We start from the raw sequence: 72,089 nt of genomic DNA on the forward strand, positions 1-72,089 counted from the left end.
CAGGATGACCACAGCACCCAGCAAAAGGTGGGAAATTGTGCTGGGAAGACTTATTCTGATTGCTGCAGATCACTATAGTGATTTAAAGATGTTGAAGTCACTTAGACAAATCAGTACCCTAGGACTGACCCACTATAGCACTCTTCAACTGACCATAAGTGCGGCATCCGCTATGGGCTTGTGGAGAAGGAGAAATAAAACGAACACTGTCCTCTTTAAGAGGCAGGCTAAGAAGGATGCAAAGAAAACTAGCCTATAAGTATCCTGGTCTCACCAGCCACAACCTCATGGAATCCCATCACTATCTAATACACTCTAATAACTAATAATAATATCTAATACTGCTCTAAGGAAGACTGTTAAGATTGGAATGCCCCATTAAACTACATGCCAGGCACAGTGCCAGAGACTGGATATGTAGTGGTCCTCTCCCTGCTTGCTTCTCCTTTGAAAGTCAGTCGCTTTGGGGACATCTGGGTGGCTCAGTTGGTTAAGCATTTGACTTTGGCTCAGGTCATGATCTCACAGTTTTTGGCTTCAGCTGCCCTGCTGACAGCGTGGAGCCTGGAGCCTGCTTCAGATTCTGTGTCTCCCTCTCTCCCTCCCCCTCCCCCACTCATTCTCTCTCTCTCTCTCTCTCTCTCTCTCAAAAATGAATAAACACTTTAAAAAAGAAAAAGAAAAGAAAGTCAGTAGCTTTGCTTTGTAAGTTATAACAGATATTTACCGATATACATATCAGAGAAGATCTGAACAACTTGGTGTCTGGTATCAACATTAAAACAATTTTTAAATGGGCTTTCGGTTTGCTTTGTGTGAACACAGATTAGTTAGACAATGAATCATTTTTCAGTCAAAGCCATATGGAATTCTCATGATTCAGTCACTGTTTTCCTAAAGTGATTTCAAGTAAGTAAATGGAAATACGTTTTTTTCTATGTATTTTAAAGAGAATCAAGAATAGTCTTCAGAGTTTCTCAACAAATATCCTCTTCTGAAATAGTGCACAAGGAATGTCATATGGTTAAAGTAAATACAAACACTGCAAAAGTAAAATTACTGAGTCCCTAGATCTAGTTGGTAACATTTGGGGCAGGGCTGATGGTGGCTCAGTCATGTAAGAACCTTTATCCTAGACATACTGCTACCAACTGCCGGTGGTCCCAAGAGGGGCCCACCATAAGGGATGAGAAAAACAGTTCTTCTTTTTCAATTTCTAGTCCTCTTCCCTCAGCAGTAGACCATGGGTCTATTTTCTACCATTCTCTTAAGCCAAACATAATTTCCAGAATCCCTAAGGAGGAATGGAGAAAATAATAGAAAACATAACTAAGAAATCTTACCCAAACTGATTCAAAATCCTTTCCATGGAAAGGCTTCATCCGTCTTTCTCCTTTCCTCCATACTCTTCCCTACAAGTAACAGAATGTTTTTCTAAGAGTCTAAAGTGAGAAAAAAAAAAACTTTTACTCTTAAATCCAGAGGCTCTGGAATTCCAGAATCAGTTCTGGATCTGATGTTCTGAGTTTATCTTGGCTTTCATCCTCATAATCATAAAATGGCACCTCACCTCCAAGCATCACACTCTCCATCACTCCAGCACTATCTCAGGAAAACGGATGTATGCTGGTCCTACTTAATTAGAGACTAAAGAATTTCCCAGAAGTCCCAGCAGTTTGGAAGGGGCTCACCTTTCCTGAGCATATTGCCACCTACATAGGCTTCTGTGATGTGAGCAAGGAGGAAGGTTGGTTACCTGTTGAGTAGGCAGCAAAGTACCCCTGCCATCAATCCAGGTATGTGACAATAAAACTGAATTTCTTCTTCAGGTCTTAGAAATGGAGGAGACCTGATTTTCTGAGGACGGAGCCAGAGCAGAAAGTAGACCTGTGTTCGTGGTTACCATTCTTCCTCCAGACTTAAATCCTCACGAATCCCATTATTAGACACAAAACGCCGTACTGTCCCACTTGAGTTAGTGTTCTCAAATTGCACAGAGCAGTGCCCCATGCTTGGCACAAGTATCGAACTGGTTTCCAGTGAGTGGGCATCCCTTAGTCCAAAGCATAAGTGCCCACATGCAGGCGAGGATCCTCACACCAACAGACATATTTCAGCCTGAGCCTCGGGTTGAGCGGCATTTATATTCTCAGAGTTGAGAATTCCACAATACATACCTTGAGACTTTATTCTAGTTTCACTCTTCAAGTCATAACAATGAAGTGCTGCCTCTTATGTAATCTCTAACCGTTCCATTCTTTAAATAAGTTGATGCACCTTTTACCAAAATGCCTGAAAGTTTATTCAGAAGAATAGCAAGCAGTCAGACAGATGCACAATTAAAATCCTTGTCATCCTTTTTTTGGCAGCACCTAAAACATCTGAAAACATAAAGTCAACATCCTGCTCCAAGACTCTGGTTTTTGATGGTGGGAACACATATGAAACCTGCCCTAAAAACTCCAAATGCTGGGGGCACTGACCTAGTTCAAGTTCAATATGTTCACAACCAAAAGAGAAATACTCACTGTCAGATTCTGACAATGATGGCCAAGGTCCAAAAACCAAGCCTTTGACATTCAAAATGAAAAAAAAAATGCTTTAAACCCTTATTATATTTCTGTTTTTAAACCTTCATTTCTATAAGGAATAATTGACATTGGAAAGTATGGATGAGGAGAAATTTTTTTATTTTTTTATTCCTGTCTTATCATGTCTTATGTCTAACGTAAGTCAGGAGGTTAAGATAGCAAAGACCAGTTGCTGGGGCAAATGGTTTTACAAGGAATGGCATGGGATGCATTCCTTATGCATGTGTTGGTAGGGTGATGATGGTCATTCAGGGCGAATTAGACCCAATCTCCACACCTCTAGGAGTGGCATTTCCAAAATCCACGAGAAGAGAAAATTGATCTCTGTGTCAACTGATGATTCTCTCCCCTTGTGATGTATTGAAAACCTCTAATTTTGTAGAAGGCAATGGAAATCAGACAAGATTCTTGTGTTTTAACAGAATTATAATCCCATTATTCTAAAGTGACATGTTAGAGCAGTACCTCCCTTTCCACGAATGTATAACATGCTCAAGAAAAGAGGGACCTAACTATATTTTAGACTTTGCCTCCTGTGACCATTTACCAAGGAGGATTGAATTTCTCATAAATGTGCTCCCCAAATGATGGAGTGTGTACTCTAATTAATCTCTTTTTAACTAAAGCTTTACTATTTCATTATTATTTTGGTCCACATTGCATTGCTCAGAAACAACAAGAAAATCAACTCAAACGTTAGAAAACATTCTATTCCTCATGAAATAAAGAAAAGGGAAGCTGTAACTTTACAGTGATCCCCTTTATGGCTGATTTTTTTTTTTCATGAGACAACAAAGATATGATATTATAGGGAAAGATAGTAATTAGGAAAGTGCTTTCCAGGAAAACTGATTTTCTGACTTAGATCATTGCCAACGGGGGGGTGGAAAGCAACTTTGTACCTGTCAGACAAAAGGAGTTTCATTCTACACGTTGCAGAGTGAACTCCTTACAGTCTCCTGTTAAGGTCTCAGAGAGAACCCTAATGTTACCACTTACAACCCACCTGCCACCTTGGAAAACCTTGCCTATGTCTGTGCTTTGCAGTTCCTTGTGCAAAGATTGCATACCAACTGTGTCATCCCAGGAAAGGCACAGACGTAAAATGCAGTCTTAAGATCCCGTCCAAGCATATTAGATGGTTGACAAACAGTAAAACAGATTCGCAGGTAAAAATCTTTCCTCTTCTTCAATAATGGTCTCAAAACACCTCAAAAACAGGAAGATGCTCTGTGTGTGTGCTTTTAACATACCCCATTTATCTAGCCTAAAATTGTGCGTTGCTTCGGAGACAGGCATATTACTTTAGCCTGAGGACAAATTTCAGCACACAATGGATGATTTGCCTCAAGCTTCCCAGGCAGCAGTTAGCTCAATGGGGTTCTCGGTAAAGGCACACCTCACTCAGGAAGGCAGCTGAGGAGGAAGGGATTAGAAGACCAAACAATTCCAATAAGGAGGTTTTTGTTCCTGAGCTGCCTCCACACCCTTATATTAAAAACTAAAATCCCTAAATGTGTTGTTCTCCGTACATAAATTCATTCTGTCCTCTTCTCGATATTAATCACTCTCTTCTATAGGATTAAAGATTAAACATAGATGGGGGGGTCGAGTTTTCGCAATTCTAAAACTGAATTTAAGAGCTTCATAGCCAAGTTACCCTTCAAACCCACAGGAATGACTCTTCCTTTCGAGCACTTTCACCTCTGCATTACATAGTGGAATTAAAAAAAAATACTAGTTTTTTTAATTAAATGGAAAACTATGATACATAGAAATAACACTATAAGAAAAGATAGTAATTCTTGTCTATAAAACTATAAGTACTATTTATATTTTGCCTTATTTTTCAAATATTCTTCGAGATCTTCAGTAAGTATGTTATTTGCATAAAAATGCACAGAAAATAGTCATAATAATTATATTGTTGACATATTCTCTTTCGAAAAAGCTTTCTAAAAAGCTTCCGGATTTTTCTTAATGCAAATTGTATGTAGTTCCCCTTCAGGAGGTTAATTTTCTACTCAACTTATTTCACATTGTTTATTTCTTTAGATTTTCCAGATTAATTTTACTTTAGTTTGGGAAGAGCTGTCTCCTTGGACCTCTTCAACAGAACCCTTAGACGTTAGTTGAATACAAATAGGTGTTGTAACATATAAATATCTTCCAAGCATCTACGTGTTGCTCCTTTACAGAGAAATGTCTTGAGAGCAGGGGACTTATTTGTCTATGCATTGTGTACACCTGTAACTAAGGCCTTAGGTGGAAAAATAATACAGAAACTGTTCTCTTCCTTGAAAGTTACATGTATTCATTATCTGCTCAAATGTTCCAAAAACTAATCAGCTGAAGTCCCAGGGCCCGAAATGATAAAGTGTGGAAGAGATGTTCTAGATCTGCAAGATTCTGAGGACAGGGTTTATCAACTTTCCGCCGCTTCCAAAATATAACTTTAATAGTGTTCCCATAGAATACTTGATTTCTGAGGAAGGCTGCATACCAATGAGTCTGTCAGGTCAGTCAGCTACAAAATGTACTTCCAGGTAAATCATTTAACCGTGCCTTTCAATGCATTCTGAGAGCCTCCTTTAAACAGTTTCTGGATTGAATTGTAATTATTCACGTGTGTCTAGCCCTTGGGATACGAGGGCTCCATGAGGGCAGAACATTTGCTTCTTCTTCCCATACAGTCCTTATGAGGGTGCTTAGTGCAGAGTAGATATTTCTTAAATATTTGTTCAGTGATTCATTTAGCAGCATATTGATTATTTTCATTTTGGGATAAACAAAGCTATAATGAAAAATTCTGTTTTAAAGAGAACTGTGTAGGGGCGCCTGAGTGGCTCAGTCGGTTAGGCATCCAGCTCTTGGTGTCGGCTCAGGTTGTGAGATCCAACCCCACGTCTGGCTCTGTGCTGAGCATACAGCCTGCTTGGGATTGTCTCTCTTTGTCTCTCCCTGACCCTCCTCCTCCCCCTCCCCAATAAATAAATAAATAAACTTAACTAAACTTAACTAAAATAAAAAGAACTATAAAAAAAAAACCCACAAAACTATGTGATAGACACAGGTTAGCCGTGGCATGATATTTCAATATCTCCCTCTGCCCAATCCTGCTCCCCTCCCTTTCTCTCACAGGTGCTGATCCCTCATTAACATCATGCATCCTGAAGCCTGTTTCAGCATCTTCTTGCAGAGAATTCAACCCATGATTGCCTGGAACTCAAATATAAGACAAAGCAGACTTCAAGGCCAAACACTTTAATGGCCTCTGCAGAAATGTCACATCTTCAAAGAGGCCCTCCCTAAAACCTCCCTAAAACAGGTTCCCTTGATCACTCACACCCACTCTACCCCTCTTCATTCCCCTGAGGTTGCTTTAGTTTTCTTCTTAGCAATCTCCCTTCCTGGATTGTGTGCCTGCTTGCTGTCTCCCTACACTAGAAGATAAATTCCATAAAGCAAAGACTATGACTTGTTCATTGCCGCACACCCAGCACCTGAGAGCACGCCTGGAATATAGTAGGCATTCAAAAAATATTTATTCAATGACTAAACCATTGCTTGATTTATTATCTTAGAAACATAAAGGGAAAACCTAACAGCCAGTTTCCATATATTGAAATTTTAATAAGAGTTTCTTTCTATGATTAAAAAAAAAATCATCGAATGTACCAAATAGTTTCAGCAGTTAATTGGATTCAACAGTTATGACTATAAGCCTTTGTGCAATCATGGAAATAATTACTAATTCATAAATCCCCAACAAATAAAAATCTGAGGCAGACCTAAGAGGATCATCATCTACCTTCCCTTTGGTTTGGTTTGATTTCCATAACCTCTTTTGTGTGTTGTGTTGTTTTGTTTTGTTTTGTTTTGTTTTGTTTTAAGAGAAAACTCCCAAGAGTATTTGTTTCTGAAAGATCTCATTCTCTCATAGGCTACAAAGGGAGCTCAGAATACAGAAGAAAAAGCAATGGCCAGGAAGAGAAATGTAGAATGTTATTTGATGTGGGCTCGACCCATCCATTAACTCACTTTAAAAGTATGTATTTAAAAGAGGGGCACCTGGGTGGCTCAGTCAGTTAAGCATCTGTCTTACGATTTTATGGACCCCCAAAGCCGTGTTCATTTTTCTTCAATCTTTTTCTCTATGTTCTCCAGATTGAATACTTTTTATTGATTTGTCTTTAATTTTTTTTAACATTTATTCATTTTTGAGAGTGAGAGAGACAGAGCATGAGTGGGGGAGAGGCAGAGAGAGAGGGAGACACAGAATCTGAAGCAGGACCCAGGCTCTGAGCTGTCAGCACAGAGCCCGACGCGGGGCTCGAACTCACAGACCGTGAGATCATGACCTGAGCCGAAGTCAGACGCTCAGGCAACTGAGCCACCCAGGCGCCCCTATTGATCTGTCTTTAATCTCACGGACTATTCTGCCATCTTCAGTCTGATATTAGTTCCACCCAATACATTTTTTATTTAAGTTATTATAACTTTTTAGTCCTAGATTTTCAAAAATTATATAATATAGAAGGAGAGATGGAAGGTGCAGAACAAAAGGGAAATGGGATCTGGTGAAAAAGAGGAGAGATTTACCTTTAGCAATTCCATAATGAAAGAGAGCAAGAAGAGAAGACTGGTGCAAATGATGATGGGCTTTCAGATTCTTTCGCGAGGCTATTTCAGAACGCTGTTTGATAGCTTCTGATTTTCGGTGAAATACGAAGCATGTTGTCAACTAGAAAGGAAGGGAGAGGCTTGAGATAGAAGATAGTAATGAGTTGCTATCTTCAAAAGTAGGAAGTTTTCTTTCTTTTTTTTTTTTTAAGAGAAACCTTTATTTTTTTAAGTTTATTTTGTGAGAGAGCGAGAGAGAGAGCAGGGGAGGGTCAGAGAGAGAGGGAGAAAGAGAATCTTAGTGCAGGGCCCAGCTCAGGGCCCAGCATGGGGCTTGAACTCACAAACCACGAGATCATGACCTGAGCCAAAATCCAGAGTCAGATGCTTAACCAACTGAGCCACCTGGGTGCCCCAGAAGTTTTCTTTATTAAGGATATGAGCACAGTTTGCTATATGAAGACTGTTTTCATGATGTTCTCATAATACTGAGCTACATTACTAGAGATAATTTAAAGTTTTTCAGAGGGGTATGACAGAGGTAGAGAGTGGTAATGGGCTTGAGTGCACTTGATACCCAGGATAGGGCTAAAGTAAAAAAAAAAAAAAAAAATGGATACAGAGCAAAGTGAAGACACAAAAGAACTGATCACTTATGAGAAAGTGTTAGGATCAGCGAAGTGAAAGTCACGATGGGTTTGAAGACTGGTGCAGTGAGGGTAGAGGCACCAGGAAGGAAGCCTTGGGCACAACCAAAGGATGGGATGTTTAAAACTGGTAATTTAAATTCGGTACAGTTTTTAACGAAGAGACATTTAGGCTATGAACACGGGAGGGGTTGTGGTGCAGTAGGTCAAGGAACTGAGATGTTAGGGTACCAAGTGGATAATAGGGCTTGGGGGGTGAGAAATTCTATGAGACAAAAGGTCAACCAGGTACCAGGAAAAGACGTTGAGGGAGGAGAGAAACTACATGTGCCAAGCTGTATGCAGAAGAGTCCAGGTGACGATAGATCCTTGGAAAAGAGAATGGAACTTCTGGAAAAATCTGAAACAAATAGAGAGGAAACATGATAAGACAGGTTTTGAAAGTCCCTGAGAAGGTAAGAACTCACTTCTAGAGTTACAGACCTAAATATTTTGTTCCTTCGGCAGCAAAATGATTTGTGAAAACTATGAGTGATTCTTCCAAAGGTCTCTGACACAGGCTTGGATAAGCTGATGATAAACTCTACTTCAATGGCAATATCTAATCCACCGAAAGAGTTCTTTTTAACTCATGTCCTAGGTCTAGATTTGAGGTTCCCCAACTATCCCTAAACCAGGTCAACATAATAAATTTGACAAATGTACAGAGGGATATCTGTTTTTCAATTTAAAGGAGAAATTAGTCTTAGAGCTATTTTTATCAATCAGCATGCATCTGGGTTTGTTCAGGAACAAAGCAGCAGCATGTACCCAGAAGCCCTATCACAATGAGTTAAACATTTTTTTTTATGTTTTTAAATTTATTTTTGAGACAGAGAGAGACAGAGCATGAGCAGGGGAGGGGCAGAGAGAGAGGGAGACACAGAATCCAAAGTAGGCTCCAGGCCCCGAGCTGTCAGCACAGAGCCTGACACGGGCCTCGAACTCATGAACCGCGAGATCATGACCTGAGCCGAAGTCAGACACTCAACCGACTGAGCCAACCAGGCGCCCCCCCACAATGAGTTTATCACACTCAAATGTGTTTTACAAATACAGTCTGGAGACACTTACTGTACTCTTCATATTTTGGACCAATGAAGTAATATTGAAGAGCAGGATACATGTTAGAACTTGAACTCAACATGTCCAGCACAAATCCTTAATAAAGCAGCCCAGCCTCCTTCATGCTTGCATGCTAAACAAGCAATCTACAGTATGGTGTTTTCTTTTGTTTTTTAAGACTCTTCATTACACAAAGGAAGAGCAAAAAAGTCAATCATCTCATATACATTTGCCCAAAAGGACCGTCTGAAGGTAAAGCCATTCCCATTTATAAGATAGGTGCTCATTCCATGTACTCTGGTTTTTTGACAATTTGTATTTTGATTATTTTATTTTATTTTATTTTATTTTATTTTATTTTATTTTATTTTATTTTATTTTATTTTATTTTCCTGCTGCTCTTAGAGTAGAACCTGTTGTTACAAAGACCAATAAAACCTTGTTTATGCCCTCAGTGTCTGACATGTAGCATGTATTTAAGAAGGATTTGTTGAGTGAATGGATGTAGGCAAGCAAAGAAGACAACTAATGTCTGGTAAGAAAATTAAAGCTGTAACCTCTTAAATCCAAGATCTGTGATAGGATAACAGTTCATCTTCTCCATCTGTTTTTCATAAAAAGTAAGAGTTAAAATAATGTCATGAGTAAGAAAAATGATCAGACCCACTCTTAAAACTAAGTTTTGAATAGCACTGCCCTAAAAAAGAGAGTCTCAATGCTTCCAGGACAAAGGAAATAAAAAGAATTTACTGACTTCCAAAAATGTGCCAAGGAGTTGACTAGATCAAAATGTTGTAAGAGTTCTTACAGAACTTGTAGAAACAGGGAGGCATTTGATAGCTGGTCTCTGTCTTGGCTCGGGCTGCTATAACAAAATGACACAGCTTGGGTGGCTTATAAACTACAGATATTTATATCTCACTGGTCTGGAGTTTAGAAGTTTGAAACCAGGGAACCAGCATAGCCAGGTTCTGGTAATGTTCCTCCAGATCGTAGACTACCATTGTATCCTTGCTGTATTCTCATGTGGCAGGAAGAGTATGAGAGAGCTTTCTGGGGTCCCTTTATAACTAGTAAGTAATATATAACTAATGCTATTAGTTTATAACTAGTTATAACTAATACCATTCATGAGGATTCCACCCTCATGACCGATCACCTTCCAAAGGCCCCACCTCCAAATACCATCACACCGGTGGTTAGGATTTCAACATATGAATCTGGGATGCGGTGGGGACACGCTCAGTCCATAATCGTCTCTACTGACACTACATTGAGCATAGCGCGTCTTGGCATATTGCAGAGATTCACTCCAGAGTGACAAATAAAACAGAGATGTCGCGGTTGGCAGTAGCAGCACCATTGGGAGTTTCAGGTTCAGTTCTCTCCTCCTGGATGCTATTTCATATGGCTGCGTGTACCAATGGCTTTTCTAGTCACTTCAACAGAAAACGGAAAGGGGCAAATTGTATCTCAGTTCAAAGGGAAGGAAGCTGGTATACGAATATACACTTCTAAAGGAAAAAAATACTGTGAATTGGCAATATATTCAATATATAGAAATCACTGTATCAGAAATATTAAAGGACAAAAATCCAGATTTTGCTTCTGTAAATGATACAGCTAGGCAGCCCAAATAGTAGCAATGGTAATACTCCCCCTGTGCCCCACCACACATCTGTGATCCCAGAGTAATTCTCTGCATGGCCCTTTGCGGCCACAGCACTTCGCACTGACTTGTGTATTTCCTTTGTGGACATTAAAGTATTTTCATATATATGAGTCCTGTTTTTCTCATTACCATAAAGATTTACAAAAGGAGATGTGCTTCCCCCTTTTCCCCCCTTTCCTCTGTGTCTCTGCCCTTCCAGCTTCTTTCCAACTTTCTCTTTAACTAGTTTCCAGAGGGGTTGTCTCAATTCCTAGGTCTCTATTTATGAGCACCTCCTCATCCTCACCCTTAACTTCCCGGTTCTCTCAGAATCTGAAGACTTTATTGGGTAAAGGGGAAAGCATTCCACTCAGAAGGAACAGCAAGAATTGATCTTGGAGAAGGGAGAAGAAGTTTACTTAACCCTACCTCTTTTTCAGTGTATCCCTGTGAAAAGATGGTGGTTTACTTTTAAAATAATGTCATTCACCCCAAGGCAGGAAAAGAATGTTGGGCCTTGGACTGAAGAGCAAAAGATCATATCTGATCTCAAGGAGGTGGGAAAAGAAGGGCTCATTCTAGATGTTGTATGTAGCCAAGACTAGAAATCCCTTAGGCCCATCTACCTGCCATGGTACCATAAAAGTGCCAGGGAAGACATGTGTACTTATAACCCAAAAGAGCCGGTAACTTTTGGAGCCCAGCTCTGGGGAGGCTTGGAATGACTTTAAGTGAGCAAAACAATTGAAAGTAAGGACTTCAGATAAAGATACGTTAGAAGATGAAGATAAACATATGATCAGTGGCCCTACATCACCAAAATTCTCTTCTTTACTGGGCAGCTATCACCCCAGGCTGCCCGGCTATTGGACTTCAGTGCTGTGCACATCTCCACGTCAGTGCAGTTTCTAGCAATGGCTGGCATGGCACCAGGTGGCCCGATCATCAGTGTTCCAACAGCATAAAGGCAGCAACAACTACCCCCAAAATAAGAGGACTTTTAGTGGACCGAACAGGTTTCCTGGATTTCTGTCAATAGAAGATTATCAACAACAACAACAACAACAAAAGACTATATCCTGGGGCAGAGTGAATACTGCTGGAGTTTTTGGAGAAATCCCAGGAAGGAGAACATGTGGGAGAGAAGAACGATATATTTGTGATCGACAGAATGAGACTCCGTGGCATTTAATATGACTATTTAAAGTAATGAGCTGCTATTCCGGGCCTTGAGCTGAAGCTGGGGCTGGGCTACCCATTGCCCCTGGCAGACCCAGAGGTCATGTGCAGACAACTCCCCCACAGAGCAGAGCTTCCAGAAGCTCTCTCTGGAGGGAGCAGGAGCATGTTCAGTCAGCACGCAGGACACCCCAGAAGGGCTGGAGTTCACACCCAAGAGTGACCTTGGCCAACAAATGGTGGGAATTGTTGGAAAAATGCCTCAGGTTCCTCACTTCTCAAGGAGACCATCCTGAGGTATAACCCACACGGTTTATCATAAGGTCTGAGGGAGACTGAGTCCCAATTGCCCAGTGGTAACCTGCTTATTCATGTTCTCCAGCGTGGCTTTGCCCTCTTCCCTGTCCTACTTCCCCACTCCCTCAGAGCTTTCTGGGACTGTCGGGCACCTAGGTGGTTCAGTCAGTTGAGCCTCTGACTCAGCTCAGGTCATGATTCCAGGATCATGGGATTGAGCCCCAAGTTTGGCTCTGTGCTGAGCAAGGAGCCTACTTCAGATTCTCTCTCTCTCCCCCCCCCTTCCCCTCTCCCCAACTTACATGCTAACTCTAAAAGAAAATAAGGGCCCCTGGGTGACTCAGTCGGCTAAGCGTCCGACTTCGGCTCAGGTCATGATCTCTCGGTTTGTGGGATCTCAGGTTTGTGCTGACAGCTCAAAGCCTGGAGCCTGTTTCAGATTCTGTTTCCCTCTCTCTCTGCCCCTCCCCCACTCGTGCTCTGTCTCTCTCTCTCTCTAAAAAATAAATAAACATTAAAAAAAGTTTTTAAGTAATAATAAAATAAGAGTGCTTCCTGGGACTAGCTCCCCTCTGGAAAGGGAGAGGGAGAGGCTCCCACTCAAATTCCTTTTTCAGGGTTTGGTTTTGGGAAAACAATTAAACCTCGGGGAAGCAAAATTAAAAACAAGTGTAAACTGTGAAGGGGGACGTATCTGTTTAATCTCTCCTCTATATCTGGCTCTCCACTAAGCTCTTTGGGGAAAGGAATTTTTTTTTTTTTTGTATTTCTAGCACCTTCCATATCCTCATACTTGTCAGGTTCTTAAATATTTGCTGAATAAATGAATGAGGTACCAGAAAATATCCATTTAAGCTATCACAAATTCAGGTTCTGGTTCAAGAAGGCAACGTAGGAAGCCTGACTCACCTCTCCCCTCAGAAATACACAGTGAGTCTATAGCTACAGACGGAAGTTCCTCTGGAAAAGAAACCTAAAGGCCACTGAGAAGGTAGAAGAGGCTGGGACGCAATCTCGGCATAAACCCACTCCCCGCACAGCAACCTAGAGCCTCTCCTTGAGGAGCCAAGGATGTGAGCCTGATCTCATCACCAGAACTTTTAACACCTGCACCAGAGAGACGAACCCCCAAAACATCTAGCTTTGAAAAACAACAGGGCTCTCGGCCACAAGACTCGCAAAGCCCACAAGACTTACTAGACTGTACCCATCGGGGAACCAGCTCTCCCAGGGCTCTGGGACTCACCCCACCCTAGGGCCCAACTCACCTGCCCTAGGGCCCAACTCAGACAAAGCAGTCAGCCCCGCTCACACTGAAAGAGGCTCATTTGCTTATAGTAACGAGAGGCAGACTGCTAATTTAACTCACACTTGTAGGAGCCTGCTGGAACACCCCGAGGTCAGAGACTGGTAAGCGCCATCTTTATTTTTCTTCCTTTTTCCTTTCTTTTCCTTTTTCGTTTCTCTCCTTTTGTTTCTCTCTCTTTCCAGTGGGCGCCATCTTCACACTCTCCCTCTGCCATGCTACAGAGCATCAGTCTCTCCCAGAAGAAAGCTTTTACACACATCCAGTGCCCCAATATTTGCGGCCACGGCCAGGGGACAACCCTAGCTCGCCTGGCTGTAGGCACCAGGGAAGCTGGTGTTCCTGAGTCTCATGGGATTGTAACGATCGGTCTCACCCAGAAAGAAGCTGTTACCTTTGTCTGGCACCAGGACTTTTTCACCTCCCACCAGGGAACTCCTCCACCAGCCCCAGCTCTGGAGGCCAGCTGGGCTTGCTAGCAGGCCCCACAGGACTTTAACCAGTGGAGAAAGAACTCTTACACCACTACTGCCCAGGGCATGGTGAGAGGCAGCAGACCCAGGGGCCCAGCTGTCCTGTGAGGGAGGCCTATTAGCTAATCCTCATGGCTGCGGCCTGGGGGGCAGGCTTCTAATTAACTATGCATCTAAGAGTTGACCGCATTCCTCCTTTCCAGAGACCTCAGAGAGGGGCGCTAGCTTCGGGCTCTCCCTCATGGCCTCCCCCTCCTCAGAGCTCCAGAATGTCAGTGTTTCCTGGAGGGGAGATTTTGCATGTGTCTGGTGCCCTGTTTGTTGTGGTGCCCCCCCCCTCCCAGGGACATCCCTTAACTGTCACTCTTTGGTGGCCAAATGGACTTGCATTGTGGGTCCCAAGGGGCTCTAACAATCACAGACAGTTCTCAGCAGGCTACCACCCTTAGGGCACTGCGCACAGACCACAGGCTGAAACACACCCTCTTTCTTTTTTTCCAATGAACAAATTTATTTTTGTAATCCTATTTTTATTTATATTTATTGTCAAGTTGGCTAACATACAGTGTATACAGTGTGCTCTTGGTTTCGGGGTAGATGCCCGTGATTCATCACTTACATACAACACCCAGTGCTCATCCCAACAAGTGCCCTCCCCAATGCCCATCACCCACTTTCCCCTCTCCCCCACTCCCATCTCCTGGCTCTGGTGGCCAAAGGACTTCGGTTTGCAGCCCCACAGGACTGCTTCTAACTAGCCTGGATCTAGGTGCTGAGATCTCCCCCTCAGAGACACTAACAGGTTTTAGCACATCCTCAACTACTGGGAATGTGTTATGAAAAATAAACTGGGCTGCCTGGACAATCACAAAAATTCAAGAGACAGCCGAGAGTTGAGGCAGGGTTGTATGACAAGATTCATCTCCTACATGAGGCCACCCCTTCAAGATTTCAAGACTGAGAGAGGTGGTAGTTTCATCTACCGTGTGGAAACCAACCAAGAGTCAAGCAAAAAAAACCAAAAAACAAAAAACAAAAAAAACAAAAAAACCACAGAAATATGTTCCAAATGAAAAAACAAGATAAAACCTCAGGAAGAAAACTTAATGAAATGAAGATAAGTAGTTTATCTGATAGAGTTTTTTAAATAGTGGTCATAAAGTTTCTCTCCAAACTTGGGAGAAGCTATCATACTTTCTTTCTTATAAGCACAATGCTCAGTTTATTGAGTAAAAGCAAACGGGTGACAACTATTGTAGCCAACGAAAAGTGGTACCTACTTCAAAAAAAAGACATCCACTTAGTTTTTTATAATGAGAAGCAAAGATGATCTCACAGACTAGGCCTAAGAGTTCACTGAGGGATTTTTCACCACACACACATATACACACACATACAACCACCCCCCCCCGCCCCGCCCCGGTGCTATAACAAGGCAACACCAATATCATGCATGCAATGAAGGTATACAACAGAGCTAAGGCAAAATGCCTATACAAAAACATTCAGCAAAGCCTATCCAGGCTGGTGAAAGACACTCAGAGTTTACCGCCCACTCTAGCAAGTAATACCTGCTGTCTCAACTGACTAGCTGCTGCCACAGGGGAGAAACATCTGAGACCCAATGCTGAAAGACAATAAATAGCTCCAAATATCATTTCTATCCTTTCCTACTCTCCTAATATTTGCATCTTTCTCTTTTTTCCACTCCCCCAAATTAACATCTGTAATAGGTCAAAGAATGGTCTGACATCAGTGTATTCTTAGTTTTTCAGTCTTAACTAGCACTATGTTTTATATAATTATTTTTGAGGTGGGGCGCCTGGGTGGCTCTGTTGGTTAAGCGTCCGACTTAGGCTCAGGTCATGATCTCGAGGTTTACAAGTTCAAGCCCCACGTCAGGCTCTGTGCTGACAGTTCAGAGCCTGGAGCCTGCTTCAGATTCTGTGTCTCCCTTTCTCTCTGCCCCTCCCCGGCTTGCACCCGCTCTCTCTCTCTCTCAAAATAAATAAAAACATTAAAAAATTATTTTTGAGATCAACAGACCGTAATGTGCCATAAGAAGTGGGGGTGGAGTCTCTTGAATGAAGTAGACTTTCCTATGTGGTCATCCTGGGGCAGGCACGGAGGCCTGGGAGACAGACTGTAAACAAAAGAGAAGACACTTTCCTTTCTCCATGCCAGTACAAATGGATCCTCAAATAATTAAAGCATTAAGATGCCTAATGGAGTTCTGGATGTTGAGATGTTGTGGGCCAGGTAGAGAATGAGCAGTGGCCATGAGCTGGCTGCTGGCACTAGGTAAGCAAGCCAGGGGGGAGTCAGGACTCCATGGAGTGACCCTATGCAGCCTCTTTGAGTATCAGCAGTCAGTCATTCGGTGTTGCACCTCTTCTCCAAGATCATCTAACTTTCAATGAAGTTTTGCTCAGATTGGCAGCATGGTCTTAGCTATGGAGGATTAAGGGAGAAGATTCACATGGGGGGTGGGGCATGCCCTGCTCTCTAACTACTAAATGGTGTTAAGAGGATCAGGCAGTAGAGCGGATTGTGTTGGGGGCAGGGGAAATGGAGCAGAAGGACTTAAGGGACTAGTTCCTACAGAAAACAACACTTTGGGAGAATTTTTAGAAATGACTAGAATCACTCTTTATTTTTTGGTCCCAAGTCCCCTCAAAGTGGGTGTGCTGAGCATCTCGTGGGTATCTTTGGTTACATGAAATTACATCTATTAGTTTTGCATGGTGATGTGAACACTGTATAACTCAAGAGAAACCTTTAGTAGCAGGCCACCTAGAAGTGATTGCTCCCTCTCTTGAGTGGCGATTGCAAATATTGTCTAGACACTTCTCATCTCCTATTTGGTGGGAAAGAGCAAATACCATTTATTGATTATGGTGCTGGTTCATTGCAGTGACCAAGGTTAATGATTTGTTCCTTTACACTAGTATGATGTGTTTGTATTAATCATTAAGGTCCAGAAGCAAATATTAAGGAATTTGAACTTTCAAACATCTACTTGAATTTCTCCCTGACCTTGGCATTTGAAAATGTAATTCCTCCATTTGTGAATTCTTTACTGCCATTTGGACATTAACTTGTTGGACTTTGTCTTTTATTTAAATGTTTCACTGGGTGTTAAATTCTAATTCTCTTCATGAATTTCTAGAGCTTCTTGCTCTACAGCAACCAAAACAAAACCTACACACAGATTTTCGAAATGCTTTGAAATTTGAATAATGAATGAGACAGTATTTCTAAAATTTTGATCTTGGAATGTTTTTCTGAAAAAGGTCTTATCCACTGACAGTCCAAATCTCTTAACCTTCAGGGATCAGGAGAGACAACACTTTAGCCAGTCCTTGGCCTAATTCAGTTGAGTCCCAGAGCTGACATTATTTATTGAAACATAAGCAGTTGGTTGGATGAATGCCCAGGGGCCTTGGCATTATAGATACTTAAATAAATCAAATGATCCAGAAAACTGGTATTATGTGAGACCTCCACTTGAACTGCCATACCCACTGGTAAATCCAAAAGACAGGGAGGACCCTCATCCATTATAAGGGAGAGCAAGGCCAGGCAGAATGAGAGGAGGACCAACAAGTCATGTCTGGTGATAAGTGACACGAAGACCTTGTAATAATATCATGATGGGAGTAGAAAGAGACCCTATCCCTGAAATAAGAAATGCTACTTAGATGGTTTCTGGTGCAGACTTAACTTCCAGAATTCAGGCTGTTCCTCAGGACCTTGCCCTGAAGCTTTACTGACGCATACACCACAAGGTCAGGCAGAAGCAAGAATTTACATTTTAATCAGGTTTTCATTTTCATTAGTTCTATCATTTTACTAAACATCCTTAACCCTGTGGTTTGTTTTGCAAAAATCTGGTTATCTTGCAGTCAGAGATTTCTCAGAAACTTTCTCCTAGGAAAACTAAATCCTAGTTGAGAATAAAGAAATGCAATCCCACCATCTAAAACTTTGGGATAAAGACAAAAAGGCCTAATTGAATATTGACCAAACAAACTATCTTGTTACTCTTTAATACTCTTTCTTAAAGCAAACATTATCAGTCTGGCTTTTGTTCTCAGTTAGAAAGACCCACCAGCAAGATGAACAGGAAATTGGAAATGCTGCATTAAGATATTTAGATCGTAAGTCTCCAGAAGTAGAGCCACATTTATCTTCCAATTTAGTATGGATACTTGGAGAGACCGATGGATATTATATCAATTATCACAACAGCAACACCAGCAAACAGGCAGTGAGTTACAGCTTGAGTACATTCAAGATGGACTTCACCTCTATGAGATTTAATTAAATGCTATGCATATAAATAATCTCACACATTCTAATTCCCTATTGCAGTCAGAGTGACCCTGGGCTTGCAGCCTCTTGCTCGGCTGCATGAGTAGGTGTTGATTTGAAAACTGAGAGCAACTAATAAAAGGGTCAGGCTCAAAGGAAAAGCAAGCATTCTGGTCTGTCACCTCTATCATCTCCCTTGTGGCTCTGGGATTTTATCCTTTTATAAACATAGCCCCACTGTGCAGAACATTAGGACACAGAGTGTTTCCCACACCACTTCAAAATTTTAAGCCATTGAAAATGTGATAGCTGGCAAGTCATGGTCTCCTTAATTGAAATTCCAATGCCGGTGGAATGAATTTGATGTTGGGGAAGGTTGGGATGTGAAGGTAAAAGGGAGACCAGGAGAGAAAGATGTACCTATATTGTCATATTTAGCTTTAAAAAGATCCTCCAAGGTATGGCCTCACATTTTATTTGGGGTTCTGACCAATCATAGTAGCTGGCTCACCCATCACCACTACAAGGGAAACTGCTGTGCCTCACTGCCTTCCAGAGAGAGAACCCAGGGAGCCTGCTCTCACACCTGTGAGCCATGCTCCCCCTGCCCACTCGTGGACCGCAGTTCCCTGGACTGAGGTGGCCAACCTCTAAAAGGACAAGGGCCCATGGAAGCCTGGCATAGAAATGACTTCCAAAGCAGGGAAGTGCTGAGCAATTCAGCTTGTGCAGCAGGAGTAAATGCAGAAAGGTCATGAGGTTGAGAAGTGACAAGGGTCCGGAGAGCCAGAGTCACGAAGGATTCAAATGTCTGAGTAAGCAGCAGCCACACAACAGAGAGGGTCAGAGAACCGCTCAGGAGGAGGGGCAGAATGAGAAGACACCAAAAAGCGGTGTAAAGGCAGCACAGTAGACAGAAGATCCAAGTTCTTCTGCTTTACGTGGGTCTTGAATCCCAGGGGGTCTTTAGTTCCAGGCTCAAAGAGATCTGCCTAAATCAGGTTCTGTTCTGCCGGGAGGCCTGATTCCTACACTGCCTTGTAGCTGAGAAAGTTTCTTTTCCCCACATATGCTAAGATGCAGATAAGTTAGGCTAATGCTCTTCTAGTGGGCATATTAAAGTCTCCTTATGTGACAAGCATCAAGGGCAGTATAGGAACACTTGAGATGAATTTACTTTTAACTGTCAGGTGCAATAGAACTGTTACCCATCAACATCTTGAGATGTAGACACACACAAAGAAAGGATAATTAAAACCAGCCTTTCAATCAGCATCATTGCAAAGGTTACAAAACACTGCAGTATTGCCAGACTTGGTGAAATCAATTTCCATTTTGTTGCAGTGTGTGTCATGCAGAGATTGCTGAAACCAACAAAATGAAAAGCATTAATAATTGGATTAATAGCTTGTATAAATTAATTTGCTTATTTGCCTAAAAGAAAATTAGGCAAACAATTAATGGAATGGAAGCCCTGCACATTGCATAATGTACAGCTTACACCTCCTATTATTTTCAAAAATGAAAACAAGCATTTGAAGTTTCAGGAAATCTAACCTCAGTGAAAAGTAACTGAGAATCTCTCTGCCAATAAAATGAAATCAATTTGATGAGGGTACAGGAAGAGCATCTTAGTGACTTCAAAACCACAGAAAATATAAAGAGAGTAGTGTATAGGGGCGCCTGAGTGGCTCAGCAGTTAAGCATCCGTCTCTTGGTCTCAGCTCAGGTCACAATCTTTGGTTTCATGAGTCTGAGCCCCACGTCAGGCTCCTCCGTGCTGACAGCGCAGAGCCTGCTCAGGATTCTCTCTCCCTCTTTCTCTGCCCCTCCTCTGCTTGCTCTGTCTCTCTTGAAATGAACAAATAAACTTAAATTAAAAAAAAGGGTAGTGTATAGAATGTAACAGATAGACTTTAAATAAGATGGAGATAAATCAGTTCATACTTGTTTGCAGCACTTGCTGACTACCAGTACTTGAGGGTCATAACTATTCCTCTGCAATGCCTAGGAGGAGGATGAGGAATAAGTAATAAGCACAAATGGGACATCAAATGCTGGTGATATTAAGGACTTTGTGAAATGTACTTATTGTTGGGCCAAGCCATGGTTTCCCTGCCATTGGCCCTATTACAGGAATCAATGCTGGGCATGGTGGGAGGGACAGGAAGTTGAGGACCCTCTGTGCCCATGTTTTTGTTCATAATCATATCTCTTGTCATATGCCCAGGCCACATCCGGTTCTTTAAGAGCTATGCCAGAAGTTTTGAAGACTGTTGGGCTCTAGGCTTTCTTGATTCCTCCTCCCTTCTTGCCTGTCCATTTTTATTAAGAATTCTGCCAGAGGTTGGTTTCTACCTGCTCCCAATAAAGGACAAACACATCAGAACCTGGGTACAATATCAAAGTCTTAGAAACTTATCATAAAAATTGGGAAGGAGTTTAGTCTCACTGAACAAAACAAGGGGTGGGAAGAACCTAATTCTCAAATGGGATAATATATTACATTGCAATGCCATTTCCTACTCCCATCTTGTAAATAATTCACGTTTACACCTACTGACCCACTCAATGTCATCCACTCATCCTCGGTCAGAGAGAACCACAGGGAATAAGAGCCATACCCATTCAACCACCTGGTCCTGAGTATGGTTAGGATGTTAGGGCATAAGTCATTCAGACCCTGACCACTCCTAGAGCTAAACTGTTTGAACAGAGCTGCCATGGCTAAAGCTCCCCAAGTGTACGTGACCTGTTAGGCCAGCCATGACTGCGGCCCATAAGGTGCCATTGAACCCCAGCACAGATTCCAAGAGAGCTAGCACTGTGGAGCCCCTCCACACTTGAGGTTTTCTGTGCAAATCTCAGATTACATTTCCCTCAAGGCACTGCGGGCTGCTCTGAGTAAAAGAGGTAAATGCTTATTAGGATTCTGCACGTGAGCCCCGAGAGCTGCACCCTGAGTACCTAACACTGCCCTTACGTTGTTGGCACAAACATGTCCCCACGTCTGACAAGGGACACCAAACCACATCAGGTAACTACATTTGCAGAGCAGTTGATATTGAAATGGGGAATGCTAGGCCTTGCCCCTTCCCTTGCTCCACAAGTAGATAAAATCTAGCATTCTTGCTTTAAACAAAAGTAAGAGTCAAGAAGGTTTTGCCTCAAACTATTTGACTATTTTCTCCCTAATCATGAACTCTTAAGTTTTTACCATGTTCCTTTGTTTGCAATATGTGCTTCATTATCTTATTTAATCATGGATTATCTTTCCACTTAATTAAACTCACTTTTCATTTTGAAACTTTGCATTAAAAAGAAAAATACAGATGTCATGTAGAATTATTTGACTAATCTATTATATCAATCAAATAATTACTCCCTGGCCCCAGGTAGTTAAAGATGAGACATTGTTGATCAAAATCTCCCTCATGTCTTTCTTCAAATTCCAGAATTTTTAAAGCCAACTAAGTATAAAAGACCCAGATCATGAACACTGCTGAAAAACATCTTCTAAAATCAATGTCAGACACTTGGATTTCTGATTAAATGCAAGAAAAGATCCATCAAAAGAAATGCAGGTTTACCTAACTTAGGCAAAATGCTATGTTTTTCCCTCGCTTTCAACTTAGTTGTATCTTTGTTTTCCTTTGTTGGATAACATATGGAAGAACTTGCCTTGAGAATCTGATCACATCCCTGACAAATCTTCGTCTTCAGTTCACTAATAAATTCTAGTTTAAAGTAATTAGTTAAAAATGAAGATAAATAATTAATATTCAAGACCCATCTCTGACTCAAGATTGATTTCATAACAAATCAAAAATATTTACAAATAACAAGTGACGACTTCAGATAATTCTTCAGGGGGCATATGGAAAGAGAGACAACAATAAAACATAATCCTCTGAAAACATGGTATTCTTGATTGGTTTAGAGTGGAGCCCAAGGAGCCATGGGCTCTCCAGACCTAGAGGAAACTGCTATGAGTGGAATTACAATCCGCTCAGGACAATGAATAGGTCAACAAACATGAGAACAAAGCCGAAGACAAAGTATTTGAAGTTACCCCTTTTAAGGTGGGTTTCTCAGTTTTCTACCTCTGCTCAACTAAGGATATTGGAAATAGGTCTGTACAGGACAGAGCCCACAGTCTTGGAGAAATGGGTGTTTCTGAAGGGTTCAAGGTTCATGCACTGAAAACACTCATTAAAGTCCCTAGGATATATGCATGTTTTAGGAGTCAGTGTCTTACCCATCCCCATGTTCTTATTTCCTTTCCCTTATTTCTCTACATTTGCAAAGTACTATTGGCTAAACAAAGTATGTTCTATGGAATCCAGATGCTCAAGGAAGAAAAGCTTCTCTCATAGAATAGTTGACAAAGTGTTGCAAACCCTCTCCACTCCTTGGGGATTTACAATGTACATTAATCAACAATGTGGTGGAAATCGCAGCAGGTAGGAGAGTAGATAAGGTCTCCGTCTAGCTGGCCGTGTGGTTAGGGCAAATCTGCACAGCTCTGGAGGGCTCAGCTCTCTCCTCTCTAACATGAGAGTATTTTCTCAGCCACCTTAACAACTGCCTTGGGACATGGCCTGACTGTGGGGCTCTGGAGCAGACATTTCTGGCTGCCCACCCAGAACCATTTCTTCCTTCCTCCTTTTAAATTCCTCTTTTGTTCAGATATCTACCCTCTGCCAGGAACCCCACATGCCTCAGGGAACAGTGAGCCCCCTTTCGCTGAACTAAGCCAAGGGTGACCACATCCTGATGGGTACAGCTTTCTATTAAAGGTACACACCTTGGGGACCCTTACCAACCTTACTAGGACCTACTTCCCCTGTGTTGCCTATCCTCTTTTGAAGAATATTTGCATTGGATTTGAGTTTTAGTCTTTGGCCACTCTGGACGAGCTCACCTTGCCCTTTGCTTTACATTGCTTCTTCTTGCCTCAGTCAATGGTCAGAACCATGGACATCCAGCTTGCGTGGAAGAGGCCCCAGGTTTCCCAGAGTTCCCATTTGTCCTAGCCTCCCAGGACCCTTCCCAGCATGACAGCTCTTCCAAACCAAGTGATCTCCAGGGGCAGACCTGTGTCCTCCCCTTAGCTGAGGCCAAATTTCATAGACCAAAAAAGCACAAATATGGAGGCGTGGGGGTTGTGCAGCGCTCTCAGCTTACTATTTCTAAGATGATGTCCTCAAATGACCAGTATCCAAATCACCAGTCTCATGATCAGATGCTGGCTGGAAATGCAGATCCCCAGACTTGCTGAGTAGTATTCCCGGGTTTAAGCCATGAAAGCCCTCGTTTTCACAGCCTAGACCATGACTAGTTCACATTCTGGATTACTCCAAAGACAGTTTGGCTTCCAGCCTCAGCCTCTGATGAAATAGAGGCCAAAGCAGTGAGAGAGGGGGTCTGGGAAGGAGACAGAATTACGAGGTGAAGAGAGAATCAGGAAGCATGATGGGAAGATGCTGGATGGTTTCGGATGCACATAGTGGAGTTGTGCCCAGAGGCAGGTGCAAATTATGACAGCCGTGTGCCTTCCAACTTCACTACTTTTACCTTTGTGCATGCTCTACAAGCTTTTGCTTCTGGCAAGATTTGCACCCAGACATGCCCAGCAGCATGATGTATCCGTCCACAAATCATAGAGTCGATGACAAGTAGGTGAAGAATAAAATGTCCAAGATCAAAAGGTCAAAGTTTTATAAAATGGCAATCTACATGTCACAAAACTTTTGCCTAAGAGTTAGTACTCTCACAAATGTGAAATACATTTTCCCAGTCCCACACCACACCTCATTTCCCAAGTCCGTGCCAGTTCATATCGCTCAATTCATGCTTCGTGTGGCTTTAGAAATTCTTTCCCAGTGAAGAGAAAACCACCCACCTCCTTCCCTCTTCTTATGAAATACATATTTCACAGTGACTGACACAACAGAATGTAGATTGTATGGAAAATAACACCTATAACTTCTGACTGCTAACTTCACTCAGAAATGGATGTAGGAAGAGTTTAGACACAGATGGGAAAAAAAAAAGTGTTCAGTACCATTCTTTTCTTTTTCAGAAAATGAGTCATGGAAGGGAATTGAAAGTTTATTCTAGAATCTATTTATTCGGGAGCCTAGACAAAACAGACTTTTGAGAGTTCATTCTCTCAGACCCTCCTGTTTATAATTAATCCTCTTTTCTAACAACAAACCTACCTTTTCTTTCCTGCCCCCACTACTCCAGTTCTCATTGGATATTTTGACACCAAAGTATTTTTCAGTTTCTTGCTCACGAGGGGCAAATTAGTACAAGGTCTGGGACACTTGGCCACCATTCCAGATTCTTACGCAATGGACTAAAAAATTCATGCAGTGGACTCTAATGATTGGATTTATGTCTTGGATTCTAGTTTTAAAATTACACTGGAGACACCACCAAGAATCAACTTATAATGCATAGGGCTTTCATGTTAGAACTCAAAGGCCAGGTATTAACGTCTGGGCCTTCCGGTCACCATTGCCACTTCCAACTCTACTCTCTAGTAGCTCCCAAAGTGGCTGTGTATCAGAATCACTCAAGGATTTTGTTAAAAATAGATTTTCTGACTCAACTCCAACATAAAGAATCTGAATTTTTTTTTCTTTTTTTTTTGCAAGCTGCCTAAGTGAATCTTATGCAGTCACCAAGGACCCATTTACTGAAGACATTTGGGAAGCACTTCTCTGGTCTAGTGGTTCTTGAACTTGTATGTGCTTCAGAGAGACCTAAAGGACTCATTAAAATACAGATTGAACCCTCAGAGTTTTCAGTAGGTCTGGGATGGAGTCTGAGAATGTGCATTTCTAACACGTTTCCAGATAATGTCGATGCAGATCTGGGGCCATGCTTTGAGAACCACAGCTCTAACCTAGGTTATTTGTACACATGTTTATTATTCATTAGCTCTTATATTACATGGCCAAGCAAGGCCTGGGCTTCAGAGGAAGGAATTATCCTCTCAGATCAAGGGTAACACTTGGCTGAGCATCATAATCACCTAGGAGCTTTTATTTTAACGCTCAGTTATTGGAATTAGGCTTCTGCTTCACCCCAGATCTACTGAATCGACATCTCCAGGATGCTCTGGGAATTTGTATTGTTTTGAAGTAAACCAGAAGTTTCTGATTACAAGGATTTGAAAACACTGCCTTAGATGAGCCAGATTTGTGACTTTATGAATAACTTATACTAAAAAAATCATTTATCTGAAATTCAATTTTAATGGGGTATCCCATATTTTTTTGTACATCTGGCACCCCTAGTGACTGAGCTGTATATCTGTGAAGAGTTTGTTTCCTCTGTGTGTTCCCCCTTTTGCTTAACACAGCCCTATTTTAAATGCTCAAGAGGGTGGTGGTGAGGAGTAAAATCCATGCAAACAGGATATGCAGGGTGAAGGAGAGAAAATGATTTCCTCAGGAAACACACACACACACACACACAGAGAAACTTCATTAATCGAGACAGCAGAAACAAAATCAGGAAGGAAAAAAATACTGTCTGCTAAGGGCTTTTTAGCAGACGATTCGTCAATTATACAGTCAAAAGAAACCCTGGGGAATAAAAAGACACCAAAGATGCTATTAAAATGTTCCAAGTGAAGCCATATATAATTAATTTCAAACAAGCATAAGCTATGAAAACTCAAATACTTCAAGGTGCTGAGTGAAAGGAAGGATAAATCTGCACCAGGCTTCAAAACCAATGCGTCCAGGTGAGTCTAAGATTAAGCCAGAGACAGGGAGATAATGATGTCTGCTCCCTCCCTGTTTTATTGGAAGCTCAAGAGAGCCTTAAGACAAGATGCTCCCAGTGCATCAAGGACGAGAAGACAGATACATATAGGCCAGCACCTGACATCAGCACATAACAACTAAAAACTGAATCAAATCAGTGGAACAAAATCAAAACAGAGAAGAAAAATTCACTGACTCAGAAGACAAAGAATATAAAGGATGCAATTTGGCAAACCACTGCACAGGCTGAGTAACCACCATATAAGAACCATGGTCCCTGCAAAGCAAGCAGGTTTCTCCCTATTCTGTTTTACCAATCCATAGGTTAGGCATCAGCAAAGTTTTACTGTAAAAGGCAAGAGAACGAATCTTTTAGACTTTGTAGGCCATATACCGTCTGTTGCATCTACTCCTCTTTGCTGTTGTAGCATGAAAGCAGCCATAGACAACACATAAATGAAGACATGTCTGTGTTCCAAATAAAACTTTATTCACAAAAATAGGTGGCTGCTGTGGAACTGAATGTTTGTGTCCCTTCAAAATTTATATGTTCAAGCTTCAATTCCCAATTTGATAGTATTTGGATATGAGGACTCTGGGAGTTAATTAGGTCATGAAAGTGGAGCTCTCATGAATGGGAATAGTGCCATATAAGGGAATGAAGAGCCAGTCTCTCTCTGCATTCTGCCCTGTATGAATACAAATGGTGGTCTGCAAACCAGAAAGAATGCCCTCCTCAGACACCCGATCTGCTGGCACCTTGATCTTGGACTTCTCAGCCCCCAGAACTGTAAGGATTAAAATTTTTTTAAGCCACAAAACTAATAGTGTATTTGTTACAGAAATCCAACAGACTAAAAGTGGTAGGACGTATGTGGCTGATGAACCATAGTTTGTGGACTCCCACCATAGGTGAGCCCACATGGTAAGGATAGTGTCATTAATGGACTGACCTGATGGAGTACTCAGTCTCCCGATGGTAGATGCTCAATTAACAAACAAAAAATACTCCATTATCACCATACATACAAGGGCAGAGTGTTTAGGGCTCACCTCAACTGCAAAGGCAGGAAATCAGGATTCTGAAAACAGAAGTTGCTGAGACTATTATAAAAGGGAAAGAGGAGACAAAGGGACCAAACATTTTAGCATGTTTTTAGAAAGGTTCTCTTGGTGGCCCTGACATTCAGAGAAAAGCTGACTGTATGGGGGAGGGGCCCTCTGGCCAGTTTCTTTGAAGTGAAGCTGCTACCCCTGAGGGTACAACATGTGATAGGGCTTCATCCTCCTCCATCAGGAAGGTTTCCTGACCTTTTCAATTGACTAATTACCATTTAGCATCCTAAGAAGTATCCTTCCTGAAAAATAAAAAGCTAAGTCACTTTGGCAGAGAATTTCATAATTCAAGCTGGAATAGATCACCCATGATGCATGGAAACTTAACTTCAGTGACCTCCTTTACGACACTGGTAAATGTTTTATCCGAGGTCGCCAGGTCAGTCAAGAAACACACAAGCATGCATTCTATACTGTATAATTTAAAAGCTTTATTTCCCCCCACAATAGTAAATGGGTTTCATATTAGTTCAACTGAAGTTTTCTTCCTATAGTTAGCTGCCTTTCTCACTGACTGTGTCATTGATGGGAAAATTGCTTTCTCATGATGGAAGAGTTGATTTCATAGGGACACTCTGAGCTCATCACAGAAATGAGAGAGTCTGACCCAGCAGATTCTGAAGGAGTCTTGAGGTCAAGCAGTCCATTCAGCTAAAGGCCTGGTCAGCAGGACCAAAACAGGCTGCTGCAACCTCTCTGTTGCAGATACTGGCAGGATCCTCCCTGCAGAAGAGACAAGATGCAGCCCCTCTGACCAGGAAGGCTGGAAGCCAGACAATCCCCTCACTTCCTGCTACATGCCCTTCCTCCATCCTGTGGCCCGACATAGGAGTGCTTTAGCTCAGCGAACAACTGGCTTCTGCTTTGGGGTCGTCCAAGGTGCAGTCTTCACCAAGTGCAAGACTGGTCTTCACTCAAACGTTCAGCGTTCACACAGTTTTTGGCTTGTGCTTCGGAGGGCAGTTTCTGTCTCTCTTAGGAACAGTGGCTTCATGTCAGCAGAGGCACGGAGACCCAGGCCAGCACTGGTAGGTAGAGCGTGGGGGCACTGGTGCCGGATGTTCTCTGAGCATGCATCACGGCGAAGACTGCATTAGTGTGGTTGGTGGGTAACTCTACATTACAGATCATTCCTTCACAGCAAGACCTACACTCCTGTTACAGAAGCAAGGGGAGAGGGGAAAGAGAGTTAAGTAATGGGAAGGAGTGGGGAGGGCAAAACAAAGAACAAAAGAATGCTTCCACAGCGCTGAGGACGGACAGAATTAGTTACCCAACTCATCTGGTCTATGAGATACTCAGGCCCTTGAGTACCTTTCCCCCACTAACCCGAAAGTAAGGACTATTTTGAGAGTCTTTTCATTTTAACAGTGATTTATCTGTAGCAAGCCAAGCATAAGCAAAGGAAAAAAGAGGATGAGAAACTGAATAAGATTGCTTGATTGAATCAACAAATCTTCTAAGATTTGTAAGGAAAAACACTGACATGAAAATGAAAGCTAGGAACCTTTTGGACTGGCCATTGATTTTCTTTCTCAGTACTACTTGTTAAGGGATAATAATGACTTTGTATTGTCTATACTAACAACTGATTTCTATCATTACAACAGCAAGGGCTTGCTAATTATGGCTGCTGAGGAGTGGAAAAGGCTTGCTCCCTCACAGCACAAGGTGTTTTCAGAGGAAGCAATCTTCTGTCATAATACCTGGTACAAGGCTTCAACCTGATAAACTTAGCCATCCATAGAGGCTTCCAGGATGGCTAAGAAAAGGGCAGCAATTCTACATGTCTTTATCAGCTGCTTTCAACCCTGGCAGCAAGAACATCAGAATCTCCTTGGAGAACTTTAAAAAAGAAAAGAGAGATGCCTGGGTGGCTCTGTTGGTGGCTCAGGTCATGATCTCCCTGTTCGTGAGTTCAAGCCCCACATCAGGCTCTGTGCTGATGTCTCAGAGCCTGGAGCCTGCTTTGGATTGTGTATCCCTCTCTCTCTCTGCCCCTCCCCTACTCGCATTCTATGTCTGTCTGTCTGTCTGTCTGTCTGTCTCTCTCTCTCTCTCTCTCTCAAAAATAAAAATTTTAAAAAATAAAAAGGAAAGAAAAAAGAGCCTAATGCCCAAGACCCCACCTGAAGTTCAGTTTCAGCTGATCTGGGATGTTCCCTGACCACCACCAATATAGCTGTGAAAACTCCCCAGGTGACTCTCCAACGTTGCCAGAGCTAAAAGCTACTGGTATCAGAAGCACTTTCTGTACACAGTAACTAAATCAAATTCTAAAATCTCATAAAATTAACATACTCTTCAAGTAATTTTTTGTCAAACATTTCACAATTCCGGGCATATAAAAGAGTGAAATTGCTCATTTTAGAATGATAAAAAATTAAGGAGATCAACTGATCTGAAATATATCTATACTTCATCATATTAAACTAAGATCAATTCTTTCAGACTCTCACGTCCCCATCTAAGCAGAGGTAGGGGTTAAGACCAGGTTTCCTTAGTAAAAGGCATCCCCATTTCCCTCTTTCCACAACCCAGCTACCCTGTGCATTGTTCTCGGTGATATCTGGCCATAAACAAAATACATGAGCTGGGTTCTGTAGCGTTCATCACTCTCTCATGGATGGTTGGCTCTTGGGCTTCCAGAACAGACTTCAAACAAATCAAGTTCGAGGTCTAGGATGGAGCTCTGTGGTCCGGGAATTATCATTTGTTTTTAGTGACATTTTTTGTTGAAGGACAGGAAGTCTTCAATTTCTCTTTGGTCTCCACTACATCACTGTAAGGGAGTCTTTCCTTAAAGACTACATGTATACAACAGGTTACTTTATCCTTCCTGCCTTTCCATTATGTACAACTAATGACCAGTAGGAAAAACCTTAGGACAGTAACCTTACACATACACACACACTCCTTACTGTATGTTTAGAATCTCGGCTGTGGTGGCAGCCAACAAAATGACATTCACTTCTGGAGGCACATTTTTTGGTAATGGATGTACTTCTTCCGTGGCTGGTGAAGTGGTGAACTGTCAGACAGTACTGTGTATCTAGGCAGGGGGAGAAAAGGCAACGTCATGTTTCACGCTGCAAAAGAGAAACTCAACAATCACTTCAGGAAAGACTAAAACTCAGGATGATCCTTAGGTTTCTAGGCAAGAAGTTTAATGGCAGGAGTGGATGCCTCTCCTTTGGTGCCAGCTAAAGCTGAGAAAAAAGTTGAACAAGCTTTTCATCAGCATCTCAGGTCTGCTCATTTCATATGAGTGTGCCAGCATCTCTGTCTCTGTCTCTCTCCCTATGAAGCACGTGTTCTAGAACTCCAAAATAAAATGAGAGTTGTAAACGTAAAATGCAGTGGGTTAGAACACATCTTGGTGTATTATTCAGCATTTGTTTCTTGTATACTAACAGACATGTGGTGGAACAGAATGAAAACAGGTGCTTCAAAGTATGCATCAAGACCACCTTCCTGACCCATCCACTTCTTACTCATGCTCTAATCCTCCCTGCATGTTTGACTTTTCCGGAGTATTCCCATTTTCCTACTTTCTCTGCCCCTCCCTGCACACAGCTAGCTCATGTCTACAGTTTTCCCTATAGCTTTAAGTACTCACATTTTACTACTTTTAAAGAAAGTGATTTCATTCAATATGCTAGGACCCGCCACTTCAGTTTTGCATCTCTCTCCAGTTATCTCAGACCAATGCAATGCTCCTTAGTTTATTGAGAAGGGACTACAGCAGCAATGTCATAAAATGGGGGGAAACCTGACTAATGTGGAGAGCACTTGGTTTTAGAGAATTCTGTCACATGTGAGCACTATTAGGTCCTTAAAGCTCATTTTCTTTTGAATAAAAGATGATAACAAGTGTCCGACATTTTGATAGGGTTGTGGTAAGCTTCAAATAATATTAACATGCCATCAGCGAGGCACTCTAACAGGTATTCACTCAGTCAATCCTTACAATAAGCCTTAAGGCAAGTCATATTAATATCATTTTACAGATAGAAAAGCCAAGGCATGGTTTCTTGCCCACAGTTACATTAGACAGAAGGTGGTGGAAGATAGGATTCTAACCTAGGCAGTTTTCTAGAGTTTGTACTCTTAGCCAGAACACTATTCCGCCTCTCAGCATACCTAGTGTTAAACTAGATGATGCTTTGCTGTGCTCTAGGCGAGTAGCTGACTTCTGCCTTTAGAAGGACAGGGAACCACTGAATGTTTGGGAAAGGCATTTCGACCTATACTTCACATAAAGAAGAATTGGAAACTGGTAGCTGCATGTGTTCGTATAAAATGCCACACATGCTAAAGCACCCTAGAAAGTCAGAATAGAAGCCAGGGTAAATAAAATAAGAAATGTCATTCTTGTTACACAGAGAACCTCTCTTAACAACACTGACAGACCACAGAAGTAAAGCTCTAAGGTGAAAAGGAAACCTGAGCTGACAAAGAACAATAGCTGTGGGCCAGTCTGCCCCCGAGAAATGGTTGACTATCACGCCCCTAAACGATGACTAATTGAAAAGCAAGAAATTATACCCTCAGGTAGAATTCCAGATGGTTAGTATCTTTGGGGCTTGACTGGAGCACAGTCAAAAATGTACTGTCATGCACACTGGAATGTAGGGTCGTTCCGTGGCAGTCTCGTTAAGAGTCAAGTTTTCAAGTTGGACTTGGAAGAGCCAACTTCCTTCACCCTTCCCATCTCTGACGTTTCCTCGCTGATGGAAAGCTGCAGCTCCCTTCTTCTGCTCACGTGTTTCAACAGAGATGAAACTCTGCAACCCGGAAATATCCATGCACATTCCCATTCAAGACGGCTTTGATTCATGAATGACAAATCAGAGCACTGTGCTGTTCCTAGTAGGAACAGTGTTTGGATACAATTCAAAATAATATAGTCCATGAAGACGAAGTACAAGGAGCTGGACATCAGTGCCGTAATTTGCTACTGTTACAATCCTTACCACCCGGTTTTCAGGGGCATTTAAAGCAAATAGCTAAGAATGGTACCCACCCTCTGAAGTAAATTAGTAAAGAGAGGCATCGGCCAACCTTAAAAACTTTGCAATTACTAAGATAAATTTCTGTGCAAAATGTAGAAACAAATCTCCAAATGCACAAGATACATAAATGTACTCACACACACACACAATTTAAGGTCACTCTACAGAAATGTAAAAGAACCTCAAGACAAAATTAAAATAATTAATTACTCTTGAAAAGAAATCATGAAAAATACTGTCCAGAGGCACGTGGGTGGCTCAGTTAAGTGACCCTCTCATGGTATCGGTGCAGGTCATGATCTCGTGGTTGTGAGATCGATCGCCACATCTGGCTCCATGCTGACTGCGGAGCCTGCTTGGGATTCTCTCTCTCTCTTCCTCTCCCCTTCTCACTCATGCTTGCTCGCTCTCCCTCTCTCTCCAAATAAATACACATTAAAAAAAAAAAAAGAAAAATACTTTCCAAGTAGATGTCACAACCATTTGTGCTAATTTACAGCCTAAGAGTCTCAGGCCCCATAGAGGTCTGCAGTGTGTACTAATCATTGGTACCATACACTGGCTTTATCTGGAAGAGGTAAGGCTATTTTACTGCTTTATAGAATATGGTACAAAGATTTCCAAAAGAGTCAAGGTAATAGTACACCAAAACTGGTAATCTTTAGCTCTAGAAGAGTTTGTTGGTTGGTCGGTTTGCTTTTCTTGGCCTTTTAGGTCTGAAAACCTAAAAAATAGTACTTCCTAAAAATCTGAATAGCCTCATCTTATAGCTCTAAGTAGAGCTTTCCAATTCCAAATCATCCCTCAGCACATCCTGTCTGCTTTACCTCCAAGTTTATATATGTTAAATCATTCGACTTCTTGTCCCTCTATCCCTACCACCATAGTCCCGGTTGTCATCTTCTCCCGCCTAAAGACAATAAAAGACCCCACTTGGTTTCCCTTCTACTTTTGTCCCCAACCACTAGGGATGTATCCGGGAGCTAAGCAAACTAAAAAGTTCTCAAATGTTTGTCAAATGAATGAATGAGTTACCAAGGCACCAATGTATCTCAAGAGTATAAAAACCCTTCTTTGCTTTAGCCAGTAAGTGTGACTTTTCTAGAGGTATCAAGCATTTCTGAAATTCTTAGAATGCCTTAGACAACACTGTGGACTATTTGTTCTGCTTGATAAATACTATTTAAGAAATCCTCCCTGGAGGCACACACAGCACACACAAACTGAGGTTATACCATCAGTTTCCAAGTACTCTCAGAGTAATCTGATACCTGCACAGTCTACTAAAAGAAATCTGATTTTGATATAACATCATCAGCCTGTTGATATAGGCTAATCCCATTATATAAGGCAGGTCTGCTCACGGCCAGTTAAGAGAGACCTAAATGAGGTATAATCACCAGAGAGTGTTCCAAACTCAGTGCACTTACTTTGTGGGCACCATTTGTCTTCTGCCCATCGATTGCAGTTATAATTATCCCTTGCATTTTCACAGGTAAAACACTTGAAGCTATTTGGAAATGGCGTAGCTTTAAAGAAAAATGCACAGTGAAACAGAAAGGTTAAAAAAGACAAAAATTTTAAACATCAAAGATGGCACAAATTAGCAACTTTTATTAGATCAAACGAAATTTACAAACCATCATCCTTAGAGTTTTCGTTGCCAAGGAGCTGGAGTTAACTGCCAGACTTCAGGGCATATTTATTCTCTTTTTTTTAAATATTTTGTCTATGCTTATCTACTATAGAGTAATGAAAATGGTTCCACAAGCCACTCTGAAACACCCATGGTATTGTTTCATTACAATTTATAACTTGGGAATAAGTGGGGGTTGAGAGCACAGGAAAGGGTGGTGGCGGATTTGGAACCAATGATTTGGTTTAGTGTGGCCCCTGAAAAGAACTGGAGTCAGATTAACCTGAGCTTGAATTATGTTCTTCCTACTGAGTAGCTTTATCATTTTTAACTTCCAGGAAATAATAATATTTAGAGAAATACTAACAGTGAAGATCCCCATGACTTGCAGAGGAATCATGAAGATTAAACAGGAGGCTGCAATAAAAAATATCTAGCATAGTCCCTGGCACATCAAATCCTGCTGGTTTCTGTCTACACGCACTTCCATTACAGCCATCTTCAACCTCAGTCAAGCAATCTCACTTGATATACGTCAATTATCACAACATTAGACCTCAATCAGGAATGTAACTTTTAATGTAAGGATGATAGCAATTCTCAGGCTCTTATGCTCATGCTGGTGTTACAGAAAGCAGGAATTATGACTGCTGGCAGTCTGGATTGAAAGTAACTAGAATGTCCTTTTGGTCTTTAGGTTTTTGTGTTTTTTTTTTTTTCCCAACCTTGTATCTTGTTATTTTAATGGGCAAGAAGTCAAAAGTGTAATAAATTTGACATTTCTTTATAAGCCATGGCATAAAGCCTTATGTAAAACTTCCAATTCTTCCATTTTTGGAGAATAAAATGGATAAAGATTAAGGAAAATGTCTGACCATCCTAGTAAACTGATCATGTTAGTCAAATATTTCTATTTTTTTAATGATTTTTTTAATCATAAAATTTTATTAGGCTTAAAAGTTTCAAAATTTGTCTATAATTTAGATTTTATGAAAATCTAAATGTGTTTGTGCCATGTCATTAAGCTATTAGTATACAATCATTACCAGTTTAGAAACATATAATAAATGATAGTTCAAGGTGTGTGTGGTATATATGCGATATGTGTGTATGCACACACACACACGCAGTGTCACAAATAATAAAGAAAGCACAAAGGGAAGAAGAGTAATATATAGGCTTCATTTAGAAGTGGTATAAAGACAGTGGGTCCCAAACCTGGCTGTGCATGAATAGTTTCAGGAGAGCTTTTTTAAAAAGAAGAGGGTTTGGGGGAGGGAAAGAAAAGAAAATAATTTACATCCCACCCTTCTGACTACTGAACCAATGCAGAGGGGACCAAGGAATATGTAGTTTTAAAGGCTTTTATCATGATTTTGATACTCTTCCAGGTGTGGGAACTACAGCCATTCATCTTTATACCAATTGGTGTCTATAATCTTTCTCTAATAAAGTATATCAGAGAAGTCTCACTTGTCTGAAGAGAGAAAGGAGATGATATATGTATAAAAGTACAAATATTCACATGTATGCATATAAAATATATTATCCTACAGATAATGTTCACTGATATTTGCTTCTGTGTAAATTATTAGTGGAAAAGTTGAATTTTATACAGCCTTTTCTAATGATGACTATGCATATTAATGAAAATCCAAGTATTATTTCCCACCTAATTTCAAATATACAAATCTGTTTCAAAATTGTTAATGGTCATTTGAAAGAATATATCATTTAGGGGTGTCTGGGTGACTCGGTTGTTGAGCATCTGACTCTTGATCTCAGCTCAGGTCTTGATATCAGGGTCATGAGTTCAAACCTCATGTTGGGCTCCACAACCATATATAAATTATATATGGAGAAACTTCCTTCCTACAGCCAATATCCTTCTCCATTGAAGAGATCAACAAAGAACACTGCTAAGCCATTCGTGGTGACAGTGTTCAAGAGATTATTTTACTTTTTCATTTTTAAAAATGTTTATTTATTTTTGAGAGTGAGAGAGCGAGCGAGTGCACGTGAGTAGGGGGAGGGCAGAGAGAGAGAGGGAGACACAGAATCATAAGCAGACTCCAGGCTCCGAGCTGTCAGCACAGAGCCCGACGCAGGGCTTGAACTCATGAACCGTGAGATCATGACCTGAGCCAAGTCAGATGTTTAAACTGAGCCACCCAGGCACCCCAAACAGAGTATTTTAACCAAGAACCATTTTGAGACTTCAGCAGAAAGCTAAAGCATGTTAAAGAAATGGAGAAAATTTCTGTCATTATGTACTACTCCTCACCAAAGTAGTGAAGACTCTCTGGCTTATTCTAGGTATAAACCAAATATTCCAGAGCAGGCAAAGTTATTATAGGTGGAAAGAGGGACTTAGAATTGTCGCCCTGACCCTACAGTCGTGAACCAGGACACAACCACTACTTACGGTCCAGAGGAGGCCTCACGTTGTAGAAGTTGATGTTCTTGGCCAATGCCCAGTTTGCTGACAAGATAAAGATCTGGACAACAGCTACAGCCAGAGCATGACGGAGGGGCAGCATTCTGACCTTGGTCATGGGAAAGTCCAAAACTCACATCTACAATGAAAAGAGAGACTGGTCGCATTTATCTGCATTTTGTTTGTCAGGAGGAGCAGGCTTTGCTTCCATTTGGGAAGCCTGATTATTCAAATCTATCCGACCATCTACTTGTTCTATAGGGCCCGTACTTGTAAGCAAACTGCATTCTTTTTCACAGATGAAAGCTAAGTAATTACTGCCTTCTACTGGTCAGGCCTCTGCACTAGCCAGTTAAGCTCTAGCAGGACACCCAAAGGCCTTTCAGGTTCCGGAAGAACAAGGAACAGCATGGGCGTGGCCGCACCCCATTCCCTCACTGCCTGAGGCTAGCCGGCGTACTTTGTGCTGAATCAGCCAATCACTTAACAGGGTTCAGAGGCACGTTCACCTGAAGTTACTGAACCACCTATCTGTCAAGTCCATACTCTGAGTAAACACTTGTGTTTGAGAAATTTTGCAACGCTTTCAAAACCTGGAAGAAACCTTAAGAGTCAGAGCACTAGGAAGGGCAGTGCATAAATGTACAACGAGTTTGGGAAATAGAGTCTCTGCTGGATCCCAGAGCACAAAGACAATGCCATCCCCATCTGTGTCTGTCACGCTGGGTGCAACAAGCTGCCAGGAGGTTCTAGAGAAAACGGAGTAAGAGTTGTTTGAAATGCTGATGAGATGTTAGTCCTAGCCCACAAATACTGCTTCTGCTTTCAAAGAGGTGAAGTAGGCAGGTTTGATACCCAGTGAAACAACAGACGTCCGAAGCTCACCGAGGAAGACAGTACATCTTAAGTCCCACTGGTTCTACCCTCTAGAAGCAGACCTGGTAGTAAGAAAATCTTCAGGAGAGATGCTGAGAACATACAGGATCACCACAAACAGGTTCTCTTTAGCAATGGAGAGGTGTGGGAAGCAGAAAAGGATGTAACTTGGAGTCCAAAGACTTTGGTTCAGGTATTGGCTCTGCTATTTATTAGCTGTCTGACCTTGGGCAAGCTCTTTAAGCTCTATTAACCTCAATTTCCTCATCTGCAAAGTGGTTTAATAACACCCATTCTGCCCACACATTTGGATAATTGTAAGCATCAAATATAGGCTCAGGTAGAATCACATAGGATTGTGAAAGTAACAGCACTTGTAATACAAGTCTGTGAAAATGCTAGAACCTTAGAGTTCAATAATATTGCCTGAACTCATTTTCTTCTTGCTGAATCAGCCGGTCTCTGTGGGTTTAGGAAATTTTTCAAAGAAGAAAAGTTTGATCTCTGCACATATGAGCATAATCCTTCACATGGAGATTTTGTTTGAAGCCAGGATAATAACGCACAGAATCTAGGGATTTTACCTCCCCCTCATGTTGTGAGTATATTGGTTTTGCGTGTATAGCTAATAATGCCTTCCTACAAAGATGGAACTAGATAGCAGACAAAATATAGCCAGCAGCATCCCCATCCCTATAGATGGATTCTGCCACCAATTGAACATAGTCTCTAAGAAGTACTCAGTGTAAAGGAAAACCTGGAAGGTTTCAAAAGCCAATAGGGCTAAACTTCCTATACTGCATTTCAGCTCACGACAGAATGCGACCTACTGATACGTAAATACATATATAAAATTCTGTCCTGGTTCATTTTAGAAACCAAAATTGATCATTCACAGTTATTAGATTTCTAAATCTTATTTTTATGCTCTTTCTGAAGAAATGGACGTTTTTAATAGCTAACTATATTATTCCCTACAGACGAGTCATTATGCTGGTACAAATTCTCCTTCTCCTATTCCTTTCTCTAAGTTGGACTGCTCCATATTCATTGTGAATCTGGAGCCAAGGAATGAAGACCCCTGCTTTACACCAGTGGAGAAACTTTGAGTAGGAGAGACTCATCCCTTTTTCACAAATCTCAAATTCATTGTGTTCCAATAGCAACCCATATTCAAGTAATATGGAAATAATGCCTAAGATTATACATTTCAGATTCCTATCGTCTACATTCAGTCCCTTTTCCATCACTAACAAATATGGGGCCTCAGACAAATTGCTTCAACTTTCCAAGCCTCGGCTTGCCCATCTGTAGAAGAGGCACAATAACAGTCCCTACCTCAGAGCATAGAAGCACAGACTAAATGACATCGTGTGTATGAAGCACTCAGCCGAGTGCTGGGCACATGGGCACTTTCAGGTAGAGTACAGGTTCAAATACCTGCTTCTAAACCTACTCTTTTTGTAGACTGGTGCAAGTTCCTTGACCTCTCTGTACCACAACTTTTGCATCTATAAAATGGAAGTAATGATATTAATACCTACCTCATAGGGTTGTAGGAATTAGTTAATACACATAAAGCACTTATCTAATTAGCTGTGTTCACCATTTTTCAATCCTCACTAGGTAGCATTCACTGTTAAGAACATATCTCCAAACAGGAATCACGAATCAGAACCCCTGGTTTTCCTCATGTAATCTCTATGTGAGACAGAAGCTCATTTATTCATTCAAATGTCATTACTGACATGTAGTGCATAGAAAGAAATTGTTATTACTGGACCTCCAACAAGGTCTTTGCTCTCATGAAGTGTGCATTTTAGAAGGAGAAGACAGACACTAACTATGGGGAAAATGTAATTTCAGATAGTCATGATTCTGAGATAAGTACAATAGAGAGATGTGTGGGTGAATAGGAGGACCTACTTTACATATACAGTGGACCCAGTATGAGAAGAAACCACCCAAGCAAAGAATCAAGGGAAAAGACACTAGGGTTCCAAGATAGGAAGAAGTGCACGTGCAGGGGGGAGAGGGCAGGGACAAAGTCAGAGGTGGTGGGACCAGACCATACAGGCACTTACTTACAGGCCATGGCAAGGATTTGGGATCTAACAAAACCAAGGAACTGTTTGGTTTTAGATTATCTGATTTTGAAAAAATGCTTGGTCTCTGCAGAGCAACAGGTCCCAAATCCTTAGCCTTATTTCTCACTCCCAGAATAAAGGGATGCCAATAACAGACAACATAGAGGAATTTAGGATTCACAAAGGTTTCTCTGAATAAAAGAGTGATTGGACGGCAGACGACTTTAAAACAACCAAATGAACAGCAAGCTCAAGGATTAGATTTGTATTTTGTTTTTTCCATTCTTCAAAACAGGACTGTAGGGAAAGTGGCATCATTACCATTGTACAAGTGAGCTTAGGAGACAATGTATGTAAAGATCCTAGCACACTTCCTGGAACACAGTAACCCCATCAAAACAACAGTGAAAAGTTGCCATATCGACTAGTATATTTTTATTTCCATTTTTAGCTAAAACAGCATAGCCTTATTGTATCAAAATTCACCAGAACTGCAAAGGTTTTACCTATCAAATAAAACAAACAAACAAAACACTAAATAAAAATGTCTGCTATTTTCCAGAGCCGGCTTTATAATCTATTACCAATACTGCTTTCCCCTAAGTACCTATATCTATCTCTATCTATTCTGCAGTGGATAGGTTTGTGTTAACATGACTGTTTTATCTTTCACAACCAAAAGACATTAGGATAATGAAAAAGCAAATGACTAACTATGATATCTGAAAGTTGTTTTACATTTAGAATCATTTCACGGAGACTCTGAACTAAAAATTATCTGCTGAGACTTTGCTGAGTAGGCTCTCACTGCAGTCTTTGTTGCAGAACAAGGTTACAGTAGAGCTTGTATTTTGCTCCAGAAGGAAAAAAAAGAAGTCTTTAAGATGAGTCAGACTAAACCATTCTGGTATTTTCTCCAGGACCATCACACAGAGCAGAGTTCTTCAGAGCAGGGAGGGGTGACTTGTAAGCTTGTTAGGGTTATTTGCAAAATATTGTGTCTATATAGATTTTTCCCCCTGGGCTGAGGATCTCAAAAGGAATCTGTTAAGGAATCTGTTAATCTGAACATAACAGTTAAGAACTGCTGCTTGCTGTTTCAGAATACAACTGTCAGGATTTGGCTTCCTGTGACTTAGATGGTTTTATATTTGACACTAAGAAAGTTCCACATATACATTAGGTATCTGGTATACACTCAAGTTCAAGGATGGCTCAAATCATTCCTCCCCAGCAGAGCACAATATTTTTATCCATTTTTCCCCACAGATGGTAGGCCTGGTCAAAAACCCCTCACCTGTGGTGCTGGCCTTCCATTTGGTTTATGATCCTCTCTTTGGCAAGTAGGATATGCTCCAGAATGCCAAAAGAAAGGGGTGCTTTCTGCAAAGGCAGATTCAACAGAGATGGGCAACTCTCAGGTACTCCAGGGAATGGCAGGTAGCCAGATGTGTACATTTGCAAAGCCCACCTCGCCTATTACTGCCCAGAGTAAAGGACCTACACGGCACTTGGTCCAGAAGCGTGACTATTTCCCAGGTCTGAGTAATAATCAGCATCTTATTCTACAGGTAGCATTTTCTGCCTCCACGGAAAATATGCAAAGATGATGGGGGTTTCAACAAGCAGCATGTCCTTGACATCATAAACTCTCTTTTGGGGTAGGGAAATGACCTACATTATTTTTTAAACTATTTTTTAAGTCCCTAGGTCTAGGCTCAGTGCATGGTAAATATCCAATAAATACTTTTTTTTTTTAAATAGAACCAACATCTTAGCTATGATCTTAAGGAACTCTTTTCTTAACAAGACAAAGATTGTGGGCAGTAAGGAGTTGATGGAATGTCCAAAGATGAAGAAATGGTCTCAAAAGGAATGGACTCAAAGGGAGATTTGAAAAAGAGGAGACCAAACAATGTGGTAAATACTGGTACTTCCTGCACAGTTGCTAAAAATGAGTCAGCAAGCCAAGGCTAACTCCAACTGCCAATAAAACAAATGAAATGGATAATTTAGAGGAAGCAGCTCTACTAAGTCCAACATGCCCATCAACACTCATATTCACACTTTCCTGAAAGCATCACTTATCCCGCAGTAAGACACTTTAATGACAAACTTTAATAGGCCCAGCTTCCCTTGTAAAAAGAATAGAAGGCCAAGTGGAAATTCAAAATGAGTGCTGAAATTTTACTAAGAAGGACAAGAATAGATGAAAACACTCCTCTCAAAAGAAGAAATCTGCCCAAACAAAAAAACTTTATCATCTGCAACAAGGATTGTGTTACTTGCTTCTGGCTATTAGGCCAGGTTGGCCAACGGAGACACTCTGGTTCCTGTTACATTTAAGAACAGTGTTCATGGGATCTATGCCGAGACCCTGTTGTAGTTCCCTTCCTTGCAGGGGGACTGGGGTTTCAATTGCTAACCTGCCTGGGCATCGAGAGCCCAGCTCCTACGCTGCAGCTTCTACCTTCTCTAACAGGTGTTCTATTTCTGGTACACAAAAAGTTCTTTTGTCCTCCTAAGTTTAAATATGAATTTCCTTAGAGATATTTAATCTAGCTTTTTTAAGTGCCGGAAGCAAAATACAAGAGAGAATTTTACCTTATACCCACCCAATCCATTATCTTCCTCTGAAAATACAAAATACCCACGGAGTACCATGGACTTTATTCTTAACAACATTCACTAGGAAAAAGTAGGATCATGATTCAACCACTCATACCAGCTTATCCAAATCTTGAAAATATTAGGATGATAAATCTTGCATTTATACCAGGTATTCTGCTAAGCACTCAGAAAACAATAAATAAGAGACACAATGTCTGTACTCACATACATTACTGGGGCCAAAAACTCAATTTGAGATGTGTCTGCCAAGGGTTAATACAATCATCTTAGAGAGGAGGAAAAACAATGGGCTTTAGATTCAGAAAGGGCACCCAGAATAAAATTCTGGTTCTCCTTTTTGTTTTGTTTTACAGGATCAGCATTTTTTAAAAGTTGTTGTTTAAATTCCAGTTAGGTAACATACAACATAATATTAGTTTCAGCTGTACAACATAGTGATTCAACACTTCCATACAACACCCAGTGCTCATCACACCATCATCTATTTCACCCATACTTCACCTACCTCCATGCTGGTAACCATCAATTTGTTCTCTATAGTTAAGAGTCTGTTTCTTGGTTTATCTCTTTCCACCCCCACCTTCCCCCGACTTTGCTCATTTGTTTTGTTTCTTAAATGCCACATGAGTGAAATTATATGCTATTTGTCTTTCTCTTATTTCAGTTAGCATAATACTCTCTTGCTCCATCTATGTCATTGCAAATGGCAAGATTTCATTCTTTTTTATGTCTGAGTAATATTCCTGTGTGTATGTATATAAAGAAGGAGATACAGAGATATATATGTATACACATATATACACACACACACACACACACATACACACCCCTCCGATCTTTATCCATTCATCAGTTGATGGACATGGAGGCTGTTGCTATAATTTGGCTATTGTTGATAATGCTGCTATAAACACCAGTGTGCATGTATCCCTTCAAATCAGTATTTTTGTATCCTTTGGGTAAACACCTAATAGTGCAATTGCTGGATTGTAGGGGAGTTCCATTTTTAACTTTTTGAGGAAGCTCCATACTGTTTTCCAGAGTGGCTGTACCAGTTTGCACTCACACCAACAGTGCAAGAAGGTTCTCCTTTCTCCACATCCTTGCCAATACTTGTTGTTTCTTGTATTGGGGATTTTAGCCATTATGATAGGCGTGAGGTGATACCTCACTGTAGTTTTGACTTGCATTTTCCTAATGCTGAGTGACATTGAGCATCTTTCCATGTGTCTGTTGGCCATCTGTATAGTCTTCTTTGAAAAAAATGTCTACTCATGTCTTTGGTCCATTTTTAAGCTGGATTATTTGCTTTTGGGTGTTGAGTTTTATAAATTCTTTATAGATTTTGGATACTAACCCTTTATCAGATATGTCACTTGCAAATATCTTCTCCCATTCCACAGGCTGCCTTCTAGTTTTGTTGACTGTTCCCTTCACTGTGCAGAAGCTTTTTATTTTGATGTGTTTTTTTTTTTGAAGTTTGCTTTTGTTTCCCTTGCCTCAGGAGACACATCTAGAAAGAAGGTGCTACAGCTGATGTCAAAGAAGTTGCCTGCGTTCTCATCTAGTATTTTTATGCTTTCAGGTCTCACATTTAGGTCGTTAATCCATTTTGAACTTATTTTTGTGTATAGTGTAAGAACATGGTCCAGTTTTCCCAACACCATTTGCTGAAGGGACTCTTTTTCCCATTGGAAAACTGGACCATGTTCTTACACTATAATCTTACACTATAATCTTTCCTGATTTGCCAAAGATTAATAGACCATATAGTTGTGGGTTCATTTCTGGGTTTTCTATTCAGTTCCATTGATCTATGTTTCTATTTTTACGCCAGTACCATACCACTTTGATTAGTACAGCTTTGTATTATAACTTAAAGTCTCAACTGTGATGCCTCCAGTTTGCTTTTCTTTTTCAAGGTTGCTTTGGTTATTTGGGGTCTTCTGTGCTTCCACACAAATTTTAGGATTGTCTTTTCTAGCTCTGTGAAAAATGCTGATGGTATTTTGATAGGATTTGGATAGGTATTTTGATAGGATTGTATTCAATGTGTACATTGTTTTGGGTAGTACAGACATTTTAACAATATTTGTTCTTCCAATCCATGAGCATGGAATGTCTTTTCATTTCTTAGTGCCATCTTCAATTTCTTATGAAAACTACAAATTGTTTCTATATTTACTAGCCACGTAACCCCATTTGTCAATAAGATAAGTGAGGCTTAGAGCCATGTAGATAAGTTTCTTAAGCTGTTGTGGGGATTGGGTATAATTACATAGGTAAAGTACCTTTCACTTAGATGGCATTAAAGAAATGTTAAGTGTCTGCTTCCCCTCATGTATCTTCCTTCCCAGTTCTTCAGATATCATTAGCAGGAGAACAGAGATAAGATCAAGAGATATAACTGTCCAACTCCATTCCATACTAGCTGGACCAAATCTGGTAAATAGTGTTGAGTTCTATGCACTAATTTCTAAAGGGGATTCAGGAATTATCTTTCTTGCAACCAAATGAAAAGTTGGAATGAATGACTGACAAGGTTCTTTCCCCTTCTAGGATTTTATGATTTCTCTGGAAGGATATTAATGAAGAATTCCAGTTATACCATAAAAAGTCATATGTAATACAGTATTCCCATATTTCAGATCCCTGCTATAATGTTTACAAGGATAACTTTAAAAATCTCATCATAGGATCAAAACTTCATAGAAATGAATATTTCATTTCTAAGCATAAGGCTGTACATTTTGTAGTGCTAAAGATGGTTTTTTCTACTATATACAACCTGATAAAATAATATCTAAAAACAGTGCTAATATTAAAATATTGTTATTATGGGGGCGCCTGGGTGGCGCAGTTGGTTAAGCGTCCGACTTCAGCCAGGTCATGATCTCGCGGTCCGTGAGTTCGAGCCCCGCGTCGGGGTCTGGGCTGATGGCTCGGAGCCTGGAGCCTGTTTCCGATTCTGTGTCTCCCTCTCTCTCTGCCCCTCCCCCGTTCATGCTCTGTCTCTCTCTGTCCCAAAAATAAATAAACGTTGAAAAAAAAATTTTTTTTTAAATAAAAAAAATAAATTAAACATTGTTATTATGGAAATCAACCTTAAAGCTAATGAGTTAATATGGGGCAATAAGTGTTCAATGGGTAAAAAATAGTCTAATCAATTTTAAAGGCAACTTTCTAAATGTGATTCAAATGTTAAGAAAAAAACTAAAAAAAACCTTCCCAAGTAGTAGCTTTTCAGCTGCATTTTTGTCAAAGACACGTTTACATCTTTTTTGAGAAGGCTTTGATGACACTAGAGGAGAAGGTTAAGAACTCCACATGAACAAGATTAAAAAGCTTAGATGATTGGGAATTGGAAAATGTACTCCTTTTAAAAAGAATCCAGATGGGTTTGCCATGTTTTATTGAACTATTTAGACAAATGGTAGGAACCTAATAAATATATGCTAACTGATTAAATTTGAGAGTATCCTTCACATAGGTGAAATAATTGTTGCCCAGTTTGTATCCACAAACGATTTTTAGGAGGCTTATGCCAAGTCATTTTGACATTAAGGCTCTTAAAATACAGAGTAAAAACCCTGAGAGAGGAAAGATCTGAACCACTAAACGTCCATGCATGGTGTTCCTCTGCTGTGCATTACATTTCACTTTGTACCTTTCAGGCGTTAAGGGAGATGCATATGGGACACATATTCTCATATTTGATAAAAGGAAACTCTTCCTGGTATTTAATTCTCAAGCTAATGGGCGCTATGTGTTATACAGAGAGCACCAAACAACATATGGATAATGCCTGAAATTTGTTTCAAAGAGCTGCAGAGGCATCCTTCAATTGGCCATTTCTTAAAAAAAAAAAAAAAAAAAAAAAAAAAAAAAAAAAAGAAAAAGCCAAGGGCATATATTAATTCTATAGAGGTATTTCTGCTATCAGGGAGGTAAATGAGAGAGATTATTTTCTTTTCCATGGAAGCAGGGGGTCTTTAAATTTGAGAGAAAGATACAAGTGGACTGAAGTTCTACAGGAAAGCTGTGGGCGCACAGGTGTTTGGTACTGTTAACGAGCAATTCCACTGGCAGAACTACATAGACATAAACCAAGCAGCAACAAAGGCTGGGCATGGAAGACATTGTTTTTATGTTCCATATCCTTGCTTGCTTTGCTGAACCCATTTCTTTTAATAACCAATCAAAGCTCTCATAATAGAAATCTAGGCTGGAATGTCCAACAGCTGGCTAAGAATCCATTATTCTACATTTGTTGAGTGGAGGAATGTTTCATGCCGAGCATGCATTCTCTAATATGTGGCATACACAACTCAACTGAGAAAATTTAGCTTTCAGGGTCAGCATACAGGCGATGGCTAGGACTTTTGACTTCATTTAGTCTCAGCTGACATAAAAAAGGGACCATAAAAATAAAGCGTTCATACAGATGTCCTTCTCATTTGAACCTCTCTGTATAAATTCTAACATAAGAGAATGTCTATACCAAAACAGAAATCTTCAGCAATAAATTCACTTGGATATGTGTGCATGCATATATGCACACCCACATACATACATGTACGTATGTGCTTCTACACAAACATAGATCTATTTTATTGAATGACTTGACTGTTTAAGTGCTAATTATGTGCCAGGTTGTAAAAGTGTCCCTAGAACTCTGTATAAAAGACTGTATTGCCAATCATGTCAGCTGTTTCCAGGACCCATATTGTTATCTTTCAGTTGGGAGATCTTCAGGATATAGAATTGTTACTATACATTTGGCTTGTCATCTTTCTCCTGTGCTAGGGCTTAATGTCACTGACCATTGTTTATAGAGCTCCCACTAGCTCAACTTTATTCTCGATTCTACAGCTAAAAATATATCACACAAGTAAAGGACATGTTCGTGGGTTTCATTCTGAAAACAGGAGGGCATTTTAAAAAACAACAATAAACTATGTGCTTTGGCAAAAGACTATCATGCTGACTTTTGCATAGTCACAAAATTCAGGACAGATTATTCAAAGAACTCTCTGGAAGCTGACAAGCTTATAAAAGCAATCCTAATAAAAAATTTCTGCATTCTGCATATATAACAAAGTTACAGCATGTCACTTGCTCTATAAATTGTCACTATTACCGCTTGGAGCAGAAGGAAGTGTACATATATAAAGATATATATGTGCATAATTTCATATTCCCAGAGGAAACTGAAAAATTATGTGCATTAAATAGTGTTTTAATTGCAACAAGAAAAACTGCATTTAAGCAGTGGTTCATAATCCCACAAGGATAAAGTCAAGTGTAAATGCTGTCTAGTATAATGGGGGAAGAATGGCCTTTGTAGGCACGCAGGCCTGGGTGCAAGTTCTGATTCTGTCACTTGTTTGATCTACTCTAACAAACCCCTCTATTTCTCTGAGACTCTGTTTCCCTATCAGTAAAATAGAGATATTAAATATCTGTCTTGAGGAAAGTCATGAAAATTGAAGGAAAAGTCCCTACCCATTGCTGTTTTTGTCAAATTATTAAATCAGTTGGAAAGCTAAAAGTAGAAATTTAAGGTTGGTTCTTCTATGGATTACACACTGGAAAATATTAAGATCATGCAACACCTACTCAACACTGAAATTCAATACACGTTTTACAGCTATCAAATTCTATGATTGTCTGAGCATATATGAGAGAAGTTTGTAAAATTCCCCTGAAGAACAATTTTAGGAAAACTACCCTAGAACACACGTGGCACAATGGGCCTAAGTTGAGCATTTCATTTATCTGTTTTCTGATAAATCTGTATTCTTTGTGCTTACATAAGATGCAATGGTTCTTACAAAGTCTGCTTTAAAAAGCAACAAGTTCTGTGCTCTCACATGCATCCTTACCCATACTGACAACTCCTCTTTAAAGGCCTAGTTCCAATATTTCTCATTCATTTAACCTTACCGTGTCTGTTCCAGCCCATGGGTTAGACTCTACTCTGAAAAAAGCTTGGGTTTGTCTAGGGACATAAGACCATATCCTTTCTTGCTTAGCACTGGGTTGGGCACAACAAGTTTTAGTCCTTACTTGTAAATAAGCTAAAAGTTTCTAAAGGTCTCACACAACTGTAGGCATTACCAATAAAAATAAATTGAAAAAAGAAAAAAAGGGGTGTCTGGGTGGCTCAGTGGGTTAAGCGTCCGACTTCAGTTCAGGTCATGATCTCACGGTTTGTGAGTCTGAGCTGCACGTTGGGTTCTGTGCTGACAGCTCAGCCTGGAGCAGGTTTCAGATTCTGTGTCTCCCTCTCTCTCTGCACCGCACCCCCCCCCACTAGTGCTCTGTCTCTCAGAAATAAACATTAAAAAATTTTTAAAAAGTTTTCATTTTCTCTACCAATAGAACTTCCATTTAAATTGTTTGTGTAGATTTTAGGTTAACCGTGTGGAGATTGTAAGAACTCTATTTTCAGCAACTGAAGGTCTACTCAACTACAACCTAGTCTATTTACATGTTGTTCAACACACACTATGTCAGGCTTTAAAAATGCTATGACCATCTTCCCAAGCTATCCTCACAGGATGGAAGGGAAGTGAACCCTGCCGGGTTTCACCTTTTGCCCCTTGAGACCCAACCTCCATCCCTCTCCATGCTGCTCTGTGCCTTGGGAAGCCAAGTTATGAAGACCACTCATAGTTTTTTTTTTTTTTTCACATGGGCTTCTAATTTGGTTTGGGTAATGGCAGAAACTGGGAGGTTGGAGAATGGGAAGAGACTGAGACTGGGGTACCTGTTCCCTGACTCACTCCCTGCCTGGTTATTAGCACATCCCTCAGTTCCTGTCAGGTGGCCAACTCCAGAGCTACCTTCTCCTGGGTTCTGACAGCCATTCTCTCTCCTTGTCCTATAAGCCTACATAACAGAAATAACTCTTCTCTGTTGCTAACTCTGGCATCTGGTACTGTCTCCTGCTGGTTTTCCCAAAGCTAGCCATACCATTATAAATAACCTCCTATCAATTCACCAGACTGAATATACCTTTGAATGTGCCATCTGCCTGCCTGGTGTCTGACTGAGCCTTGAATCTAGTCTTAAAATACCAAGAGTCACTTTGGACCAAAGTATCATGGCTTATTATTATAGCAGACTTATAGTAGGAACAGCTGTAGTGAATAAACAGGACTGCTTTACTAGGAGAACATAAGAGCGAATATTACTGTTGGCTTATAGTAAAGCAACAATTGAATTTATGCTATAAACCAATCGAGGTAAGAACAAAGGCTTTCGAAAGAAAATGGGAATATTAAATAGATAAATCTAGCTGAAGAATATGTTATAATCTCATGCAAATATCACAAACCCATCAAAATTCAGCTTTTTCTGCTCCTACCATCACTGAAGAATATCATTAAGCAAACAGAGGGATAGGGGCACTTGTGTGGCTCAGTCCGTTAAGCGTCCTCCTCTTGAGTTCAGCCCAAGTCATGTTCTCATGGTTTGTGGGCTCAAGCCTGGATCTGTTAGCCCAGAGCCTCCTTGGGATTCTTTCTCTCTGCCCCTCCCCTGCTCAAGTGTGTGTACGCAGGCTCTCAGAAATGAATTTTTTTAAAAATTTAAAAAATAAGTAAGCAGAGGATAGGCAAAATTCTTGAACTTCAATCAAGAAGCTGCGAAAAAAGAACACACGTTGTTATGGACACAGTACTGAAGCCCACTGAAGCCTTAGTACATTCAGGTTTCAGTATAGTACCTCCTATTGCATTGTAGCACCTGTAAATATCTACACAGAAATGTAAGTGTACTTGAGTATAATAAATCCACTGTAAACTGGAATCCCATATTAATGTAATGGTGCTTTGCCCTATAGTCTCCTTCCTAAGATCTTACATTTTGAGAAACAACACTAATTTTTACGTGACTATGTTTTCTTGAAATGCCCCCTTTGGTTAGGCATCTGGTAACCTCTCATCTTCTGTGGTACCAAACCTTCCTACTGGAATAATGTTCCTGGCAGCCTCATTTTCCCAGAAAAGCCCTTTACTTCACCTCCCAAGGTTACTCATACCCACCTTTCTTAATTTTCTTTCCCCCTCCTTCTCTTCCATTCCCTCCTACCCTCACTCAAGGACAACTGAAAGAGGGTGGAGGAAAAGTTCAGCTCAAAATGTACACGGAGATCTCATCCATATTCTGTACCAATTTCCAGACCATAAAACTCCTTACTGGCAGAGAAAGTGTTCTGTGATAATGCCTAAAATAGTCCCTTTTACCTTGTACTTAAAGCACACCTTGAATGTAGATTTTAAAACAGTGGCATGCAACAAAGTCAAAAAGGCCAAAAAAGGGAGTCTTTTCTAGTTCCTTTTTGTTAGTGGATCCAAAGACTCCCTTCACTGAAAGCATCTTAAGGGGAAGACTAGCTTAGGGATGTGGTAAGGATAGCACCTGAAAAGTGAAGAACTGAGTAAGCACCCATGACCCTACTTACTACTCAGTACGCCGGAACATGGAGCCCACTGTAATTGATGCTGAGCTCACACTATTGATGGCAGATGATTTCTAGTCCAGAGTTGCAGTTCTGGGCCTTTGTTCGCCACTGTGGGTAATAACCACTCTAGCAGTAAGTACAGTACCTGCATTTCAGGTTTACCACTCCTTGGTAACCCCCCCCACAATGCACACAGCACCCACTATGACTGCCTCATACTGTTTGCCCAGGGCAGACAGCTAATAGGTGTTGAATAAATGCTTGACTAAGGTTGACTTCACACATTCATTCAATTTGCAAAGTCCATATCCTTGACGCTGAGGCAGACCGATTTCCACTTACCCTCTAGTGTCAGGGTTTGGGCAGGAGGCTGCTACCCCAAGTCATGGCTGTGCAGAGTCAAATTAGCACACTATACCACATGACTGATTGTCAAAGAACTTTCCCATCGAAAACTAATTAATCTTCCCCATACATCCCTGTGAAAGGTAAGTTTTCTGTGCTCATCTGCAGGTTATAAAGAGGAAACTGGAGATGAGAAGGTCATGGGCTGTGCCAAAGGCTATTAAGGGTGTCTGCTGGGGAATGAAGTCATAAAGCAGTGATCCAGGTTCAGTATCTATACCCACTCCAAACCTAGGCCTTTTCCCCATGTTTTGACCATCTTAACATTCTCTGGGCTTTAATGAGGGTATAGACAGAGTATAGCAGATATGTGCATTTCAAAGGGGGGAGAAATTATGATTTGACCCTACTAAATACTTTGGATGTATTTCCAAGGAGAATTCATAGTAATGTTTTTATTTTTGAGAAAGAGTGCAAGTTGGGGAGGGGCAGAGAAAGAGACACACACAGAGTTCGAAGCAGGCTCCAAACTCTGAGCTGCCATCACAGAGCCCAATGCAGGGCCTGAACCTACAAACAGTGAGATCACGGCCTGAGCCAAAGTCAGATACCTAACCGACTGAGCTACCCAGGCGCCCCCCAAGGAGCACTTGTATTAGAAGTCCTCGCTCTCAGATCTTTTTCAGCAAAGATATCTTGTTAGGTAGATTTAGTACTGTCTCCTGGAAAGAAGGCTGAGAAGTATCATCTTCACTGCCCTTCCTGAGATATGCATGGGGGGCGGGGAAGGGGGGGGTTCACCCTTGCACCCACAGAGACACCAGTCTATGCACAGACTGCCCACAGAGTCCAGACCTGTGAACTGCCCAGAGCAGAATGACAGCATGGGCTCCTTGCCACACTTCACCCGGGCTGTTGCTCTGCGACAGATTTCAAGTCTCTGATCAGTTCCCCGGAGCATACATACAGCAAATATTTCAACCTTCTCTATTATCAGCCTTCCGACTTTGCCAAAGAGAACCAGGATTGGCTATTTAAAAGGGCAAAGCAAGCTTCAACCACCAGAACCATGTCCTTTTTCCTTCGTGGGTTCCTCTTCCTCATCCCACCTTCTAGATGAGGACCTGCCCTGAGTTTCATGCTCTTATGTAATTACTATTTATCTTCCTATAGTATGTTAATAGTACTACTCTCCTTGGGGACCGCCTTCACTCACACAATTCCCATTCCTTGTCAACTTCTAAATCAAGTCTATCCCTGACCTGAGGAGGTTGGATTACCAACTATAATTTTCTCCCATTTTTATAGAGCATGATTTGGAGTAGATGACTATCTCATTTAGGGAATAACTACTCTGGATAGACATTAAAACATTCTCTATTGCTATAGTAATTAAAACAGCATAGTATTTGCACATGAGTAGTTAGACAAATGGAACAGCAAATCCAGAAATACACTCAAATACACTTGGGAATCTGTTATCTGTTATTATCCTAATTTCTCTAATGTGCTTAAAATTTTCCATAATAAAATTTTCTTAAGGTACCAGAACAAAATATGAGTGACTTCCTTGGAGGGGTGAAAGGCCTTTCCATTTGTAATTCAAAACTCAGAAAGTATAAAATTAAAGTTTGATACATTCAATTACATTAAATAAGTTATGTATGACCAAAAGATAGTATGAATCAAGAAACAAGTAACAACCTGGAAAAAAATTTTTTTTCAACTTATGTCACAGACAAAACAATGGATAATCTCACTAATATGGAAAGAGCTACTAGAAATCAATAAGAAAATTATCAGTAACCTAACAGGAAAATAAGCAAAGAACATTAACAGCCTTTTCATAGAAAAATAAACAAAATGGTCTTTAAATTTTTTTTTTCAATGTTTATTTATTTTTGGGACAGAGAGAGACAGAGCATGAACGGGGGAGGGGCAGAGAGAGAGGGAGACACAGAATCGGAAACAGGCTCCAGGCTCTGAGCCATCATCCCAGAGCCTGACGCGGGGCTCAAACTCACGGACCACGAGATAGTGACCTGGCTGAAGTCGGACGCTTAACTGACTGCGCCACCCAGGCACCCCAACAAAATGGTCTTTAAACACCAGGAGAAAAGTTAAGCATCTTTTCAAATAGGAGAAATGAGAACCAAAAGTATACTTTAAACTTTCAGATTTTGACTAGTCTCATATAAAAATGTATTCTAATTCTGTGTTTTAAGGAGACCATGGGAAACCAGTTATTTGCATACATTGATTGTGGAAAGATGACCCCTTAGAAGCAATTTGGTAACATTATTAAACTTTTAAATGTATTTACCCTTTACCCAAAATCTCACTTCTTGGAATTTCTTCAAAAGATGGCTTGTACACATGCACAATGATACACTGTCATCAGAGTCATAGCAGCACTATAATAGCAAAGGATTGGAAACAATCTGTGTCCATCAAAAAGAGTGTGTGTGTGTGTGTGTGTGTGTGTGTGTGTGTGTGTGCGCGCATGTTTAAAACTCTACATACACAATGGAATAGAACACAGCAAAGACGTTCCCTGTATGATGCTGTGAAAAAGCCCTAGGATACAGATTATATATACATATATATCTGAATGGAGAAAGATATAGAGATATGACTATCACGTTATTTTTGTGTGTTGGAGAGAAAACAATAAAAATTACTATATGGGGGTGCCTGGGTGGCTCAGTTCGTTAAGCATCAGACTCTTGATCTCAGCCCAGGTCATGATCTCATGGGTTTATGAGGTTGAGCCCCACGTCAGCCTCTGTGCTGACAGCATGGATCCTGCTTGGGATTCTCTGTCTCCCTTTCTCTCTGCCCCTCCCCTGCTCATGTGCTCGCCCTTGTGCGTGCACGCTCTCTCTCTCAAAAATAGATAAATAAACTTAAAGAATTACCATATGCATTTACTTATATATGCATAAATACACTCAGTAACAATATACAGGAAATTAATAGGAGCGATGAACTGTAGGTGAAGGAACAGGGTAAAAAATAATATAAGGGATGCCTGGGTGGTTGAGTCAGTTAAGTGCCCACCTTCGGCTTGGGTCATGATCTCACGGTTCATGGGTTTGAGCCCCACATCAGGCTCTGCAAGTGCAGAGCCTGCTTCAGATCCTCTGTCTCCCTCTCTGTCCCTCCCCCACTCGAGCTGTCTAAAATAAATAAACATTAAAAAGATAGTAAGAGGGGACAAAAGTAGGAAGAAGACTTCTCAGAGTATACCCCATTTTTTGGTTTGATTTTTTTTACCCACATAAATCATAAAAGACTCAAAATTTAAATTCAAACAAAGAATTCTTTTGGCTCTATAGTTTATGATTGAGTACCTACCATCTAGTTAAAGCTCAATAATTCTACTGGACCAGGGGCCTGGAAAAGCCAAAGATGAGATGACACAAAATAGCATTTTTTATTTGGCTTTGAAGTGTATCATGTGATGGTAGGGATGTGGACATCAGAGAATTCACCAACCTGATTACATTTTACAGATTTCATCAGTAAAGTCTCCCCGAGACCTTAGTAAGAACACGGTCACAGTGATCTGTAAGAACAGAAAAAAGTAGGTAAGATAGATAAACATGTAGAAAGCACTGCCTTCCTGCAGAAGAGAAACATGCTATCCATTTGAGTATGTTGTGGTTGTTGAGTATAAGCAACACATCTTCTGAACAATAGGCCAATAGGGGCTAATGTTTCCATCCCCAAAGTCCATTTCTATTTTGCCCCTACTCCAGACCCTAGATTCCGGGTTTAGAATGATTTAGCTAAACCATATGTAGAAGATAGTTACCCATCTTTAAGATTAAAAACATATAGGGGCGCCTGGGTGGCGCAGTCGGTTAAGCGTCCGACTTCAGCCAGGTCACGATCTCGCAGTCCGTGAGTTCGAGCCCCGCGTCGGGCTCTGGGCTGATGGCTCAGAGCCTGGAGCCTGTTTCCCATTCTGTGTCTCCCTCTCTCTCTGCCCCTCCCCCGTTCATGCTCTGTCTCTCTCTGTCCCAAAAATAAATAAACGTTGAAAAAAAAAAAATTTTAAAAAAATAAAAAAAAAAAAGATTAAAAACATATAATTGCCATGAAAAGTATCTGACCCACACAAGATAACTAAATTATTAACATGATATATAATTTTGACAAACGCAAAACAAAATGTTTTTATATACTTATTAGCCCAGGTTGTTTGGCTGCCCGTAAGTGAACAATTTCTGTTAGGTTCCTTGAAATATTAGAAATAGCTCATCCCCATGACTCCGTTAGAGATTCTGAGATTCCAGATTTCAGGCTTTCAAGTAGAAAAGAGGCAGCAGCCTGGGAACCCTTTCTCTTAGTCCCTAGCATCAAGTCTTCATGGTAAGAGGGGGCTATGACTCGCTTCCATAGGAAAGGAAGCAATGGTTCTTTGTGCACCTAAAGCAAGGGGCAGATTCCTGCTCTTTGGCTGAGTGACAAGCTAAATATTTTTCTATACCTGGTCCATTTCTCAGGATTTCCGTTTCCTTACACGTAATCAAGTGTTAAAAGTTAGTGCAAGCATTGGACAAGTCGCTTAACCTCCTTGTGCCTCAGTTTCCTCATTGTAAAAAGGAGATAAACAATAATGACCTCAAGTGAGTGACTTAATATGTCTCAAAAACTTAGAATAATGTCTGGAAGATAGTATGAACTTACGAACTCAAATATTAGCTATCCACATGTAACATCTTAGAGGTGAGTTTGAAACTCTCTCTTTAGAGCCAGGGCTACCTCCTGAGAAGTTATAGAACACATCCCCTGCCACCATTTCCTTAGACTAATTAGCTGCACTACAAATGGAAATTACTTTCATAACTTAAGCTTTACTAGTGTTGAATGATTTACATAATCCTGTAGCTAGGAGGTCCCAGAACTGCATTCCTTTCTTTGGCAAATTTGTATACCTTCCTCCAAAGGCAGTATTTGTTCATCACGTCTGGTGTAAGAAATGACTTCAGGCTAGGGTTAGGTGGAGAATGCCAATCCCTTTCCCCTCCCTCTGTGCAAAAGCTTGAAACCCCAGGAACCAGAGGAAGACACTGCCCACAGATAAGGGCAGAACCAAGTAGCCCATGGATGGTTGGTTCAGAAGAGACCCCCCAAGTGGGGCCTACTTACATATGAGAGAGAGGTATTGCACCTCTGAGCCTCTGCCCTCCATCACAAGGGGATACTAAATTGTCACACTCTGGAAGCAAATGGAAGAAGAGTATTTATCATCAGTAGTTTAAACGTGTGCTTCTCTCACTCCTACACAATCCAAACAGGACAGCAAAAGAACGGGGAATCCGCACCTAGGAAGAGACCATCTAGAATGTTACAAAAACGCTCCCCAAATCGTTTAGTCTTAGGGAAAAAAATGGAATCAAACTCTGTGTCCCTGATGGGCAAAGGGAGAAGGAACATTTTCCTGGCTAAAAGTTTCAAAAATACACCTTTGCCACACTTGAAATTTTCACCCATTATTTCCTTATAGTCATTTAAAATGCACATTAATTTCATCAATAACCTAACTTAAACACTGTAAATGGACTTACTACATTTATTTAGTTATTCAATCAATATTTATGGAGCACCTTGGTTCACAGCCATTGCATCAGTGCTTAAAATAAAGTTCCTTCTCTCAGAGAGCTGATTTTCCAGCGACTGGCTGGTTTTCCCCATGTGTCCCCCCCACAGGATGACTTCCTTTTCCAAGCTGACATCTGTTGAAGGCTATGGGTGTCAGGTACCTAACACCATTAGTTCATTTAGTTCTTACAACATCCTTGTAAGGTGGGCACTGTTGTCCTCCCCACTTGACAATGAATTTAAAGTTTAAAGAGAGGATAAGTAACTTGCTCAAGACTACAAAGTAAGTCATGGATAGAATTTAAATTGGGCTCCAATTCCAAACGCCTCCACTTCGGTCCCCACCCTAGAGTACTTTCAAAACTTCTCAAAGACAGCTTGCTATGATGGATTTCTGGTTTGAAATTGGTCTCCTTCTGCATTTTCCCTGTTTGGTATGCTAGGATTCTTCTCTTTTTCTGTACAATGCCTTTCTAGCATCTAGAAAACGATCATTTAAAAGCAAGGGTATCAAGTCATGGGACCATGGCAGAGCAGGCTAAGAAATAACAGCCAATTATACATAAATATTTAAATATATGCACTACACTCCACTTAGTGCATTATTCAGATTCTGGGCTAACACAAAAAGGTTTCCAGAACTTACCAGCTGCTTCCTTTTGTGATCTCAATGATTCTCACCCAAACAAGACTCAAAGGACCCATTTTCCAAATCAGCTTCCTCGTATTTACACCTTGTCATTGATGTCATTCTCCTTTTCTGCCAACCCTAAACTGACTAGAGAGGAGAATTCGAATTCTCTCTCTCAAATTGTTTCCTTTCTCTTTCCCCAAACCTTGCATTTTTTTTCTTCCCCTAAAACTCCCTAAGCCCAAGGCATAGTCCAGTGAAGTGAGTGTGATTAAGCAAATTAAGAACCGGCCCAGGGAGCTGCTCTAATTGCTCTAATCAGGGGTACTTTCCTGGTCCTGCTCATGGGAGGCCTGGCCGGCCTAGAACATTCACTGTCTGTCTGTGGGTGGCATGTCAGCAGATGGCAATCACTGCTGCTATTTTTCCAGGTTAAAATGAGATTAAGTTTGGGGCTTTGGACCCTAATTATTCTTCTCAGTGATTTCGTTTAATTGGTCTACCGAAAAACACTTGGCTAATCCCTGATTGCCACACAAGCCCATGCAGCCATTTGGACCAGGTGGTCAGATTCTTCAATGGGGAGAAGAACGTGGGCACAAAGGGAGGGGGTCCTATCTCCCTCTCTTACCAAATTCAAGCTCCCTGAAGGCAGGCCTAGTCTTTCATCTCCAGCAATGGGCTTGGCACAGAGCAAGGCTCCAAATGTTTGCTGACTATTGTGAAATGAAGAAAGGAGATGTGAAAGGCACATTTTAAGGAGCATTTTATGAGACAATGGATTTAACAAGGGGGAAAAAAAACTTGCACAGGGGATATGCACGTTATATACTACACTTAGAATGTAGAGAAGACATGGCCAGTACTCAGGACATACTTTACAGCAACATCTGATTTCTGACCATTAACCCCAAACAGTTAAAGGTTCAAGTCTATATAAGAGATAGAGGTTGATATACAGAAGTATCAAACTGACATCAAATCAGGAGCTTCCGTGAGGAGAAAGCAGTGGCAAGAATAATCAATATTCCAATGAGCTTGATTTGGCTATGAAATCCTTCAAGGAAAAATCCAGAACCGCAGGAATCTAATAGCTAAATGAGGGCTACTAGGTGGTTGTATATTTAAATATTGCTACCCCTGCTTAGGCTTTTTGCTTAACTTTCTATAGCTTTTGGCAATGGTAGCTCATGAAGGACAGTTGGGAGAGCTGTCATAAGAATTCCTTTAGGCCTGGGTTCACTGGGCCCTGCAGGACAAATCTAAGAAAATGTGGCAATGTTCTGCAGCTGCAGCATGGTCACATAATGTATTCCTCACTTATCTGGCTTCCTTTCATGTGGGTAATTATGTTGAGTATTGGATTAGAAGTGTTATGTTTCGACTTAATCAATCCACATTTATTTTGGAGGTTTTTCTTAGCTGAGAAAGTAGTCATCAAATAAACTTTTAAAATGGAAAATTCATACATATATATATATACACATATCTGCAGACAAAAATATATACACATTTAAAATTCATTTTAGTCATTTTTATTTCATTTTATTTTTTTATGCATTTAATAAGCATTCTTGAACACCTACCGTGCACCATATGAGGAACGAGAAATAAAAATTTAAGACATAGTCCATGCTCTAAAGTGGTTTGAATAGAGTGATGAAGGCAGTCCGTGTACAAACAGCAAACACCAGTTGCTATGGCAACAATGGATTATAGAGTGTTACTAACTCTACCACCATCACTTTTCTAAAATGCTAGTGATTCCTATAGCTTGTAGTAGGTAGGGAGGCATATTATTTATGCTGAAACCACGCAGGGAGGATGCCAGAAATAAGCAAATCTGAAAAGAACAGATCTAACACATTTAGTTTGGCCAAGTAGAGGAAATGCCTCAGGAAAAATGTTTCCTCTTAAAAAAAAAAAAAAAAAAAAAAAAAAAAAGCAGCCTGGGTGAGACTTTCCACAGATATCCCCAGAATAAATGAAAGGGTGCACTTAGGTTTGCAGCCTATTATGTTGATGCTCTGTTTGCATATCCTAAACTAGGGATTGGATAGCCTGGTACTTTGAGGATTTCCAACACTTAATAGTTCCCATGTCCCCAATTCTTGGCTCAGAAATTTCACCTGCCAGGGGCACCCGGGTTTTTCAGTCAGTTAAGAACCCAACTTCAGCTCAGGTCATGATCTCATGGTTCATGGGTTCGAGCCCCACGCTGGGCTGTGTGCTGACAGCTCAGAGCCTGGAGCCTGCTTCTGATTCTGTGTCTCCCCCTCTCTCTCTGCCCCTCCTGCACTCACGCTCTGTCTCTTGCTCTCTCTCAAAAATGAATAAACATTCAAAAAAGAAACAAAAAGAAATTTCACCAGCCAACAAGTTCATTTCTTCCAGAAGCATCAGGTACACACTAAGTCAAGTTTGGAGGCAGGGAAATCAAGTTTTACTGATCACCAGCTTACCCACTTCAAATTAAATCTCCAGTGTAGTGAAAGGTATCCCGCATTCTCCTGCCCCCTGAGAGTTTATACCAGCATGTTCACCTTATCTTCCTGAAGTTATTCCAGTTATTTAAAAAAAAAATGGTATCTTCCCTGATGATTCAAAGTGAAGTAATTTTCACTTCCATGAAGAAGTATTCGCCCTCCACTTACTAAGACACTAACAGCACTCACTCTTCTATTTCGGAGACACAGCCTCCTCAGTGAATCCTGGTGCAGTCTGACAGCCCAGGTGGCATCCTCACTCACTGGAACTTTCTCCTTATTCGTTGTGAGCATGCAGAGTTTTTTGGTTTTTTTTTTTAATGTTTTATTTTTGAGACAGAGACAGACAGAGCATGAGCAGGGGAGGGGCAGAGAGAGGGGGAGAGACAGAATCCGAAGCAGGCTCCAGGCTCCGAACTGTCAGAACAGAGTCCGACGCGGGGCTCAAACCCACAAACCGTGAGATCATGACCTGAGCCGAAGTCGGACGCTCAACTGACTGAGCCACCCAGGCGTCCCAAACATGCCAAGTTTTTAAAAGGCTATGCTGACCAAGGACTGACTGCCAGCCTCATTATGACTGGTCCCAGAACAGAGTTCTACCTTCAGTTAATCTTCAAAAGAGTATCTCACCCAGGTAACTTATTTACCCTGCTTCTGAGATCTTCCACACCCATTTTAAATCCTTAGAATTTCAGTCTTGTTTTGGGAGGATGCCAGTATTTCAAGTATCCTCTGATAATTAAGTGACCTCTTCTGCCAGCACCCAAAAATGATTGGCTCTTGGAATTTTGACCTCCAATATTTTCCATTTAACAAATCCACACGAACTACCTAATATGTGATCAGCACTGTGATAACCACTGTAAAGTTGCACTGGAATTAAATTTTAAATTTAAGAAAAATCTTTGACCTAAAGAACTGGCCAGACTGGATATCACACATGAAATGACTGCAGTGAGTACAGGGTTAAGTGCTAGAGGAGGAGACAGTAAGGAATAATAATACCCTACTATTATTTAAGAACAAAAATGAAAAATGAAGAGCCCCTAATTAGATAAAGTGCATTCACCTATAATTCTTTTTTTTGATTGTTACAACTGCATGGTGAGGTAGGCAAAGGAGATATTAACCCCATTTTACAGATGAGGTAACTGAGACCCAAAGAGGTCAAGGGGGTTGGCCAAGGACATCTTGCGAATAAGTGGGAGAATTCCAGGATTGTAGTTCTAGTGTGGTCTCCCTGTTGTGTGGTTTTGCTGCCACACCATGCTGCCACCTTGCTGAGTACCATGGGAGGGAGAAGACGGAGCATGGAAGGACCAGAAGGATGAGCTATAGGCAACAGAAAGGATGAAGGGTCTTTATGGGGAAAACAAGACAGACAGAGATGGGCAAAGAGCATGACCACAGGTTTGGAGGCAGAGACTGGGGGAAATAATGACTTACCAAAATAGAATGTATATTAAAACGAAGTGGGGAATAGGGTTTGAGAGGAAATTAAATAATCATGGATCTTTCAGAAAGTTGGTATCAGGAGCTGAGTTTTGGTCTTTCAAACAATGCAGTTATTTTGGGGGGGAGACTGACATGATCAATGCAGAGGTTGAGAAAGTTGATATACTTTTTGTATAGTACAGGGTTAGAGCGGGGGGGGGGGGCGGCAAAGAGTCTGGGTTTCTGGAATCCAGGCGGGGGTGGGGGAAGGGCTAGCATCGTGAAATGTTGACGTGGATATACTTCACAGAATTCATCACCCACGTTCATTTGCACATCACTGAACAACAGCAAAGCTAAAAATACTCTGGTTACAAGCAACAGGGTATATAAAAGAGAAGAATGATTGGTGCTTTCAAGTTTATGATGGATTAAGCCATTTTAGGTTGGTTGACTTAAAATTTGTAAAATACACTGTCTTCAGGTTTGACAAAGGTAAAATCACCCGCTTTTTTAGGCTTTGCATTAATTTGACTTTCTGCATTTTGTCAGCCTGTTATCAAATTGGAATGGAGGTGGCCCCACAGGACTGCTGGAGTTCTGACAGATTAAGGGGATTTGAGTGGGGTAGGGGGAACTCTGGGTCCCTCACCTACACTTAAATGAGAATAGGTCAGATTTTGTAAAACTGCTTTTATTAGGCTAGATTACAACATTTCATATGCGTGAAAGGTTCCATAGATTAAAACATCTGAAAAGCCACGGATCTAGTCTAATCTCATCCCAAACAGAGGAAGAAGCAGAGATAGGCCCTTGAAGGGCTTTGTTCAAGGTCACAGGGCAAGGAAGACCACCTGAGGGGCATTTTTGTATAGCAAAGAAACTTCAGTCAACAAAATGAAAAGGCAACCTCCCAACCTGCAGCATGGGAAAAAACACTTAGAAAGCAATGTCTGCTAAGGGATTAATATCCAAAATACAGAACTCGTACAACTCAATAGCGAAACACCAAATAATACAATTAAAAAATTGGATCATTAGGGAAATACAAGTCAAACTGTAATGACATATCACCTCACACCTGTCAGAATGGCTGTCATCAAAAGAGACAAGACACAAGTATTGGTGAAGATGTGGAGAAAGGAGAACCTTGTCCACTGTTGGTGGGAATATAAATTGACCCAGCCACTATGGAAAACAGTATGAAGGTTCCTCAAAAAATTAAATGGAACTCCCATATGATCCAGCAATCCTACTTCTAGGAATATATTCAAAAGAAATGAAATCATTATCTCAAAGAGATATCTGTACTCCCATGTTTACTGCAGCATTCTTCACCACAGCCAAGATCTGGAAACACCCAAAGTGCCCATCAATGGATGAATGAATTAAAGAAAGTATGGTATTCATTTCCTTGGCATATACATATGGAATATTATTCACCCATTAAAAAGGAACCCCTGATATTTGTGACAACATGAAAGTGGAGGTGTATTATACTAAGCAAAATAAGCCAGAAACAGAGAGACAAATCCTGTATGCCATCACTTATAGGTAGAATTGAAAAAAGTCAAAATCATAGAGTAGAATGGTGGTTGCCAGGGGCTGGGGCATAGAGGAAATGGGGCACTAACTTCCAGTTCTAAGAGAAATAAGTTTTGGCACTGTGACATGGAGCATGATGACCATAGTTGATAATGCTGTATTGCATATTTAAAATTTGCTAAGAGTAAATTTTTAGCGTTTTTGCCAAAAAAAAAAAAGGGGGGGGTGCAACCCTGTGAGGTCAAGATGGAGGTGTTAACGGACTGAATTGTGGTAATCGTTTCACAATGCATACATATATGTATTAGATCCTCACGTTGTACAGCTTCACACAATTTTGTCAATTTTATAGACAATTACATTTGCCGATTTTACCTCAGTAAAGTTGGGGGTGAGGGAGAAGAATTGGGGCCACTGAGAACTCAGAAAACAAAATCATTTCACAGCCTTTGGCACCCAGGCTTCCCTCCAGGCCCGTTCATGTGCCTGCGGCAGAGCCGGTCCCCAATGCCCTAAGCGGGCCAGCCCAGACAGCCAAGGGCCGCCATGGGGAAACACATGGCCAGGCTGGGCCCAAGCAGCAGGAGCTGGTTTCAGTGGGAAGCCTCCCACCAACAAATGAAACATAAGGTGCTTCTAGTCAGAAAAGGGTCTGCTTAACACTCTTCTCCAACTCATTCATTTTTCAATATTTGCTTACTTCTCCTTTTCCCTCACTTTAGTCCCCTTTTGAAGACCATCTAAGGTCGACCCCCCCCAACCCCCATACTACAACAAAAAAACAACCAACCCATCAGCACCACCCAAAAAAAAAAAGGCCACCTTGAGAAAGAGAAGATAAAGAAGTGCTGCAGGTTTGGAATTTTCACTGTTTCCAAAGAATTATGACCCAGAAGCAGAGAATCATTAAACCCGCTGGTTTCACTTGTACAACAGCACATAACGCCGTACCGGAGACCGCACTGCCCGCTGAATCAGGAAGTTTAGAGGGAGAAGGCCCGGCAGAGCCCCTAGTAAATCTGTCTTTTTGTATTCTAATCATAAAAAAGTATTCCCCTCACTTTCTCACACAGGGCCTAACGTCACCTTAACAGTGTTTATCAAGACAGACAAAGTGTCTTCACCAAAGCTAGAACATTTGTCTTCTTTGACAGCAAATGCTGATTAAATCTTCCCAGAGAAAAGTTAGGCAGACCAGAATCCACCTTCTTGCCAGGTACAAAGGGACGGACTACAATTCTGGTGTGTCCTCTCCTGTTCTCCTTGTCAGGAAAAATAAATAAAGGTGATAGAATTTGGTAGAAAAGGTCTCCTGAAGATAACAGCTGTCTCCGTTTTAACTTAGGTTCAACTATTTCTTGCCAGCTTTGTGAATTATCTCAGCTAACTTAAAGAACCCCTAAAGGAACCATGCTACGGACTGTAAACTGAGGAAAACCCAAGCGCACACAGATGGCATGCAAACCGGCCAGTGCCAGATGAGCCTTTTCCCTCGCGGGGCCATTTCAGGGTGGATCCCAAGGGGACTATGACTTCGCTTCCGATGACATTAGTGGTGAAAGAGGCTGTGAGTTATGAATTAACAGCCCTCTGTGAACTGATTAACTCTTCCATATTCAGAACGCCCACTTAAAAAAAAAACAACAACAAAAAAACAAATCCAACTCACCTTTCCAGGACTCACCGACATGGCAAACAGAAACGCACCCGGTTGGGAATCCAGGAAAGAGGATCATGTCTGTGGCCTATGTGCTGATCTGAGCAATAAAGCCTGTTTTTGTTTTTTTTTTAATCACCCTTGTCAGAAATAGAAAATCTCCTTAAAATATGGGACATAGCTCTCTGTGCTTCATGAGCAATTCTACACGAAAGCTGTGGACCTCACAACACAATGTGGTCATCGGCACCATCAGCTCACCGACAGTCATTCAGATGGTGGACTTGGTGAAATCTCTCCTGGGGCCTTTGTAACTCATCTGCATAATTGCAGAGCTTTCTAATCCCTGTGGCAGAGCTGTAATTGTGTCAGGATAAAGTAAGGCTCTCTGATCCCCGGCCTGGTAACTGGAGGCACAAACCTCCCATTCAATTATTCCTGAACGATGGCACTTAAGCATAACTGTGGGAAAGGGAAGCAGACCCCCCAGCACGTACTTCTCTCTTTTGCCTGCCACTAGTGGAGGAGTCTGACCTCAGTGGGCACAGCCGGAACGCTCTTTCCTGACCTCCAACCTTGGGTATTTACCAACTGGCTAATGAAGAAACAGTAAGTAACCTCCTGCCCACTGGAGAGCCAGACAAGAATGAAAACGGATATATGTACACTTTTATTCTAGAGCTGGAGAAGAAAAGTAATTTCCATCCCACTGAGCTCTAAAGCGCTGCCTTTCATCCCACTGGGGAAGGTGTGAAGCCTGCTTTGTCCAGACTGGCCTGGCCTTTGATGGATTTATTGACCAGACCTACTGGCTGGAGGAAGTGTAGGGACACACCTTTTGTTGAGAAAGAAGAACGTACACCACCAACAGGCTTCCAGGACCTCATAAAACGGTCGTTCGGCTTAGAAGATCAGGTCTCCCATGTATCAGTATCGGGAGGAAAGCATTAAAGGCATTTCTCAAGTTTAAAGGAAAACAAAATTTCAAAAGCAAGGTGAGTTAGCTGCCAGTGTTTGTCAAATTGCTGGGGATGCAGAGTCTAACTCTGACAGACTGCTCTGTGAACAGGGTATAGCTTCTGCATAACTTCATCAATTATGTTATTTGTCATGGGCTAAAGGACATGACACATAGGGAGCACGGTGTAGTCTCATCTGGGAAGGGCAGGAGAGGGCGAGATGATCAGAAACTGTGAATTAATTTTGCGCTGATCCCTAGATCCCAGCGGTGACAAGATGCCTTCTACTATTCTACAATTTCAATAAAGCTCTGACATTACTACATGGCAACAAAGGGAAGAACAAGGAACGGCTGCCTATGTGCTGCATTCTGCATAAAAGGCTATGCTGGAAGCCTAATTGCTTCTCAGCTGGAGTATTTAAGTCTCTAGCCCCCAGTGGAACACAAGTCATTCTCAAGGTGTGGTATGTTCTGCATTTAACTGGAGTCGGGGAACCCTCGTTCCGATCCTGAGCTTAGGTTCTCATCACCACTGGTAGGAACCGATTAACCTCAACAAGCTGCTTAAGTCCTCAGAGTCTCCACTTCCTCATCTGTAAATCATGACAGTGCACTTTAAATTTCAGGACAGTAGTGAGAAGGAAATAAGGGACAGTGAAAATTAAGTGAATTAACTATAGTTAAGTACTCAATAAATGTTAGTTCCCTTCCAATTTTTGTTTTTTCACTTTTGATTGCAGCAGCAGAGAAATTCTTGGAGGAAGGAGACAGAGCCAGGTAGTGTAAGAAGTTGACACTCTTTGAGCTTTCTTGCTGCTGGGGCAGCAGATTTAGCTGAACCACTATCGGTCCTGTAAACAGGCTCTGTGTACCACCTACTGAAGTTTCTCATGACAGGGAAAGCGCAATAAAGTGCCCAACAGGCGAGAGATTGGTTCAGAGCATTAGCCATCTATCCCAACCCCTTGTGGACCCCACGGCAAAGCTTCTTGCTACTGACTCCCAAAATGTCCACCCTCTAAGCCAAAAAGCAAGGCATGAGCGATTTCACTGCCATTGGTCATTTACATCCATTTCCTATATAAAAAGCAATGCTACTGACTCCCCAAAAAATGAAGTGAAGAAGAGTAAGAGACAGGAGGAAATGGCCAGATGAAAGAACAATGAAGGTGCCCGATTACAACAAACATCACTTTCCTGCCAGGACACCAACAACAGGATCCCAGCCAGCTTTGTAAGTTGCGATCTCAGCCAGCTGGCTACATATCTGATGGAAAGAGAGGCCCAACAGTAGAAAAACAAAACCTCTTTCCCACCAAATGGGGAGTGGTCAGAAAGGCATGGGAGGAAAACCACATTGTGGTGTCCCAGATTTATTCTGTCTACACAGCACAGAATGCATCTACATAGCTCACATGCTTGGGGGCCGTTTCTCTAACTACCGATGCTGCCGATTCCACCTGCAATCTAAAAACCAGGCTGTACATCTGCTGCCTCATCTCTCCACATGTAATAACCGAAACACTATTTTTCACGCTCCAGAAAAATGCAAACACAGCTCTACTGATCCACTTCAAATCTCCCCAAACAATTCAACTGAGGACGAAAATCAAGGAAACATTTCAAAGCAAAGAGCGTTGGGTGTCTCAAGGCATGGGGATAGGCGGTGTGTGTATAGGGGAAGGTCTCTTTTTAGTAGAGTTACTGTTGGTTTCAAGGACAGGTGCTACCCTAATTTTAAAGTTTGTCAGATATGCATCCTATATGACTGGTGATACCCTTTAGGGTTATAATATTACCGCCTTCTGTAGAATCCACGGGTTGGCTGTCATGCTAGGATGTAGGTGACTATCAGACAAGTCCCGTCAATCATCTCTACTTGCCTGATTAGACTAAATGCCCCTCCAAAGTCAAAAATCAGACACAGTTTGGAAGTCTGTGAGTCAACTAATTAAGGTAAGGGCAAAAAATCATGACCATAGTTAACATGACCAAGTACAAGTCACACGTCTGGCAGGCAGGAAGTTACAGTGGCAGACAGAGGGGCCTAGGCACATGAGGGTCCGGAATCTAGGCACCAGCCACTTAACAATAGAGTCTTTATTCCTTTCTTTGAATGCTTTCCCATTCTTCCTAAAACTAATCATCAACTCCTTGAAGGATCCTTGAAGGTAAGGACCCTGCATTCCCTTTCAATTCTCTGGTCTTCACTGGAGCTGATGGGGGAGGGACCTGAGGGGCAGGAGACAGAGATCTCAGACCACTCAGTTGCACACTAAACTCACTAAACTCAGTTGCACACCCTCACGTGCTGCATCAACTCAGACTTGAAACCCCGCTTCCCAGAGAACAGCTTTGCCCCTTATGAACCCACATGTGGTGGAGTAGCTTTTGTGACTCACAATGACTGGTCTGAATATCCTGCTGCTGACACCTTAATGCAAGGAGCCATATGGAAAATGAGGCAGAAATGAGAAAAAGGGGAAAGAGTAGAAAAACTGAGCCTGCCAGCTATAAAGCAGGGAGCTGGGGTGCAGACCTGCAATTCAGAATGGAGAGGGGTAATCACAGTGCTGTGGGCTCTCACACAGATCATTGGTTTTTACTGTAGATATGGGAAAGAAACCACAGAGCAAATATCAGCTGTAGAGAATTTTCTTCTTAAACCAGTACAACCCACTACACTTCACCACCAATGGCTCCACAGTTTTTATACCTTAAATAGTGGAGAACAGCTTTGAAAAAAATATTTTTTTCTTAATTGAAAACCTTTCCCTGCAATTCACATGACCTTTCTCAAGTCCCCCTTTTCCCATCCCCCGTCTCTTCCACCCCCTCCACACACAACAACAGGCTTGAGGATATAGACCCTACTTCCCCTCCCCCCCCCAAAAAAAAATCACATAGGTCCGGGAGTGGGGTGAGCCTTCACATAAGAAATGAGAAAAACAGGATTCTTTTCCTTTAGTTATAAAAACTGAAAGGTACGAGGAATTTTATAGACCCAGAAAGTGATGAAATGAAGAGAAAGACATCAAGTCTACCCAAAAGGTGATAAAATATTTTATTTGTTTTTTGGTTGTGAAAAAGAAAATAAATCATTAGGATGACTGTCAGAATGCCTCAAGGAGAAGGGCATCGAATAGGACTTGGCTATAAATGTTGGAGAGTGTAATAAAAGAGTTGGGTTTGTTTCCTTAGCATTTGTCTGGGTTGAGCCTTCCTGTTTCAACACAGGAATCAGGGGCAATGATAAAAATCCATCTACCGTGGGGTATGCATTATTGCCTTTCCATGCTGGCCCTGTCCAAAGATCCCAGAGCAGCTGCTCCCGCCTTTACCCTGGCTCCCACCGAACACTTACACTACAGGACATGTTGTCAAATGCCAGGATGTCAGGATCACAATTTCCTTTATTTTCATGATTACTTTATACCTGCTTATAAAACAGAGTTGGGACAGGGCTGGGTGGGTGATGGGGGGGGGGGCAGGGGGTGTTATTTTTCTTGGTCCTTCTTGGTCCTAGGAATTCAAGATGAAGAAGGCAAGGTTCTTGCCCCAAGCAGCTCAGTCTAAAGTACTTTGGGTTAATTCTGATATTGTTTAGTGATGGATTACAAGTGCCTGAAAGACAGAGAAAGGTGACAGAATAGCTGTTATTAAAGCAACTGCTGATTTTATTTAAACCTGGAAAGGATTAGTTATGAATATGTAAAAGAGGTAGGATTTTAAACTAACCCACAAACTTGCATTCAGCATTTTGCTTTATGTTCTTCTTTTCTAGATGTCAAGCTGTCCTATAAACATGGGATGGCTCAACTGAGCCTTAAACGTTAAGACTCAAAGCTAAGTTTCTATCTGTAATGAATATAAATATTATGAACTCAGAAATCGGGGCACCTGGGTGGCTCTGTCAGTTGAGTGTCCAACTTCAGCTCAGGTCATGATCTCACAGTTCATGAGTTCGAGCCCTTCATCAGGCTTGCTGCTGTTAGTGCAGATCCTCTGTCTCCCCCTCCCTCACACTCTCTCAAAAGTAAATAAAGCATTAAAAAAGAAAGAAAGAACTCTGAAATAAACTGAACTTTGGAAAGACCTGGAACACATATGCCAGTCAATACTGATCTCCACAGTTATCCATATAACCAAATTTGATCTGGGACAGTCTCATGTTTGTCCTCCAAATCATATACAACTGGACCCAAGAACAGTACCACAAATGGCACCATGAAAGGGGACGGGTAGTATCTGTATAAAATGAAAATGACTCCAGCTGCCTTGCAGATGTACCAATCTATGATGGCACAGGTCTTCTTAAGTGTTAAGGTGCTCTCCCCACCATCACAAGGACAAGGCCTTAAAGTAGCTTTATGGAGATGACCACTGAACACTCCATGATCAACCTACAGGACCACTAAGCAGGCAGAGATGCTCCAAATCACCATTCATTTTAATAGCTGTATCTTTGCCCTTTAGATCCACAGCAGGCAGGCTAGAGGTCTGGTAAGTCATATAATCATTTTATACTGACCATTATAATGGCCAATTTTGAGTACACCAGATGATACAAGGTACCAAATAGACACACGGCTGAAACCTGCACCTATGAAGTATCATTCCAGAATGAGACGTGACTCCATGTCCGAGGTACGTTTATATAACTAATATTACCAAACAGGTACCTTGGCTCTCAAGTCCACTGCCTGAAGACTCTTACTCATTTGGAACCAATATGAGCCAGCCTAGATGACTCAGGGGAATGGTAATGATGGGATGAATAATCGTTCTCTTGAAGTCACCAGTTAGGATAAAAGCAGTTGTTCATTACCTGACAAGACAGGTTCCTCAGGCTGGCCAAAAACAGAACAAATAAATCAATGTCACTTTCCTCCCTAACATATCAGAACTCTGTATTTAAAGTCTGCATTTCAGCTCATGGTTCAAGGAAAGCTATCCACAGAACTATCAAGGAGATAGGGGAGAGGTGGCAGAGAGGACATCTGGAATCTTAGTGGAGCAAAATCCTATAGGAACAGCATCTGGCTCTCTGCTCTTGGTCACTGCTTGGTTATTTTAGGAATCCTTTATATAAAACTAATACAAGGCCTTCTTCTAACAGAGTAAACACAAACCGATGTACGAAAGCCTCTAACATGGCAGTTCATTTTAAAGACTTGAAAATCTTTCTGAGTATAACCCATCTCAGGAGTAAATCCATGAGTGCATTAGGGATTCTCATTTCCTAATTAATCCGCATCTCCCCCCTATTTTCCATGTTGCATTACTCTAATTTACCCTTTTGAGAGAGACGTTAAAATACTGTTTACTTGCAACTAGCAGACAAATGAGTCCTGGGGAGCTAATGCACAGCATAGTGAATATAAACAATGGTGTGTTATATTCAAACTTACTGAAATACTAAATCTTAATTATTCCAACCACTAAACAGAAATGGTAATTATGTGACACGATAGAGATGCTAACTATCACTACAATCGTGACCATATTACAATATATAAATGTATCAAATCAACATTTTATACCTTTAAATTACACAATGTTATATGTCAAATATATTTCAATTAAAAAATTTTAAATACTGTTTAGTTATAAATGAAATGCTACTGAAGGCAGGCAAAAAATAAACTGATTTAATAGATGACAGGTAACTCATATTAGAGTTCCTTTGGATAAGAGCGGAATAGGGCTTTTTTTGGTGAGTTTTATTTATTTTTGAGAGAAAGAGAGAGAGAGCACGCGTGTGAGCGAGCATGAGTCAGGGAGGGCCAGAGAGAGAGGGAGACACAAAATCTGAAACAGGCTCTAGGCTTTGAGCTGTCAACATGGAGCCTGACGTGGGGCTTGAACTCACAAAGCACAAGATCATGATCTGAGCCAAAGCTGGATACTCAACTGACTGAGTCACCCAGGTGCCCTGAGCACTGAATAGGTTTACATACGATGTGCGATTTTGGTAAAAATCTGATTGAATATATTGCTGAGACTCAAGTAAACTTAAGTAAAAAGGTTTGACCACACATCCAAAGTATACCTGAAACTTAATAGCACAAGAGAAGCTAGGCTCCTGGGATTGAGTACATGTTGTGGGTAATATTCCTGTGCAAAGGCATTTATTCATCACCCAGCTGGTGGTGCCACACTGGGTGGTTAATGCAGATCTGCCACATAGGAGTAACCACGTTACTTTGCCTTTTCCTAGCAGGTACCCATTTGGAGAAAGGGTGGGAAACATGGCTAAGAAGTAGACAGGACTTGATGTTCACAGTAAAAATATGGAAAGCGATCATGGTGAAAACAGGAGAATCATGCATGGGCTTGCCACGTTTAGACACAGAGGAAGTTTTCATCTCTCTTCTGGAAAGATTTCCTGAAGATGCAGTTGCAAGAGCTGCTTAAGGTTAAATTTGAAATGCTCTGCTTTAGCTGGACTACTAATAACAACCTTCCAAGGAGGAGCCCCTGAGGATGACAAGAAAGTTGCTGAAGTGCCTGGTGCTATGGGTTAGAAGCTGAGGGAGGCATGTGCGGATAGGTAAACGTGCATTCTAACCTCTGAAAATGCCTTCTCCAACTCAGACTCCCTTGCCAAGAGCCAGCCTAGAGCAAAGCTCTGTCTCGTCTCTCTCTTTTAACACCCTTTCTGTGTTTATTGTTAAGCAATCCTCTTCACCGCTGAGGGGAAAAAAAAGGGGAAAGGCTTACACAAACTTTCAGGTATTGTCTTCCTACAACATTGGTCATAAAACCAATGAGAAAGGCGAACAATGAAACCCAGCAATCCTAGGGTGGAGTCAAAACTGTAGTGGATTCAGGCTAATACCATGTCTGAAATGTCCTCTGTGGGGATAAGGTGACTCAACCTCCCCTTTGGGACATGGGAGGACTTCTGTGTGCACTCAAGGACCCTGTGGCAAACCAGTTTTCTAAGCGCACTACATCATCCTGTCCACTGCTGACGCAGAAGGCCCACCTGCCTTTCACCCACCCCCTCCATCCTCCATACTCACATCCCACTCCTGTGCATCAACAGTGCCCCAAAACAGGCAATGTTAGCCACGGCCAAAGGAAAGCTAATGTTCATCAACCAACCAAGCCTACAGGAAAACGAAGGTGCAGGCTTTGGTAGGCCCTGTTGGCCACACAGGTGGGAGCTAACGAG

At 41.3% G+C, this 72,089-nt stretch overlaps 1 protein-coding gene across 1 annotated transcript; it reads right to left on the reverse strand.

Annotated features, from left to right (window-relative positions):
- Positions 1-27,519: 27,519 nt before the first annotated feature.
- LYPD6B (LY6/PLAUR domain containing 6B) lies at positions 27,520-54,135 on the reverse strand. The gene is made up of 5 exons (XM_047085130.1): positions 54,081-54,135; positions 36,162-36,312; positions 33,531-33,629; positions 30,007-30,137; positions 27,520-28,240 (listed from the first exon to the last, which is right to left on the reverse strand). The coding sequence occupies exons 2-5, from the start codon at positions 36,289-36,291 to the stop codon at positions 28,076-28,078; spliced, it is 525 nt and encodes a 174-aa protein (XP_046941086.1). The 5' UTR covers positions 36,292-36,312; positions 54,081-54,135; the 3' UTR covers positions 27,520-28,075.
- Between the last annotated feature and the right edge of the window lie 17,954 nt (positions 54,136-72,089).

This window comes from Lynx rufus, unplaced genomic scaffold, assembly GCF_022079265.1.
Source record: "Lynx rufus isolate CCGP_SWC_20201006 ecotype Redwood Valley unplaced genomic scaffold, mLynRuf1.p SCAF_2, whole genome shotgun sequence".
NCBI classification, from domain to species: Eukaryota; Metazoa; Chordata; class Mammalia; order Carnivora; family Felidae; genus Lynx; species Lynx rufus.

What these genes read in the sequence shown, in the direction of transcription:
- LYPD6B (XM_047085130.1), bottom strand. Translation starts at nt 36,291, where the DNA reads ATGACCAAGGTCAGAATGCTGCCCCTCCGTCATGCTCTGGCTGTAGCT. An exon ending in CGTGAGGCCTCCTCTGGACC is followed by an intron (nt 33,630 to 36,161) that starts GTAAGTAGTGGT and finishes TTTTCTTTAAAG; the next exon opens with CTACGCCATTTCCAAATAGC. An exon ending in AGACAAATGGTGCCCACAAA is followed by an intron (nt 30,138 to 33,530) that starts GTAAGTGCACTG and finishes CCCCCTGCCTAG; the next exon opens with ATACACAGTACTGTCTGACA.